This window comes from Nomascus leucogenys, chromosome 4 (assembly GCF_006542625.1).
Source record: "Nomascus leucogenys isolate Asia chromosome 4, Asia_NLE_v1, whole genome shotgun sequence".
In the NCBI taxonomy this organism is placed as follows: Eukaryota; Metazoa; Chordata; class Mammalia; order Primates; family Hylobatidae; genus Nomascus; species Nomascus leucogenys.
Window position 1 is genome coordinate 77,523,213 of NC_044384.1, and position 72,089 is coordinate 77,595,301.

General features: G+C 38.5%; 1 protein-coding gene and 2 pseudogenes across 1 annotated transcript; all 3 read right to left on the bottom strand.

Annotated features, from left to right (window-relative positions):
• Positions 1-254: 254 nt before the first annotated feature.
• LOC100584652 lies at positions 255-6,677 on the bottom strand (annotated as a pseudogene).
• Positions 6,678-38,181: 31,504 nt separating this feature from the next.
• On the bottom strand, positions 38,182-39,149 carry LOC100584977 (annotated as a pseudogene).
• Positions 39,150-48,022: 8,873 nt separating this feature from the next.
• Positions 48,023-48,967, bottom strand: LOC100588991 (olfactory receptor 9I1). The gene has a single exon (XM_003275333.1). It carries the CDS (start codon positions 48,965-48,967, stop codon positions 48,023-48,025), a length of 945 nt encoding a protein of 314 aa, XP_003275381.1.
• Positions 48,968-72,089: the final 23,122 nt, after the last annotated feature.

Genomic DNA, 72,089 nt, shown 5'->3' on the forward strand with positions numbered 1-72,089 from the left:
AGTCAATCTCCATTAATACTTAAAAGTACAAATATATATTAAATGAGGTTCAAAAGATTTATAATGCTTACAACAAAAACATCTATAAAACAAAGACAACTTTAAAAGAATTGCTCAATTTACTTCGTAGTGTTTATTTTTTTCATGTAACATATTTTAAAATAGTATTCGTTTTTTGGATCATACACAAAATTCACATCTAGATGTCTATTCTATTAAATCATCATTATTTCTTCAGTGTCAAATCTTAATTTTCATTTCTGGCTGGATTTTTCTTCTTTAGCAATACTTTTTGTTACCCCTTTACTATATTTCTCATGGAAGAAATTATGACCTTAGTATGTCAGAAAATGATCACTTAGCAGATGTGAATGCTGGTCCCGGTTTTCACATTTCTTCACATTTTCCATTGTAATCAAGCACCTTGATGTGTGGCTGAAAAGCTTCTGCTTACAGTTGCTAATGAGCTTCAGACAGGGATGTGGGGTTGTCATCTCTTCAGTATATTCTGCTGTATATACTAGTAACCAATAGATTCGTCTTCCAAATAACATGAGAGTCTCAGCTGCAAAGTTTAGCAAGTCAAAAAGCATATTACTCAGATGATAACTCAAGGAAACAGGAATGTGGCTTCCTGGACATTTTTCTCTCCCCTTTGATATTTCCTTCTGTGAACCTGATCTTCTTGTAGACGCTTTAATACCATATGGAGGATCAGTGATTACTGCATTAAAATATGCGCCGTTCTCCAGGAAAGTTTACATGTATCTGAAACCAGGACATTTAATATGGTCAATCATATTTGTCAAAATGTATTAGAGAAAGTATTATCTTCTCTAAACCATACTGACAAAGATTTGCCCTAATGTTTTCATCTGGTCCTCTCCATTTCTGTTTTTTCTTACCTGCCTTTCCTGAGCCATAAACTGTGTTGTAGTTGATGCCTGTCTCATATACATATGTACCAAAATGAGCAGATGCTATCAGGAGGCCACCTGTTCCAGCAAATGGATCAAAATCAATATCACTTTCTCTTTTCCATAATTAGTCACAATGAATGACAAACCGGCATCCATGCTTGTATTTCCAATAAAGTGTCTCATTTTGACAGTGTATGACTCGATAAGCTCTCTCTGTCCATCTGTGAGCTATCTACTAAAATAAATATTATGTGAATTCTTAGGGATGCAGTTTGGGTCCAAACCGTAATTCTCCAAAATATAGAATATATGTTGTGGCGTCTCTAAATTTACAGAATTTAAATGGCAGAAATCCAACTGCTTTATTCATTTGACTTTTTCTTCTTATGTCAATGTTTTATTACGTGTGAATCTTTATTTTATACATAGAGTATGAATGTACAAATAGAACTTAGCACACACTGTCCGTTTCGATACATTTCTTGCAATACCTTCAGAAAGAATGCTAAGAATCCACAATGGCGACTTTCTGTAAGTTTCCTGTCTGCAGGTGAACTGACCTCCAAAAAATGATAGCAAAGACTTTATTTTGCCTGCCTGCCTGCTTTCCCTCCCTCTCTCTGTCTTTCTCTCTCTTTCTTTCTCTCTGTCTCTCTCTCCCTTCCTTCCTCTCTCTCTCTCTTCTCCTTCCTTCCTTCCTTCCTTCCTTCCTTCCTTCCTTCCTTCCTTCCCTTCCTTTCCTTCTTCTTTCTTTTCTTTTCTTTTCTTTTCTTTTCTTTTCTTTTCTTTTCTTTTCTTTTCTTTTCTTTCTCTCTCTCTGCCTGCCTCCCTCCCTCCCTCCCTTCCTCCCTTCCTTCCTTGCTTTCCACGGTCTCCCTCTGTTGCCCAGGCTGGAGTGCAGCGCCATAATCTCGGCTCACTGCAACCTCCCTGCGTCGGGCTCCCGTGATTCTCCTGCCTGGGCCTGCCCAGTACCTGACATTGCAGGCGCACACCACCACGCCTGGCTGGTTTTTGTATTTTTGCTGGACACGGGGTTTCGCCGTGTTGGCCAGGCTGGTCTCCAACTCCTGACCTCCAGTGATCTGCCTGCCTTGGCCTCCCGAAGTGCTGGGATTACAGACAGAGTCTCGTTCACTCAATGCTCAAAGTTGCCCAGGCTGGAGTGCAGTGGCGTGATCTCGGCTCACTACAACCTCCACCTCCCAGCCGCCTGCCTTGGCCTCCCAAAGTGCTAAGATTACAGCCTTTGCCCGGCCACCACCCCGTCTAGGAAGTGAGGAGCGCCTCTGCCCGGCTGCCCTGTCTGGGAAGTGAGGAGCACCTCTGCCTGGCCGCCTGGTCTGGGATGTGAGGAGGGCCTCTGCCCGACCGCCCGTTGTCTGGGACGTGAAGGGCGCCTCTGCCCGACCGCCCGTTGTCTGGGACGTGAGGGGCGCCCCTGCCCGGCCACACCGTCTGGGATGTGAGGAGCGCCTCTGCCCGGCTGCGCCATCTGGCAAGTGAGGAGCGTCTCTGCCTGGCCGCCCCGTCTGGGAAGTGAGGAGCCCCTCTACCCGGCCGCCCCTTCTGGGAAGTGAGGAGCGCCTCTGCCTGGCTGCTGTGCAAACTTCCAAGTGTGAAGCGACAGCCTTCGTTGTAGAATGAATGAAGACACTGGCACTGATTATATAACACCTTGGCAGCTATCTCAAGTCATTGATGGTGGAGGTATTGGAATTATAGAAGAAAGCAAACACACAAATTTGACTAAAGGCGATTTTGTGACTTCTTTCTATTGGCCCTGGCAAACCAAGGTTATTCTGGATGGAAATAGCCTTGAAAAGATGATATATATATGAACGTATCTGATTTTTTTTTCCCCGTATAATTCTTACTTTGTGCATTTGATATTCAGTTGTGTTTGTAATCATGGAAAAATAAAAGCATATATAAAGAAAAGACTTTAATTTTATTTTTTATTATACTTTAAGTTCTGGGATACATGTGCAGAACGTGCAGTTTTGTTACATAGGTGTACATGTGCCATGGTGGTTTGCTGCACCCACCAACCTGTCATCTAGATCTTAAGCCCCTCATACATTAAGTATTTCTCCTAATAGTATCCCTCCCCTTGCCCCCCACACCCCTACAGGCCCTGGGTGTGATATTCCCCTTCCTGCGTCCATGTGTTCTTATTGTTCAACACCCACTTATGAGTGAGAACATGTGGTGTTTGGTTTTCTATTCCTGTGTTAGTTTGCTGAGAATGATGGCTTCCAGCTTCATCCATGTCCTTGCAAAGGACATGAACCCATTCTTTTTTATGGCTGCATAGTATTCCATGGTGTATATGTGCCACATTTTCTTTATCCAATCTATCATTGATGGGCATTTGGGTTTGCTATTGTAAATAGTGTTGCAATAGTCTTTGCTATTGTAAATAGTGCTGCAATAAACATATGTGTGCATGTGTCTTTAAAGTAGAATGATTTATCATCCTTTGAGTATATACTCAGTAATGGGATTGTTGGGTCAAATGGTATTTCTAGTTCTAGATCCTTGAGGAATCACCACACTCTCCACGTCCTCTCCAGCATCTGTTGTTTCCTGACCTTTTAATGATGGCCATTCTAATTGGTGTGAGATGGCATCTCATTGTGGTTTTGATTTGCATTTCTCTAATGACCAGTGATGATGAGCTTATTTTCATATATTTGTTGGCCACATAAATGTCTTCTTTTGAGAAGTGTATGTTCATATCCTTTGCCCACTTTTTGATGTTGTTTTTTTTCTTGTAAATTTGTTTAAGTTCCTTGTAGATTCTGGATATTAGACCTTTGTCAGATGGATAGATTGCAACAATTTTCTCCCATTCTGTAGTTTGCCTTTTCACTCTGATGATATTTTCCTTTGCTGTGCAGAAGTTCTTTAGTTTAATTACATCCCATTTGTCAATTTTGGCTTTTGTTACAATTGCTTTTGGTGTTTTAGTCATGAAGTCTTTGCACATGCCTATGTCCTGAATGGTGTTGCCTAGGTTCTCATCTAGGATTTTTATGGTTTTAGGTTTTGCATTGAAGTCTTTAATCCATCTGGAGTTAATTTTTGTATAAGGTGTAAGGAAGGGGTCCAGTTTCAGTTTTCTATATATGGCTAACCAGTTTTCCCAACACTATTTATTTAATAGGGAATCCTTTCTCCATTTCTTGTTTTTGTCAGGTTTGTCAAAGATCAGATGGTTGTAGATGTGTGGTGTTATTTCTGAGGCCTCTGTTCTGTTCCTTTGGTCTATATATCTGTTTTAGTACCAGTACCATGCTGTTTTGGTTGCTGTAGCCTTGTAGTATAGTTTGAAGTCAGGTAGCATGATGCCTCTGGCTTTGTTCTTTTTGCTTAAGATTGTCTTGGCTCTACGGGATATTTTTTGGTTCCATATGAAATTTAAAGTAGTTTTTTTCTAATTCTGTGTAGAAAGTCAATGGTAGTTTGATGGGAATAGCATTGAATCTATAAATTACCTTGGGCAGTATGGCCATTTTCATGATATTGATTCTTCCTATCCAGGAGCACGGAATATTTTTCCATTTGTTTGTGTCCTCTGTCATTTCCTTGAGCAGTGGTTTGTAGTTCTCCTTGAAGAGGTCCTTCATGTCCCTTGTAAGTTGTATTCCTAGGTATTTTATTCTCTAGCAAAGACTTTATTAAAGCAGACAGAACTTCAGGAGCTGCCATGAGCAGCAGATACCTGTTTAGGGTGCATGGCAGCTGTGCCCCCCAAATCCATACATTGAAACCTGATCACCAATGTGATGGTGTTAGGAGGTGGAAACTTTGGGAGGTGCTTAGGTCCTGATAGCAGAACCTTGATGAATGGAATTAGTTCCTTTATGAAAGAGGCTTCAGGGAGCTGCTGGTCCCTTTCTTTGACTTGAAGGCACAGCGAGAAGGTGCCACCTATGAACCAGAAAGTGGGCTTTTACCAGACATGGAATCTGCTAGCACCTTGATCTTTGACTTCCTAGACTTCAGAACTATTAGAAGTAAACTTCTGTTGTTTAAAATCCACCCAGTTTATGGCATTTTGTTATAGCAGCCTAAAGAGGCTAAGACAAGTGATAGCATGGGATGCAGGTAATTACATCCAATGATCATGGGCCAGAATCAATGTGATTCAGTCTCTTCTTTCAATAATTATGATTACTAAAGGAATCATCACTTACTATGTGCCAACCTCTGTACCAAGTACTGGATATGCATTAACTCAGGGATCAACAATCTATGATCCATAGTACAAATCTAGCTTGCTGCCTGTTATAAGTCTATTGCAATACATTCACACTCATTTGTTTATGTATTGCCCCATGGCTGCTTTCTCACTGGAATGGCAGACTTGAGTACCTGTGAGAAAGGTCATTTGGCCTGAAAAGCCTAAAATGTTTACTTTCTGGCCCTTTATGGAGAAAGCTTATTGGCCTCTGCTTTAAACCTAACTTTTAGTTTACAAATAATTTTTTGTTGCTGAATAACAAATTACTATATTTAGCAGCTCAAAGCAACACAAATCTTATAATTTCCATGGGGGTTATCTGCTTATGGCCTTTCATGACTGAAATCAAGTTGTTGTGTGGGGCTTCAATCTCATCTGAGGCTCAAGGTCCTCCTCCAAACTCTTTCAGGTTGTTGGTTGAATTCATTTGCCTGCTATTTGCATAGCTGTGGTGCCCATTTCCTGGCTAGCTGTGAGCCAGGGACTGACTTAGAAGCCACCATTAGGTCCTTGCCATGTGGCCACATCTCTCACAACAAGGCAGCTTACTCCTTCAAGACAAGCAGGAGAATGTGTCTTCTGCTTCAAATCTCTTTTATGGGCTCACCAACTTTTGGCTTATATTCTAAAGGTGAGATAATGACAGAAGTTTGAGATAACCACCCAATATATAACTTTAGAACAGTTTTTAATTATTATTATTTCTTTTTTATAGAGACGAGGTCTCACTTTATTGCCAAAGCTGGTCTTGAACTCTTGGGCTCAAGTGATTCTCCTCCCTCGGCCTCCCAAAGTGCTGGGATTACAGGCATGAGCCACCATGCCTAGCCTAAGAACAGTTTTAAAATCAATGAAACAATAATTTTAGGAAATGTTATAATTTTAGCTTACTAAATTGACTTTTTCACTATAGAATAAATGAATATACATGAACCCCTACAGATCCCAAATCTTGAATTATGCAAATAAGATAATTGAAATCTTCCCCTTTTAACACTTAGTGAAAATTTTCAGGATAAAGAGAGTGATAGTTCTAACAAGAGAAGAGATGGGAAGGGAAAAACAATAGTTCTGGAAACATTAGGTAAGGATGTTTGGACTTGGAGAGGAGTGGTGGAGTAGGGTGGACAAGATGACTTTAAAAGTCACTTCCAATGTTGAGATTTCTATGACTCTTGGAAAACAGGTTCCAGGAAGGTTCTGAGAGGCTTGGGATAGAGAATAGATGAAAAAAGGCAGACGTGAATCAGGTGGAGGAGCAGGATGTTCACAAATGGGAAACAACTGATCTTGCAAGTTTGTCAAGGAGCGACTGGGGAAGTCACATCCTGCTCCTCCTTCGATAGCTTAAGGACTTTAAGAGGAGATTGGTCAAGAAGTTTCAGCTAGAGTTACAGCCTCTCAAAAACCCAGAAGTTACCTTTGGCCTTTCTGAAGGCAACTTGTATATCCTTCTTTAGACTTTGAATCAAAAGTTCTAGCATAGGAATAAAGATGGTGCAGGTCATGATGCCAACTTGTCTTCTTTCAGTGATTTATCTGAGATACTTCACATGTCTGAAGATGGGGATCCCAAAGGAAGGTCATAGCAGTTAGGTGGGAGGCGCAAGTGGATGGATAAAATCTTGGCTTTGCCACTTGATGACTTTGCCCTCAAAGGCCTGATGATTAGCACGTTGGAGATCAGGATGACCCTAGTGCCAGCTATAATCATAAAAGTTGTCAAAGATCACAATGATTATTTTACTGTTTCCTGAAGTATTTCAAATGAGCTTCAGCAGGGGCAGGATGTGACAGAATTTGATCTAATTGTCTTCACAGAAGAAGTGGGCAAATGTGAAGATGGTGTTGAAAGTGGCTCCTGATAGTCCTCAGGTGTAGGCATTCACACATTCACCATCAAAACCCAGCATGTCAGCCAGGCATGGTGGCTCATACCTGTAATCCCAGGAATTTAGGAGGCAGAGGTGGGCAGATCATTTGAGGCCAGGAGTTCGAGACCAGCCTAGCCAAAATGGCAAAACCTCATCTTTACTGAAAATACAAAAATTAGCCAGGCATGGTGGTGCATGCCTGTAATTCCAGCTACTCGGGTGGCTGAGGCATGAGAAATGAGAATCGCTTGAACCCAGGAGGTGGAGGTTGCAGTGAGCTGAGATTGTGCCACTGCACTCCAGCCTGGGTGATGGAATGAGACTCTGTCTGAAAAAGAAAAACAACAACAGCAGCAACAACAACAAATCCCCACCAAAAAAAACCCCAACATGTCTTGAAGTTCATGGCTGTAGTGTGGGGCAGTGGGCTGCTTATGGTCATTGCCGTTGGCAGGAAACACTAAGTTCCTACACAAATGAAGAAAAAGGACCTCATTGCTTTTATTAGTGGCCATAGGAAATGGTTGTCTTGCCTGTGGCCAGAATGGCCAGGATCTGAGGCATGATGGCTGAGGTATTCCAAAGGGTGACATTTGTTAGGAAGAAGTATATAGGGTGAAGAGATGCACATTCACTTGGGTCAGAATGACCCATTCCATATTTCTCAAAATAATGGCCAGGAAGCAACTGAGAAACACTAAGAACAAGGGCAATTCCAACTGTGGCTAATCAGTGAAGTTCATAAACCCATTCATAGAGATGAGATTCTTTTCAGTTGTAGGTTCACTATTGCCTGCTCTCTGAGATTGGAAGTAGAATATTACCTCTAGGACTGTGGACAAGGTATTATTCTTCTACAGTAGTTATTGTGAGGATGTCTTAGGCATATCTCAAGGAGAAAGTAAATGGTTGCCCTCTAGAAGACCCATCATTGGTACTTTCACTTGAGCATCTCCTCTCTTTGAAAACATCAAATGGAGCTGATATGGAGCATTGTTCCTGGTTAAAATCCACCTGTTGGCTCATAACTGGAGTCTTCCACAAAGATGACAGACTCTGAGAATCTCAGAATTGGAAAAGACTTGGCAAAGACATTCACCTTACAAGTGTTGAAGCAAGGACAGAAACAGAATTCTTTTAACTCAATCCCATTTCTTTTTCCAGGAGACAGCGCTGATCCTTGTAGATCATTTGGCTGTTTTGTGATAGAGAACTCGAGGAAAGACTTCCCAAGGAGCTCAAGTAAAGGGTGTTTATTCTATGTCAATGCATGTGACAAGTTCAGCTTCACAGAGGTTGAAGATGCAGGGTAGGTCCTACATCAGGAAGGCCCTAGAGACTACAGCAGAAGGAAGTCAAGGATCTTTGCTTTGGCGTACCACCACAACCATAACTCAGTTGTACTCTGAGTTCTGAGTCTTTTTTTTTTTATCTTGCTGGTGTCATTTCTCTCAATTTTAGGGCTTTGCAAAAAGATTCCTTGGGCTCCTGAAGGAGTCATGGAATGGCTTGAGGAGATCCATTATTATCCAAGAAGTGAGTGAATGAAAAGGGTTCTAAAATAAATTAAAATTGTATACTTTTTAGAGTATTCATTAATCAGTAAATTGAATTTTTATATTGGTAGAGCTCTAAAATAGTTTGTAGGAGATTGCAAAAGTGGCCACAATACCTCGAAGCAACTCTCATTAAAAGACTGAATTTATCTCTCCATTTCTCGAAACTGTATGGTCCTATGACTTACTTTGACTGATAGAGTGTGGTGGAAGTGATGTCATGCCAGCTGTAGCCCTAGGCCTCTAAAGGCTTTGAGGCTGCTGTTTTTGCATTTTTGGAATCTTGAGAATGCCATGTGAATGAGCCTGGATAGCTTACTGAAAAACAGGAAACCATAAGAAAAGAGGCCCCAGTTGCCTCAGTTGTACCAGATGAAATCATTATTGACCATTCAGGCCCATACCTGGCAGAGAACTACAGGCAAATGAGCATATCCAACCAATATCAGCCAAGTCCCACTCAGACCAGAACTGCCCAGCTGAGCCAATGCAAACTGCTGACCTGTAGAATAGTGAGTTAAGTGAATGGTTGTTGGTTAAACCCACTAAGTTTTTTAAGTTTTAAGTTACGCAGCAAAAAGTAATAAATACCTTGTTCTACAAAAACGATTTTCTTTTTCTAAAATGTCAACTTTTATTTTAGATACAGAGGTACATGTGCAGGCTTGTTACATGGGTATATTATACCCAGGTAGTGAGCATAGCACCCAAGAGGTAGTTTTTCAACCCACACCCTCTCCTCCCTTCCCCCACTAATAGTCTGCAGTGTCTATTGTTCCCTTGTTTATGTCCATGTGTGCTCAATGTTTAGCTCCCATTTATGCATGAGAATATGTGGTATTCAGTTTTCTGTTCCTGTGTTAATTTACTTAGGATCATGGCTGTCTGCTGCATCCATGTTGCGGCAAGGGACATGATTTTATTCTTTCTTAGGGCTGCATAGGATTCCATGGTGCATATGTACCACATTAAAAAAAAATCCACTTCACTGTTGATGGGCACCCACATTGATTTCCTGTCTTTGTATTGTGCATAGTGCTGTAATGAACTTACGAGTGTATGTGTCTTTTTGGTAGGACAATTTATATTCTTTTGGGTAGATACCTAATAATGGGATTGCTGGCTTGAATGGTAGTTCTATTTTTAGTTCTTTGAGAAATCTCCAAACTGCTTTCCACTGTGGCTGAACTAATTTACATTTCCACCAACAGCATATAAGCATTCTCTTTTCTCTACAGCCTCACCAGCATTTGTTGTTTTTGACTTTTTAATAATAACTATTCTGACTGGTGTGTGATGGTATCTCATTGAGGTTTTTGATTTGCATTTCTCTGATGATTAGTGATGATTAGCATTTTTCCATAAGTTTGTTGACTGCTCGTATGTCTCCTTCTGAGAAACATCTGCTCATGTCCTTTGACCATTTTTTAAAATTATACTTTGAGCTCTAGGGTACACGTGCACAACATGCAGGTTTGTCACATAGGTATACATGTGCCATGTTGGTTTGCTGCACCCATCAACTTGTCATTTACATTAGGTATTTCTCCTAATGCTGTCCCTCCCCTTGTCCCCCACCCCCCGACAGGTCCTGGTGTGTGATGTTCCCCGTCCTGTGTCCGTGTGTTCTTGTTGTTCATCTCCCACCTATGAATGAGAACATGTGGTGTTTGGTTTTCTGTCCTTGTGATAGTTTGCTTAGAATGATGGTTTCCAGCTTCATCCATGTCCCTGCAAAGGACATGAACTCATCCTTTTTTGTGGCTGCATAGTATTCCATGGTATATATGTGCCACATTTTCTTAATGCAGTCTATCACTGGAAGACATTTGGGTTGGTTCCAAGTCTTTGCTATTGTGAATAGTGCCATAATAAACATACGTGTGCATGTGTCTTTATAGTAGCATGATTTATCATCCTTTGGGTATGTACTCAGTAATGGGATTGCTGGGTCAAGTGGTATTTCTACTTCTAGATCCTTAAGGAATTGCCACACTGTCTTCCACAGTGATTGAACTAATTGACACTCACACCAGCAGAGTAAAATTGTTCCTATTTCTTCACGTCCTCTCCAGCATCTCTTGTTTCTTGAGTTTTTAATGATCACCATTCTAACTGGCATGAGATGGTATCTCATTGTGGTTTTGATTTGCATTTCTCTAATGACCAGTGATGATGAGCTTGTTTTCATATGTTCGTTGGCTGCATAAATGTCTTCTTTTGAGCAGTGTCTGTTCATATCCTTTGCCCACTTTTTGATGGGGTTGTTTGTTTTTTTCTTGTAAATTTGCCTAAGTTCTTTGTAGATTCTGGATATTAGCCCTCTGTCAGATGGGTAGATTGCAAAGATTTTCACCCATTCTGTAGGTTGCCTGTTCACTCTGATGATAGTTTCTTTTGCTATGCAGAAGCTCTTTAGTTTAATTAGATCCCACTTGTCTATTTTAGCTTTTGTTGCCATTGCTTTTGGTGTTTTAGTCATGAAGTCTTTGCCCATGCCTATGTACTGAATGGTATCACCTAGGTTTTCTTCTAGAGTTTTTATGGTGTTAAGTCTCACATTTAAGTCTTTAATCCATCTTTTAATTTTTGTATATGGTGTAAGGAAGGGATCCAGTTTCAGTTTTCTGCATATGGCTAGCCAGTTTTCCCAGCACCATTTATTAAATAGGGAATCCTTTCCCCATTGCTTGTTTTTGCCTTTGACCATTTTTTAATGGGGTTATTTGTTTTCTGCTTGTTGATTTGTTTCTGTTCCTTATAAATTCTGAATATTAGCCCTTTGTTGATGTATATTTGTGAGTATTTCTCCAATTCTGTAGGTTATCTGTTTACTGTGTAGATAGTTTCTTTTGCTGTGCAGAAGCTCTTTCATTTAATTAGGTCCCACTTGTCAATTTTTGGTTTAATTGCAGTTGTTTTGAGGACTGAGTCATAAATTCTTTCCCAAGGCCAATGTCCAGAGGGTATTTCCTAGGTTCTCTTCTAGATTTTTTTTTTCTTAAATTTGAGGTCTTACATTTAAGTCTTTAATCCATCTTGAGTTAATTTTTGTATATGCTGAAAGGTAAGGGTCCAGTTTCATTCTTCTGCATATGGCTAGCCAGTTATCCCCGCACCATTTATCGAATTGGGAATCTTTTCCTCATTGCTTGTTTCTGTCGACTTTGTTGAAGATCACATGGTTGTAGGTGTGTGGATTTACTTCTGGGTTCACTATTCTGTTCCACTGGTCTATGTGTCTAGTTTTGTACCAGTACCATGCTGTTTTGTTTACTATGGCCTAATGGCATAGTTTGAAGTCTAGTAGTGTTATGTCTCCAGCTTTGTTCATTTTACATGTGATTGCTTTGACCATTTGGTCTCTTTTTTTCTTCCATATGAATTTTAGAATAGGTGTTTCTAATTCTGTGAAGAATGATGTTGATAGTTTGATAAGAATAGCATTGAATCTGTAGATCACTTTGGGCTGTATGGCCACTTTAATGATATCGATTCTCCCAATCCATGAGCATGGAATGTTTTTCCATTTATTTGTGTCATCTATAATTTCAGGAGTGTTTTGTAGTCCTATTTGTAGAGCTCTTTCACCTCCTTGAGTAGCTATATTCCTAGGTATTTCATTTTCTTTGTGGTTATTATAAATGGGATTATGTTCTTGATTTGACTCCTAGCCTGGATATTATTAGACATGCTACTGATTTTTTGTACATCCGCTTTGTATCTTGAAACATTAAAATAGTTTATCAGTCCTATTAGCATTTGTACATCTTTAGATGTACAAAGAACTGGTACCAATCCTGCTGAAGCTATTCTAAAAAATCGAGGAGGAGGGACTCCTCCGTAACTGATTATATGAAGCTGGCATCAGCCTAATATCAAAATCTGGCAGAGACTAAAGGGAAAAAGAAAACTTCAGGCCAATATCCCTGATGAATATGCATGCATAAATCCTCAAGAAAATACTAGCAAACTGAATTCAGCTGCACATCAAAAAAGTTAATACACCATGATCAAGTAGGCTTTATTCCTGGGTTGCAAGGCTGGTTCAACATACACAAATCAATAAATGTGATTCATCACATAAACAGAATGAAAGGCAAAAATCATATGATCATCTCAATAGATGCAGAAAAAGCTTTCTATAAAATGCAACATCCTTTCATGATAGAAACCCTCGACAGACTAGACATCAAAGGAACATACCTCAAAATAATAAGAGCCATCTATGACAAACCCACAGCTGACATCACACTGAATGGGAAAAGCTGGAACCATTCCCCTTGAGAACTGGAACAAGATAAAGATGCCCACTGTCACTATTCCTATTCAACACAGCACTGGAATTCCTAGCCAGAGCAATCAGGCAAGAGAAAGAGATAAAAGGCATCCAAACAGGAAAAAGTGAAACTATCTCTCTTCAATGATGATATGATTCTATACTTAGAAAACCCTAAAAACTATTTTCAAAAATAAAACAACATAAGTCCATGTACATTAAAGCAAAGCACCTTATATTGATTCTCTGATTATTAAGCATAATTATAATTTAATTATTTAATCGGTTTCTTAGTCATCTGCTTCTAATATTGTGTTAGAATTTTTCAGAATAACACATTTTTCTATATGGTCTTATTTCTGAAAACAGCTTTGTTGAGGTAAAATTAATAGACAATAAAAACTATTTAATGTATATGATGAGTTTGACGTATATATACCTGTGAGACCATCACTACAATCAAGGCAATCAATGTATTAATCATCTCCAAAAGTTCCTTTTGTCTCTTGGTGAGTGTTTTTTGTTTTTTGATGGTAAAAATCCTTAACATAAAATCTACTCTTTTAACAAAATTTTAAATACACAATATCATATTATAAGTTGTAGGCACTCTGTTGTACAGCAGATTTCTATAAGTTATTCATCTTGTTCCTGAAACTTTATGCCCGTTGAGCAAAAACTCCTTATTTCCTCTCCCCCTAAACCTTGGCAAATACCTTTCTATTCTATGCTTCTATAAATTTGACTACTTTGGATATCTTATATAAGTGAAATCACGTAGTATTATTTTTATTTTTTTTCAAAAAATTATGTGCACTCTCCCTCAAATTTGGATTTTATGTTTGATAAATATAAAATGAATAATCTTCAATGGACTCTTTGCTATAGACTATAATATTTTTTAAAATGTCATTGACATTGGGGTAACATCAGCAAGATGGAAGAATGGATGGTCAAACACATGTATCCCCCACAATAACAAGAACCCTGCACCCATCCACAGACAAAAGTGTTTTTGTGGGAGCCTTGGAATTTAGGTAGGAGGTTGTAAAGCCCTGGTGGATCCTAGGATGGTCTGAGTGGAGACCGACACCCAGGTAGCAGACTTGCTTGGCTACAGCTCTGTTTGGCCTTGAACCTGCTACTGAAACAATTTGCCAAGAGCTTCAAGAGGAATCATGCACACTAATGCCTTGGCAGACAGAAAACACACAGACTGGGAGAGAATATTTGCAAATCATACATCATATCAAGGGCTAGATAATATCCAAAAACATAAGGAACTCAAATAACTCAATAACAAAAAACCAAATAACCCAATGAAAACATGGACAAAGGACCAAAATATACATTTCTCAGAAGACATACAAATGACCAACAGATATGTGAAAACATACTCCTCATCGCTAATCATTAGGTAAATAAAAAGCAAAACCACAATGAAATATCACCTTGCACTTGTTAGAAAAGATATTAAAAAGATAAAAGGTCAGTGTTGGTGAGGGTTTGGAGAAAGGGACCCCTTGTGCACTGTTGGTAATGTAAATGAATACAGACATTATGGAAGACAGTATCGGAAGTTTCTCAGAAAATGAAAAATAGAATTACTATGTAATCCAGCAATCTCATTTCTGGATATATAACCAAAGGAATTGAAATCAGTATCTTAAAAAAATATCTACCATCCCATGTTCATTGAATCATTCTTCACAATAGCTCAGATATGGAAACAACCTAAGTGTCCATCATCAAATAAATGGATAAAGAAAATATGGTACATATATACAATGGAATACTATACAGCCCTAAAAAAGAAAAAATAATTTAAAATTTGTGATGACATGAGTGAACCTTGAGGACATTCATGCTAAGTGAAATAAGCTAGGCACAGAAACAAAAATACCACATTTGTATGTGGAATCTAAAAAGGTAAAATTCATAGAAATAGAGAGTAGAATAGTGATTTTCAGAGGCTGGGAGAAGGGAGTAAATGGGGAAAAGGGAGATATTGATTTAAGAGTACAAAATTTCAGTTAGGAGGAATAAGATTTAGTGACCTCTTGCACAGAATGGTGACTATAATGAATAATAATGCATTATAGATTTCAAAATTGCTTTAACAATAGATTTTAAATTTCACCACAAAAATGAGAAATATGTGAGGGAATGAATTCGTTCATTAGATTGGTTTAATAATTCTGCAGCATAAACATGTATCAAAACACCACATTGTACTCCAGAAATGTATAATATATAAATTATTGTTAATCAATTGAAAATAAAGACTATCAGACAAGAAAAAATAAAAAATGTCATTTTTGAATTATAACATTCAGAAAAATTCATATCTATACGAATTTTTACAAATTTAATGCATCTAAATCAAGACTCAATACATCATCAATCTCTGAAACCTCTCTTGTGCACCCTTCCATTGATTATTCCCCCAATACTAATAGCATTGATTAGTTTACTTGCTTTTTTTCCTTTATATACCTGGAATCATACAGTATGAAGTCATTTGTGTCTAATTCCGCTCACTCAATTTATGTTAGTGAGATTCATTCAGATGATTGTAGCAAACTATTATATTTTAAAATGGGAGCACTACTTTCTCATCATAGAGGTATTTAATAAGCTCTAAGTATATTTTGTTAAATGAAATGAAGGATATTCTTAATTCATTTTTATTTTACTTTAAGTTCTGGGATACATGTGCAGAACATGCAGGTTTGTTACATAGGTATACATGTGCCATGGTGGTTTGCTGCACCCATCAACTTGTCATCTAGATTTTAAGCCCAGCATGCATTAGCTATTTGTCCTAATGCTCTCCCTCCCCTTGCCCCCCACCCCCTGACAGGCCCCAGTGTGTGAGGTTCCCCTCCCTGTGTCCATATGTTCTCATTGTTCAGCTCCCACTTATGAGTGAGAACATGTGGTGTTTGGTTTTCTGTTCCTGTGTTAGTTTGCTGAGAATGATGACTTCCAGCTTCATCCATGTCTCTACAAAGGACATGAAGTCATTCTTTTTTTTTGAGATGGAGTCTCACTCTGTTACCTAGGCTGGAGTGTAGTTGTGTGATCTCGTTCACTGCAACCTCTGCCTCCTGGGTTCATGCAGTTCTCATGCCTCAGTCTCCCGAGTATCTGGGATTACAGGGGCACACCTGTAGAGACAGGGTTTCACCATGTTGGCCAGGCTGGTTTCAAACTCCTGACCTCAAATGATCCACCTGCCTTGGCCTCTCAAAGTGCTGGGAGTACAGGCATGAGCCACCGCACCCAGCCTAACATGAACTCATTCTTTTTGATGGCTGCATAGTATTCCATGGTGTATATGTGCCATATTTTCTTAATGCAGTCTATCATTGATGAGCATTTGGTTGGTTCCAAGTCTTTCCTATTGTAAATAGTGCTGCAATAAACATATGTGTGCATGTGTCTTTATAGTAGAATGATTTATAATCCTTTGGGTATATACCCAGTAATGGGAATGCTGGGTCAAATGGTATTTCTGGTTCTAGATCCTTGAGGAATTGCCACACTGTCTTCCACAATAGGTGAACTAATTTACAGTCCCATCAATAATGTAAAAGCATTCCTATTTCTCCACAGCCTCACCAGCATCTGTTGTTTCCTGACTTTTTAATAATCACCATTCTAACTGGCATGAGATTGTATCTCATTGTGGTTTTGATTTGCATTTCTCCAATGACCAGTGATGATGAGCTTTTGTTCATTATAGGTTTGTTGGCCACATAAATGTCTTTGGAGAAGTGTCTGTTCATAACCTTCACCCACTTTTTGATGGGATTGTTTTTTTCTTGTAAATTTGTTTACGTTGCTTGTAGATTCTGGATATCAGATTTTTGTCAGAAGGGTAGATTTCTAAAATTTTCTCTCATTCTGTAGGTTGCCTGTTCACTCTGATGATGTTTTCTTTTGCTGTGCAGAAGCTCTTTAGTTTAACTAAATTCCATTTGTCAATTTGTCAATTTTGGCTTTTGTTGCAATTGCTTTTTTTTTTTTTTTTTTTTTTGAGACGGAGTTTCGCTCTTATTGCCCGGGTTGGAATGCAATGTCATGATCTCAGCTCACTGCAACCTCCACCTCCTGGGTTCAAGTGATTCTCCTGCCTCATCCTCCTGAGTAGCTGGGATTACAGGTGCCCATCACCAGGCCCAGCTAATTTTTTTTATTTTTAGTAGAGACGGGGTTTCACCATGATGGCGAGACTGATCTCGAAATCCTGACCTCAGGTGATCCACCCACCTCAGCTTCCCAAAGTGTTGGGATTACAAGCGTGAGCCACCATGCCCGGCCGTTGCAATTGCATTTAGTGTTTTAGTCATTGAAGTCTTTTCTCATGCCTATGTCCTCAATGATATTGCCTAGGTTTTCTTCTAGGGTTTTTATGGTTTTGGGTTTTACATTTAAGTCTTTAATCCATCTTGAGTTAATTTTTGTACAAGGTGTAAGAAAGGGGTCCAGTTTCAGTTTTTTGCTTATGGCTAGCCAGTTTTCCCAGCACCATTTATTACATAGGGAATCCTTTCCCCATTGCTTGTTTTTTGTCGGGTTTGTCGAAGGTCAGATGGCTGTAGATGTATGGTATTAATTCTAAGGTCTCTGTTCTGTTCCATTGGTCTATATATCTGTTTTGGTACCAGTACCATGTTTTTGATTACTGTAGCCTTGTAGTATAGTTTGAAGTCAGGTAGCGTGATGCCTCCAGCTTTGTTCTTTTTGCTTAGGATTGTCTTTGCTATGCAGGCTCTTTTTTGGTTCCATATGAAATTTAAAGTAGTTTTTTTCTAATTCTGTGAAGAAAGTCAGTTGTTGCTTGATGGGGATATTATTGCTTGATTTATGATGAATCTATAAATTACTTTGGGCAGTATGGCTATTTTCACAATATTGATTCTTCCTATTCATGATATGGAATGTTTTCACATTTGTTTGTGTCTTCTCTTATTTCCCTGAGCAGTGGTTTGTAGTTCTTGAAAAAGTCCTTCACATCCTTTGTAAGTTGGGTTCCTAGGTATTTTATTCTCTTTGTTGCAATTGTGAATGGGAGTTCAGTCATAATTTGGCTGTTTGTCTATTATTCGTGCATAGGAATGTTTGTGATTTTTGCACATTGATTTTGTATCCTGAGAATTTGCCAAAGTTACTTATCAGCTTAAGGAGATTTTGGGCTGAGACGATTGGATTTTCTAAATATACAATCATGTCATCTGCAAACAGAGACAATTCAACTTCCTCTCTTCCTATTTCAATACGCCTTATTTCTTTCTCTTGCCTGATTGCACTGGTCAGAACTTTCAATACTATGTTGAATAGGAGTGGTGAGAGAGGACATCCTTGTCTTATGCTGGTTTTCAAAGGGAATGCTTCCAGCTTTTGCCCATTCAGTATGATATTGGCTGTGATTTTGTCATAAATAGCTCTTATTATTTTGAGATGCATTCCATCAGTACCTAGTTTATTGAGTGTTTTAGCATAAAGGGTGTTGAATTTTATCAAAGACCTTATCTGCTTCTATTGAGATAATCCTTTGGTTTTTGTCATTGGTTCTATTTATGTGATGGATTACATTTATTGATTTGCATATGTTGAACCAGGCTTGCATCCCAGGTATGAAGCCGACTTGATCGTGGTGGATAAGCTTTTTGATGTGCTGCTGGATTTGGTTTGTCAGTATTTTATTGAGGATTTTTTTTTTTATTATTATACTTTAGGTTTTAGGGTACATGTGCACAATGTGCAGGTTTGTTACATATGTATCCCTGTGCCGTGTTGGTTTGCTGCACCCATTAACTCGTCATTTAGCATTAGGTATATCTCCTAATGCTGTCCCTCCCCCCTCCCCCCAACCCACAACAGTCCCCGGAGTGTGATGTTCCCCTTCCTGTGTCCATGAGTTCTCGTTGTTCAATTCCCACCTATGAGTGAGAACATGCGGTGTTTGGTTTTTTGTCCTTGCGATAGTTTACTGAGAATGATGTTTTCCAGTTTCATCCATGTCCTTACAAAGGACATGAACTCATCATTTTTTATGGCTGCATAGTATTCCATGGTGTATATTATTGAGGATTTTTGCACCAATATTCATCAGGTACATTGCCCTGAAATTTTCTTTTTTTGTTGTGTCTCTGCCAGGTTTTGGTATCAGGATGATATTGGCCTCATAAAACGAGTTAGGGAGGAGTCCCTGTTTTTCTATTGTTTGGAATAGTTTTAGAAGGAATGGTACCAGCTCCTTTTTGTACCTCTGGTAGAATTCGGTTGTGAATCCATCTGGTCCTGGGCATTTTTTGGTTGGTAGGCTATTAATTACTGCCTCAATTTCAGAACTTGTTATTGGTCTATTCAGGGATTCAACTTCTTTCTGGTTTAGTCTTGGGAGGGTGTATGTGTCCAGGAATTTGTCCATTTCTTCTAGATTTTCTAGTTTATTTGCATAGAGGTATTTATAGCATTCTCTGATGGTAGTTTGTATTTCTGTGGGATCAGTGGTGATATCCCCTTTATCATTTTACATTGTGTCTATTCAATTCTTCTCTTTTTTCTTCTTTATTAGTCTAGTGAGTAGTCCATCTATTTTGTTAACTTTTTTTTTAAAAAAACAACCTCCTGGATTAATTGATTTTTTGAAGGGTTTTTTGTGTCTCTATCTCCTTTAGTTCTGCTCTGATCTTAGTTATTTCTTGCCTTCTGCTAGCTTTTGAATTTGTTTGCTCTTGCTTCTCTAGTTCTTTTAATTGTGATGTTAGGCTATTGATTTTAGATCTTTCCAGCTTTCTGTTGTAGGCATTTAGTGCTATAAATTTGCTTCTTAACACTACTTTAGCTGTGTTCCAGAGATTCTGGTATGTTGTCTCTTTGCTCTCATTGGTCTCAAAGAACTTATTTGTTTCTGCCTTAATTTTGTTATTTACCCAGTAGTCATTCAGGAGCAGGTTGTTCAGTTTCCATGTAGTTGTGTGGTTTTGAGTGATTTTCTTAATCCTGAGTTCTAATTTGGTTGTACTGTGGTCTGAGAGACTGTTTGTTATGATTTATGTACTTTTGCATTTACTGAGGAGTGTTTTACTTCCAATTATGTGGTCAATTTTTGAATATGTGCAATGTGGTGCTGAGAAGAATGTATATTCTGTTTATTTGGGGTGGAGAGTTCTATAGATGTCTATTAGGCCCGCTTGGTGCAGAGCTGAGTTCAAGTCGTAAGTATCCTTGTTAATTTGCTGTCTTATTGATCTAATATTGACAGTGAGGTGTTAAAGTTTCCCAGTATTACATGTATGAGAGTCTAAGTCTCTTTGTATGTCTCTAAGACTTGTTTTATGAATCTGAGTACTCCTGTATTGGGTGCATATATATTTAGGATAGTTAGCTCTTCTTGTTGCATTGATCCCTTTACCATTATGTAATGCCCTTGTTTGTTTTTTTTGATCTTTCTTGGTTTAAAGTCTGTTCTATCAGAGACTAGGTTTGCAACCCTTGCCTTTTTTTTTTGCTTTCCATTTGCTTGGTAAATATTCCTCCATCCCTTTATTTTGAGCCTATGTGTGTCTTTGCATGTGAGATGGGTTTCCTGAATACAGCACACCAATGGGTCTTGCCCCTTTATCCAATTTGCCAGTCTGTGTCTCTTAATTGAGACATTTAGCCCGTTTACATTTAAGGTTAATATTGTTATGTGTGAATTTGACCCTGTCATCATGATGCTAGCTGGTTATTTTGCACATTAGTTGATGCAGTTTCTTCATAGTGTCATAGGTCTTTATATTTTTGTGTGTTTTTTTAGAGTGGCTGGTACCAGTTTTTCCTTTCCACATTTAGTGCTTTTTAAATGAAGGATATTCTTAATTCTAGTTTTTTTTTTACACTGAACTGTAGAAATATTTCAGCTTCTGTATTTTTGATGTGCAATTTTTTTGGTCTCCAGTTAGAATATTTTTCATTAATTTTACAAGACAAAATAATAATATATATTTTGAATGTTTCACCAAATTTAGATATGAAAAAATGATTGTTGCTATCAACTATTTTATTTTAATTCAAAATATAAGTTCCTCCAATTAAAATTGGGAACTGTATCAAAAGATAAAGCTTTCTTGCTACAAGTCAATATATTCTAAGCCACAATTATGCATTTTCAGAATTACATGTTATGCACTGCTTTTGCTTCTTTTTTTGTTTCTCCTTTTTATACAGGGGATAAATTTCAATGCTTTCCAGTTTGCAAGATCGGTTTTCAATATTTGGAATTTGCTAATGTCTTCAAAATTTGAATGTTTTTGTGCTTTATTTACCACAAGTTGTGATTAAAGACTAAAGATTTCTAGCTGATTTTGAAGAAAATACAACTAGAATTTTGAGAAAATGTTCACGAGTGGGTTCAATAGTATTGTAGGTTAGTTACAGAGTCATATTTTAAAAGCTTAAACACTTCTCCAGTCCTGTGGATTAGAGGCAGGAAAGCAATAATGAGCTGCAGAACTGCCCTGCAGAAGAGTTTATTGTTTGTTTATTTATTTTTTGTATCTAATTTCATGTTGATAAAAAAATTTGATAACTCAATTTCTCTAACTCTGTCTACTCTAAAAATGTTTGTAAATTTGAGCAATTATAGCTTTTATTTTGATGGAAAGACAATCATAACTTGTTTAGATGCACTTCAAAATTATGCATACCACACTGATTCCTAATATATGTTTCATAGATTTCATAGTTCAATAAAAATATTTTTTATCATGATGTCATACTTCACTGAAATTTGAATTTAAAATATTTACAAACTATGCATCTGACAGAGGACTAATATCCAGAATTTACAAGGGACTCCAACAACTCAATAACAACAAAAATACCAAATAATTCCATTAAAAAGTGGGCTAGAAGCCTGAATAGACATTTTTAAAAGGAAAACATACAAATGACCAATAAGCATTGTGAAAAAATGTTCAACATCACTAATCATCAGAGAAATGCAAATTAAAAAAAAAAAAAAAAAAAAAAAAAAAAAAAAAAAAAAAAAAACATGTGAATCATGCGATCTCAGATCTGAAAAAAATGACCACATATTATGGATATACCAAGACTAAATCATGCTGCTATAAAGACACATGCACACGTATGTTTATTGCTGCACTATTCACAATAGCAAAGAGTTGGAACCAACCCAAATGTCCAACAACGATAGACTGGATTAAGAAAATGTGGCACATATACACCATGGAATACTATGCAGCCATAAAAAATGATGAGTTCGTGTCCTTTGTAGGGACATGGATGAAACTGGAAAACATCATTCTCAGTAAACTATCGCAAGGACAAAAAACCAAACACCGCATGTTCTCTCTCATAGGTGGGAATTGAACAATGAGAACTCATGGACACAGGAAGGGGAACATCACACTCCGGGGACTGTTGTGGGGTGGGGGAGGGGGGAGGGACAGCATTAGGAGATACACCTAATGCTAAATGACGAGTTAATGGGTGCAGGAAATCAACATGGCACATGGATACATATGTAACAAACCTGCACATTGTGCACATGTACCCTAAAACCCTAAAGTATAATAAAAAAAAAAATAAATAAAACCACAGTTAAATATTGTGTCATGCCAGTCTGAATGGCCACTATTAAAAAGACACACTTTGGGAGACTGAGGCAGGCAGATCACAAGGTCAGGAGATTGAGACTGTACTGGCTAATACGGTGAAACCTTGTCTCTACTAAAAATACAAAAAATTAGCTGGGCGTGGTGGTGGGTGCCTGTAGTCCCAGCTACTCAGGAGTCTGAGGCAGGAGAACTGCTTGAACCCAGGAGGTGGAGGTTGCAGTGAGCCAAGATCACGCCATTGCACTCCAGCCTGGATGACAGAGCGAGACTCCATCTCAAAAAAAAAAAAAAAAAAAAAAAAAGACAAAAAATAACAGATGTTGGCAAGGGTGCATAGAAAAGGAAATGCTTATACACTATTAGTGTGAATGTAAATTAGTACAACCTCTAGAAAAATAACATGAAGATTTCTCAGTGATCTAGCAATCCCACTATTGGATATCTACCCAAAGGAAAAGAAATAATTACATCAAAAATATACCTGCACTCATTTGTTTATCATAGCACTATTCACAAAAACAAAGCTATGGAATAAACCTAAGTATTCGCTGATGTATGACTGAACTAAAAATGTGGTATATATACACAAAGGAATACTACTTAGCCATAAAAAAGATGAAGTCATGTCTTTTGCAGCGACATGGATGGAACTGGAGGCCATTATCTTAAACTAAGCAAATCAGTCACTTACTTATAAACGGGAGATAAATAATGTGTACACATAGACATAGACTGTGGAATGATAGACATTGGAGACTTGGAAGGGTGGGTGTGGTGAGAGCAGAATGGATGATTGAAAAGTACTTAGTACACATTATTCAGGTGATATATACTCTAAAAGCCCCAATTAGGGCCACTGCTACACAATCTATCCACATAACAAAAATTACACATGTACCTTATAAGTTTATATAATACCCCCCTCAAAATACATCTACAACAAAACAGTGTTGTTTCTAAGATTGATGTTTTTCAGCTGAGTTTAAATACTCACAATAATGTCAGATATTTTCTTTGATAGAATGAACTTTCAACCACTTTGCTTTGAATCGAATGCAAAAATCAAATTATTGGAATAACTTAAATGATTTTCTGTTTGAAATATTTAATGATATGTTATATGACTGTCACCATTTCACTGTGTCCAAAATATTATTTTTGCTATTAGAACCAATATTTTACTAAGTATTGCTTTACTCTTTTTGTACACAAAAAATTGAAATTAAAAAATGAACAAAATTACCTATGATTTCAATGAAAAGTCATGGTTCACAGAATGACGTATAAACACACCTGCTATAGTTGTGTTTTAAATCATTATCATCAGGTACAGTCTTTGAGAGCAAATCCTCATGCATCTTCAACAGATTTTTATCTTATAGTTTTCAAATCCTCATGGACATCACTATTACTTCCACAAGGGATGATAGACTCTGACAAACGTTTTGTGCAAAATACATGTTCGTCAATTTTGTTGAGTAACATGCACTTCTATTTCTTGAGTTTACTGCTATTGAGAGTATTTATTGTAAAAATGCAAAAGGTTATCAAACAAAATACATTGCTGTGACTTTGTATCATACAAAAACTGACCAAGCCACTGTAGCAAGAGCTTTCAAACTACCTTCTAGATTTTCTACAGCAGGGCATTTTAGTCCTTGTTTTCTGCACATTTTTCATTTATACCTAAAAGCCTGCCAATGGACAACCTGTCAGCTTTGTGCATCTTCCATGCTATGGCATGGGCCATAATACAACTGGCTGGTATACCAGGTGGCTGCTAGGAGCAGCAGTATAGATATTCTCTTACTGCCACCCTAGACCACAGAAATTAGCCCTCCCTAGATCCTTGTGTCTGATATATACATATTTTCAATAGAGAGCATCTTGTATGCTTGTATTAGTTCATTCTCTTGTGGCTATGAAGAAATATTTGAGACTGGGTAATTTATAAAGGAAAGAGGTTTAATTGACTCACAGTTCTGCATGGCTGGGGAGGCCTTGTAAACTTATTATCATGGCGGAAGGGGAAGCAAACACGTGTTTCTTCATATGGCAACAGGAGAGAGACTGAGTGCTGCATGAAGGGAGAAACCCCTTATCAAATCATCAGATCTCATGAGAACTAGCTCACTATCATGAGAACAGGATGGGTGAAACCACCACCATGATTCAGTGATCTCCACCTTGTCCCTCCCATGACAAGTGGGGATTATGGGAACTACAATTCAAAATGAGATTTGAGTGGGGACACAAAGCCAAACCATATCAGTGCTCTCTTAGGATAAGAGATTTTAGTCTGGAAAGAATCAGGAAAATCAAGATAAGATATGATTGATTTGTCTTTTAGATTTAAATACACATCAAAGTGACAACTCTGTTCCATGCATACATGTCTCACACCATACTAGGTCTCAGCATGGTAGAAGCTGGAGGTATAAACTGAAAGTTACAAAACTAATAATAAAAAAATGAAAAATTTGGGACAAATGTTACATTGACTGGAATGCCTGGACAGCAGATGTATTTAAAGACTATTCTGGAAAGCCATGAAATTGTAAATATGCTTTTCCCTCCCTCTCTTTCTCCCTCATTTTCTCTCTCTCTTCTCCCTCTTCCTTTCCTTTTTTTTTTTTTTTCAGGAGAACTGACTACCAAATACAGGTTTTCTGTTTTATGCTGACAGCACTTTATTGAGGTATAATTTACATACAGGAAAATACATTAATCTTACATGTATAGCTGAATGAATTTTAAAAATATGTATGCATGCCTATCACCACCACACAGATCAAAATATTAAAGATTTCTGCACGTCAGGAAATCCCTTCCTATCCCTGTCCAGACAATCATTCTTCCTCCACCCTCCACAGACAACTGCTATTCTGACATCTATGACTATAAATTAGTTTGCCTACTTAAGCTTCATATAAATGAAATCATGGAGTGTGTTCTCTTGTGTTTGGATTCTTTCTTCTTTTGGTAATATATAATGTTTTAATTTTTAGAGTTGGAGTCTTGCTGTGTCACCCAGGCTGGAGTACAGTGGCACTATAAGCTCACTGCAGCCTCTTCCTCCTGGGCTTAAGCAATCCTCTCACCTCAGCCTCCCGAGTAGATGGGACTATAGGCCTGCACCATACACACTGGGCTAATTTTATTTTATTTTATTTTTTTGAGACAGAGTCTCACTCTGTCAATCAGGCTGGAATGCAGTGGTGCGATCTCAGCTCACTACAACCTCCGTCTTCCGGGTTCAAGCAATTCTCCTGCCTCAGCCTCCTGAGTAGGTGAGATTCCAGGTGCCCATTACCATGGCTGGCTAATTTTTATATTTGTACTAGAGACAGGGATTTACCACGTTAGCCAGGCTGGTCTCGAACTCCTGACCTCAAGTGATCCATCTGCCTTGGCCGCCCAAAGTGCTGGTATTAGAGGTGTGAGCCACTGTGCCCAGCCTAATTTTTAAGTATTTTTTGTAGAGATGGGGGTCTCACCATGTTGCTCAGGTTGGTCTCAAACTCCCGTCTTCAAATGATCCTCCATCTTGGCCTTCTAAAGTGCTGGGATTACAAGTGTGAATCACTGCACCCGGCCTTGGCTTCTTTCATTCAACATAATATTTTTTGAGATTTGCCCATGTTGTTGTATGTATAAATATGAATATACTACAGTTTGTTTATCCATTATTCTGTCCATAAACATTTGGGTTGTCTTCAGTGTTGAGCTGTTGTGAATCAAGCTTCTGAGGACATTCTTATAAAAGCCTTTCTGAATGAGTATATGCGTTATTTTCTCTTGCATATATACTAAGGAAAAGGAATTACTGGGGCACAGTTTAGATGTGTATTTAACATTAGAAGAAACTGGCAAATACTTTCCAATGTCATACAATTTTATACGGACCATGCCAAGTGTTGGAAGCCATACGAAGAAACTGTAACTCTCTATTGTTGTTGTAATGTCAAACGTAAAACCATTTTGGAAAATAGTTTGGCAGTTGCTTAAACATTTAAACATTTGTCTACCATAAAATCCTAGGTATTCCCCTGCTAGGTATTTGCTCAAGAGAAATAAGATGGCATCATATATCCACACAAAGACTTCTGCATGAATGTTCATAGCAGCCATGTTTGTATCAGGTAAAAATGTAAAACAATCTAAATGTTCATCAACAGGTGAGTGAATAAGCAAATTCTGGTATATCCATTTAAGGAAATTCCATTCAGCAATCAAAAACAACTAATGATGCATGCAACAACATGGATAAATCCCAAGAGAATTATGCTGAATAAAGCCAAACAAAGATGAGTAAATGCTTTTGATTCAATTTGTGTAAAATTGTAAAAAATGCAGAGTGATCGATAATGACACAAAGCAGATAAGTGTTTGTATGGAAATGGAGCATGGGAGAGAGATGGATTACTAAGGTGCAGGAAGAAACTTTTTGGAGTGATGGATATGTCCTTTATGTTGATTATGGTAATTGTGTATATATGTGGCAAAACTCTATATATCAATTAAATCTCAATAAAGCTAACTAAAAAAACAAGTTGAACATTGCTCTTTCCTCTTCTATTTTTTGAAGAAATATGTATAGAACTGGCATTTCTTCCTTAAATGTTTGAGAGAAATCATCTGCACCCGGGGTTTTTTATCCCGTCGTGGGGATGGAGTGGGAGTGAAGTGTTCTTAATTATAGATTCAATTTCTTTAACAGGATATATGACTCTTTAACAGATATGTGACTATTCAGATTCTATTTCTTGTTTTAGTTTGTGAAAGTTAACTTTATAATGGAATTTGTTTCATTTGAGTTGTCAAATTTTTTGTCATGCTAGTTACAATATCTCATATTTTATGAAATCAATAGAATCTGTAGTAATGCCCTTTTTCATTTACATTATTGGTAATTACGACTTTTACTAATCTTTTCAAGGGACAAAAATTAACTTTGTTGGAGTTTTAAAAATCTATTTTTAGGCTGAGGCAGGAGAATGGCATGAACCCAGGAGGCGGAGTTTGCAGTGAGCCGAAATCGCGTTGCTGCACTCCAGCCTGGGCGACAGAGTGAGACTCCGTCTAAAATAAACAAACAAACAAATAAATAAATAAATAAATAAATAAATAATGTATTAGCAGCTTTGTTGAGGTATAATTGACATTCATCTGTTTTCTGTTTTATTGATATCTTCTCATTCCTATTTCTTCTTTTATTTGATTTTCTTTGGATTTAATTTGATTTTCTTTTTCTAGCTTCTTGAGTCGGAAGCTTGGATCATTGATTCTAGATTTTTGTTTCCTACTATAGTCATTTAGAATTCTAAACACTACTTTAGAATCATCCCATTAAGTTTCATGTTTATTTCACTAGTGTTCATTTTAAAGTATTTCTCTATTCCTATGCATGGTTTATTCATCCATGCATGAGTTATTTAGGAGTGTGTTGTTCAATTTCTTTTTGTTATTAATTACTTGTATTACTAGTTTCATTCCATTGTGGTAAAATAACATATCTGGTTTGATTTCAATCCTTTGTGATTTATTAAACCTGACCAACATGTGATCCATTTTGGTGAATATTCTACATACACTTGAATGGAATTTGAAGTCTGCTGGTTTGGGATGTAGCATTTCCTATATATCAATTAGGTGAGGTTGCTCAATAGGTGAGGTTGCTCAAATCTTATTTATCCTAAATGATTTTTTGCCTACTCTTTCTATAAATTATATATTTCTATACATTATGTATAATATATAAAATAATATAATATAAAAATATATAACATATAAAACATACATAATATATAACATAATATATATAATATATAACATTATTTCTGTACATTATACATTATTGTATTTTGAAGCTATGTTATTGGGTGCACAGATATGTAAGGTTGTTATGGTCCATCTGATAAATTCATCATCTTGTCATCATGAAATGTTTTTCTTTATCTCTGGTTATATTATTTGTTCCAAAGTCTCTTTTGTCTAACATTAATATAGGCACCCTGGCTTTCTTATGCTTAGTGTTTGTGTGGCATATAATTTTCCGTTCTTTTATTGTCAACCCATTTGTGTCCTTTTCCTTGAACTGTGTCCCTTGCAAGTAGCATATAGGCGGATCTTCTTATTTTTAATAGTATGGCAATCTTTGTTTTTTGGTTGATCGGCTTCATCCATTTACATCTAATGGAATTACTGATGTGACCCAGTTTAAGTTTTTTATCTGGGAATTTCCTATTTGTCACATTTTCTCTTTGTTTTCTTGTTTCTCTTTTCCTTTCTTTTGAATCAATCATGATTTTTCCTTACTATTTTGTTTTAGCTTGTCTTTTGGCTTTTTAGCCATACTTGTTTGTATCTGTTTTTTTTTTTTTTTTTTTGAGACGGAGTCTCGCTCTGTCGCCAGGCTGGAGTGCAGTGCGCAATCTCGCTCACTGCAAGCTCCGCCTCCGGTTCACGCATTCTCCTGCCTCAGCCTCTCCGAGTAGCTGGGACTACAGGCGCCGCCACCACGCCGGCTAATTTTTGTATTTTTAGAGACGGGGTTTCACCGTGGTCTTGATCTCCTGACTCGTGATCCCCGCCTCGCCTCCCAAGTGCTGGGATTACAAGCGTGAGCCACCGCGCCCGGCCTTTTTTTTTTTTTTTTTTTGAGACGGAGTCTCGCTCTGTCCTCCAGGCTGGAGTGCAGTGGCGCAATCTCGGCTCACTGCAAGCTCCGCCTCCTGGGTTCACGCCATTCTCCAGCCTCAGCCTCTCCCAGTAGCTGGGACTACAGGTGCCTGCCACCACGCCTGGCTAATTTTTTTGTATTTTTAGTAGAGACGGTGTTTCACCGTGGTCTCGATCACCTGACCTCGTGATCCGCCCGCCTCGGCCTCCCAAAGTGCTGGGATTACAAGTGTGAGCCACCGCGCCTGGCATTTGTATCATTTTTTAAAATAGCTGTGCTTAAGTTACAACATACATGCTTTTGGTGACTGTCAACTACTCCCAAATTTAGTGACTTAAAATGATATGCACTTATTGACTCGTAATATTTTGTAAATCACATTAGATGGGGTGCCTTAGTCTCTGTTCCACATAGTGTAGGCTGGTTACAAAGCTAGGTGGGCTGGGTTGGCTGGCTCTCCCACGCCAGGTAGTCTCTCATCCTTAAGAATGCTAACCTTTGGAGCAGCATTTCAAGAGAGTGAGAGCAGAAGCTGTAAGTCTTCTTGAGACCTTGGCTCAGAACTCATACAACATCACTTTGCCACATTTATTGTAGACTCTAACTCTCAATGGAAGGATCTCTAGACAATATATGGCTATTTTTTGTTCATCCCATAGTGGCTGCTCTAAAAATGGCAACACATACCCTTAATTTATTATAGATTGCCTTGAGTTAATTTTATACCATTTCATGTTCAATGTAAAAACTTGCAATGGTATAATTCTGTTTACTTTTTCCCTTTGTCCTTTGTGCTATAATTGTCATATATGTTGCTTTTGTATGTGTTATAAACTTTATCATAAATTGTTATTTTAATTACACAGTCAGTAGTTCCTTAAAAATTTGAAAAAGCAGTATTTTATGTTACACATGTTTACCCTTTATGGTGTTTTTTTCCCCTTCCTATAGATAAAAGTGTTCATTTGGCACTATTTCTTTTATATTTATATTTATTTTCTGTATGTTTCTATTTATATTTAATATTTCTTATAGTTTGTGACTACTGGAAACTATTTCTTTCAGCTTCAATTATCTGAAGATGTCTATTTAGAATTCATTATTGAATTATATTTTTACAGAGTATAGAATTCTAGGTGGTCATCAATGGATGAATGGATGAAGAAAACATGGCATATATACACAACGGAATTTTATATGGTTGTTCATCCATATAAAAGAATGAAATTTTTTCATTTGCAGCAGCATGGATGGAACTGGAGAACATCGTGTTAAGTGAAATAAGCCAGGCACAGAAAGATAACTATCACATGTTCTCACTCATATGTGGGAGCTAAAAAATTGATATCATGGAGGTAGTGAGTTGAATGGTGGTGGTTATCAGAACCTGAGAAGTGTAGTGGGGTTGGAAGGAAAAGATGGGTTGGTTAATGGGTACAAAAATACAGTTAGATAGAATAATTAAGTTCTAGTTTTTGATAACACAATAGAATGACTATACATATATTTATATTTTATATATATATTATATATAATATATATATATATGAGATAGGGTCTTGTTCTGTTCCTTAAGAAATCTTTATACTGTTTTCCATAGAGGTTGAACTAATTTACATTTTTACCAGCAGTGTATAAGCATTCCCTTTTTGCCACATCCATGCCAACATTTATTGTTTTTTGACTTTTTAATAATGGCTATTCTGGCTCTGGTAAGGTGTTATCTCATTGTGGTTTTAATTTGCATTTGTCTAATGATTAGTGATGAACATTTTTTCATATGTTTGTTGGCTATTTGTATATCTTCTTTTGAGAAATGTCTATTCATGTCGTTTGCTCACTTTTTGATGAGATTATTTAGTTTTACTTCTTACTGATTTGAGTTCCGTGTAGATTCTAGTTACTAGTCCTTTGTTGGATACATAGTTTGTAAATATTTTCTCCCATTCTGTGGGTTGTCTGTTTACTCTGATGATTATTTCTTTTGCTGTACAGAACATTTTAGTTTAATTAGGTCCCATTTATCTATTCTTGTGTTGGTTGCATTTGGTTTTGGGGTCTTAGTCATAAATTATTTGCCTAGGTCAGTGTCCAGAACAGGTTTCCTAAGTTATCTTCCAAAAATATTTTTTCTTTTGGAACAGAGATTCACTCTTGTTGCCCAGGCTGGAGTGCAATGGCACAGTCTTGGCTCACCGCAACCTCCACCTCCCAGGTTCAAGAGATTCTCCTGCCTCAGCCTCCCGAGTAGCTGGGATTACAGGCGTGCACCACCACACCTGGCTAATTTTGTATTTTTAGTACAGATGGGGTGTCTTCATGTTGGTCAGGCTGGTCTCAAACTCCCCACCTCAGGTGGTCTTCCCGCCTTGGCCTCCCGAAGTGCTGGGATTACAGGTGTGAGCCACCACTCCCGGCCATCTTCCAGAATTTTTACAGTTTTGGATCTTAGATTTAAGTCTTTGATCCATAGCCTATAGTTAAGTCTTTTTTTTTCCGATTTGGCTAGTGTATATTTTTTAATTAGATAATTTAATTCATTTACATTCAAAGTTATTATTGGTAAGTGAGGACTTCTGTCATTTTGTCAATTGTTTTCTGGTTGTTTTGTATACCCTTTTTAACTTTTTTCCTCTCATTTATCTTTGCAGTTTAGTGTTTTTCTGTATTGATAAGGTTTGATTCCTTTCTCTTTCTGCTCTTTCTGTGAGTTTTATACTTTCATGTGTTTTCATGATGGTAGTTACTGTCCTTTCACTTCCAGATGTAGGACTCCTTAAGTATCTCTTGTAAGGCCAGCCTGGTGTTGATGAATTTCCTCACTCTTTCCTTTCTTGAAAATATTTTATTTCTCTATCATTTCTGAAGAAAAGCTTTTCTGGGTATAGTATTCTTGGGTGGCAGGTTCTTTTTTTCTTTCAGTATATCATTCTATTGTCTCTTGGCCTGCAAGGTTTCTGCTGAGAAATCTTCTGTCAGTGTAATGGGGATTCCCTTATATGTGACTTGACATATTCTCTTCCTGTTTTCAGAATTCTATATGACTTTTTAAAGTTTGACTAAAATATGCTCCAGAGAAGATCTTTTGGGTTGAATCTATTTAGGGACTTTTAAACTTCCTGGATCTAGATGTTCATCTCTCTCTCAAGACTTTGGAAATTTTCAGCTATTATTTCATTAAATAAGTTTTCTATACTTTTCCCCATCTCTTCTTCTTCTTTAGCATCCATAGCATGTATATTTGTTCACTTAGTGGTGTCCCATAAGCCCTGTGAGTTTTCTTCACAAGTTCATAAATTCTTTCTTCTGCTTGATCTAATCTGTTGTTGAAGCTCTCACTTGTTTATTTGATTTGATCTCATTCACTGAATTCTTTGCATCTCTATTAGTCCATTCTCACGTTGCTACAAGGGCATACCTGAGACTGGATAATTTATAAAGGAAAGAGGTTTAATTGACTCACAGTTCCACAGGGCTGGGGAGGCCTCAGGAAACTTACAATCATGGCAGAAAGGGAAGCAAACATGTCCTGCTTCACATGGTGGCAGCAAGGAGAAGTGCTGAGTGAAGAGGGGGAAACCCCTTATAAAACCATCTGATCTCATGATAATTCACTCACCATCAGGAGAATAGTATGGAGGTAACCACCCCCATGATTCAATTATCTCCTACTGGGTCCCTCCCACAACATGTGGGGATTATGGGAATTACAGTTTAAGATGAGATTTGGGTGGAGACATAGGCAAATCAAATCAGCATCCAAGATTTCTTTTTCATTATTTTTTATGACATCTATCTCTTTGTTAAATTTTTCACTCAGATCATGAATTATTGTCCTGATTTTGTTGAATTATGTATCTATATTTTCTTGTATCTCACTGAATTTCATGATGATTAATATTTTGGTTTTTTGGCGTTTCATAAATTTCATTTTTTGAGAAGTGTCATGTTTTGTTTTTTGTTTTTTACTTTTTAATGTTTCTCATGCTGCTACATTATCAGTGCATCTGGTGGAACAGTCACCTCTTTCAATTTACTGGAGTAGTTTTCATAAGGAAAGAATTATTACCATAGTTGGGACCTAGGATGTCAATTGGGCAGGGTGCATTGGCTTTGATTCTGGGTAAGCACAGCAGTGAGTTTTAGCAGCTTCTTCAGCTGTAATCCATATTAGTAGTGTTTGTGAGTGTCTCAGTGGGTTAGACTTTGGGAGTTTGTAGTAGCAGAGGTGTGGCTTTGCTGGGGGTGGGCTCACTGGACTGGTTATCAGATCAAGGGTGTGCATGTGCATGTAATGCATCAGTAGCATGGATACTTTCGGAGTAGTCATTTTGCACAAAATATTCTTTTCTATTAGGCCAGATTTCATTCAAACATGCAGTGGCATCTAAACCAAACTCAATTAATCAGAATCCTTCTCTGGGAATATTATCAGTGAAATACAATGTAGCCTAAAACATTTTACTTTCTGAAGCCAAAAATATGAAAAAATATATACTGAGTAAAACTAAAATATATGAAACTTGTATTTTGTACAAGGCCATGACCTGCCATATGAACTGAAGGACTGAAGAAAGAAAAGGAAGAAGCCCATGGATAAAGAGGAAGAAGGATAAGAGACAGAGAAAGGCCAATTCTCATTTGGCTGGTAGTTTTTTTTTTTTTTAATGTAAAACATACCCAAAACAGAAGTCTTTATTCCCTACCCTTAAAATTGCTTTTTCCCAAATCTTCTCTAGTACCATCTGAGGTATCCAAAAATAAGTATATTTTGCCTATACAAAATAAGCTTTTATACAGGCAAAACATAATAATTTCCCCAAATCTGGGAGGAGTGATTTGTAGGAAATAAAATGAACAATAAAAAAGTAATCTGATTATTCATGATTTTTTGGAATGTTAATAATTGTAATCACAGAAAATCCCTAGGAGAGTCAGTATTGCTTAGCCAATGTAACATTTTTCTTTTATCTTTAATGGGCTCCTTTTAGTGAGGCAGGACTATCTGACTAGTTTTAACCAATGCACTGAAGCAGTAAATGTTCATGGGTGAATTTGTGGTCTTTTCTTCTCTGCTCTGGTGATTGAGGAGTTTGCATGTTCCAGACAGTACAGCTATTAAAATGGTGGAGCTTCTTTAATCCTGGGTGCCTGAATGGCTACATGAAGCAGAGCCCCCTGTCAATTTGCTTGAGTCAAACATTGTGAACAATAAATAACATATTTTTTTGGAGTCAATTGTTGCTACAGAAAACCTAACCAATTCTGACTAATCCAAACTTACAAATTAATTTTCATCATCTTTAATTTTTATAACAATTCTTTCAAGTAGGAAATATTATTCTTTTTTGATTTGAGGAAACTGACGTTCTGAGAAGGTAGTTTTTTTTTTTGTAATTTACAGAGTTATTAAATAGCAGAGAGGATACAAGTCCACTTTTATTATAAATTCTATGCATTTCTGCATCTACACGCCTGGTTAACCAGATATTATCTTTAAGAAATTGTGTAGAGAAGGTAAGATAGACACTAATAATACTTTATTACTCAACCATTTGAGTTGCCATGACATGCAAATGAAATGATGACAATGCTCTGTAAGATTTATTCTGAAGCAGCAATTAATTTATACCTTTATTGACGTATAATTGATATACCAAAAACTGTACATATTTAATATATAAAATGTGATAAGTTTGGTCATATGCTTACATATAAAACCATGACCAAAATCAATAACAAAAATATTCGCCACCTTCAAAAGTTTCCTTTTGTCCCTTTTCCTTTTTTTGTGGGAAGAACAATTACATGAGATCTACCCTCTCAATAAACTTTTAAGTTTACAAAACCTTATTGTTAACTATACGCTCTAGGTTGTGCAGTAGATCTCTGGGACTTATTCGTCTTTTTAAAGTGTAACTTCATATCCATTTCCCCTTCCCTTCATGCCTTGGCAACCACCATTGTATTTTCCGCTTCTATAAGTTTAAATATTTTAGATCCCTCATAAAAGCGGATACAGTATTTTCCATCTGTGACTTATTTGACTAAGCATGTGTCTTCCAGGTTCATCATCTTGTAGCAAATGGTAAAATTTCCAGTTTAAGGCTAATATTCTGTTTTTTGTCTATATCACGTTTGGTTTACCCATTCTGTTGATGGATGCTTGGATTGTTTCCATATCTAGGCTATTGTGAGTAATGATGCAATGAATGTGGGAGTGCAGATCTTTCTTTGAGATCCTAATTTAAACTCTTTTGGATATATGTCCAGGAGTAGGACTGCTGGATCATTTGATAATTCTATTTTTAATTTTTTGAGGAAACTCTCTACTGCTTGCCATAGTGGCTGTACCATTTAACATTCCCACAAACATGTTCCACCCCCTTGGACACTGGAACACATCCGAGGGTTCCAAGTTTTGTACATTCTCACCAACATTTGCTGTCTTTTTTTTTTTTATAATAGTCTTCAAAACAGGTGTGAAGTGGTATCTCATTGTAGTTTTGATTTGCATTTCCCTTATGATTTAGTGATGCTGAGTACCTTTTAATATACCTGTTGGCTGTTTGTAGGTCTTCTTTGTAGAGATATATATTCAGTTCCTTTGTTCATTTTTAAATTGTATTATTTATTTTATTACAGTTGAGTTGCCGGAGTTCCATATATATTTTAGCAATTAACTTCTTATTAAACAGATGGCTTGCAAATATTTTTTCCCATTCTTTGGGTAGCTTTTTCACTCTGATGATTGTTTCCTTTGCTGTGCTGAAGATATTTGGTTTGATGTAGTTCCACTCATCAATTTTGGATTTTTTTGTTTGTGTTTTTGGTGTCATTATCTATGAAATTATTGGCAAGACCAATGTCATGAAGCTTTTCTCCTGTTTTTTTTTAGGAGTTTTACAGTTTCAGGTCTTACATTTAAGTTTTTAATCTATTTAGAGTTAATTTTTGTGTGTGCATAAGATAGGGTCCAATGTCATTCTTTTGCATAGGGATATGCAGTTTTCTTAACACCAGTTTTTGAAGAGACTGTCTTTTCCCCCATTGTGTATTCTTGGCACCTTCGTCAAAGATCAGTTGGCCATATATGTGTGAGTTTATTTCTGAGCTGCCTATTCTGTTCCATTGATGTATAGTCTATTTTTATGTCAGTACCGTACTGTTTGAATTACTGTATTTTGAAATCAGAAAATGCGATGCCTCTAGCTTATTCTTCTTTATCAAGATTGCCTTAGCTATTCTAGGTATTTTATTGTTCCATATACAATTTCTATTTCTCTAAGAAATGCCATTGGGATTTTGATGGGAATAGCATTGGATTTGTAGATTGCTTTGGATAAAATGAATATTTTAGTAATATTAAGTTTTCCAACTAATGAATGTGGGATGTCTTTCTTATTTTTTTAAATTATACTTTAAGTCCTAGGGTACATGTGCAGAGTGTGCAGGTCTGTTATACATGTATACATGTACCATGTTGATGTGCTGCACTCATTAACTCATCATTTACATTAGGTATTTCTCCTAATGCTATCCCTCCCCCATCCCCCCACCCCACGACAGGCCCCGGTGTGTGATGTTCCACTTCCTGTGTCCAAGTGTTGTCATTGTTCAATTCCCACCTATGAGTGAGAACATGCAGTGTTTGATTTTCTGTCCTTGCCATAGTTTGCTGAGAATGATGGTTTCCAGCTTCATCCATGTCCCCACAAAGGACATTAACTCATCGTTTTTTATGGCTGCATAGTATTCCATGGTGTACACATGCCACATTTTCTTAATCCATTCTATCATTGACGGACATTTGGGTTGGTTCCAAGTCTTTGTTATTGTGAATAGTGCTGCAATAAACATACATGTGCATGTGTCTTTATAGTAGCATGATTTGTAATCCTTTGGGTATATACCCAGTAATGGGATGCCTGGGTCAAATGGTATTTCTAGTTCTAGATCCTTGTGGAATCACCACACTGTCTTCCACAATGGTTGAACTAGTTTACACTTGGACGTGGGATGTCTTTCTATTTATTTGTCTCTTCTTTAATTTCTTTCATAAATATATAGTAGTTTTCAGTGTACCAGAAGCAGCAATATATAAGAGAGTATTAAATGAAGCATTATGACCCTATCCTCAAGGAGTTCACCATCTGATGTGGACAATAATTACTTACTTCTATAATCATAGAGGCTATTTTTACTTGAGAAAGTAGTATCAATTGAGACTACTTGCTACAGGTCTATCATTGTTGACTTTGCAGACCCTGGGAACAAGCCTGAGAGCAGTAATTGTTATGAGGCAGGCACTGTGTTTAGGAGGAGAAAAAATAAAGAAATCGGAGATTCAGAATCTAGAGAATTGTCACTTAAGAAGAAGATATTATAGTCCTGCGGATATTAGAAACCATTTAGGAAGACATTAGAGTAGCCAAAAGAAAGCACCCTTTCCCGATCTATTCTAATTTTTTCTGATTAGAAATTTCACTGGGTTCATAGGTTCTTTTCATTCACTTTATAGTGAGTTGGCAGGTTATCCATACCACAAAAAACCCTTATTCTCCAATTAGTACAATTTATAGCTATAATTTTCTACAAAGAGTAAAGTCAGTATCAATAAGCATAGTAACAAAAGAATAAGTAAGGGCAACTGAGAAACCCAAGCATGGCTGAGTTGGGGAGTGGGAGCTTGGATATGGTAATGAGTTCACTTATGACTATGCTACATTTTATCTCTGTGATGCCAGAGAGTAGCCCTAGAACCCAGAAAGTTTGGGAGGGCTAAAGAGAGAGGGGGGGGAAAGAAAAATGGAGATAGAGGAAGTCATTCAAACAAACATCATGAAACTTGGATTTTCCTCTACAGGACAGGTAGTTCCTGCCCACTTACAGGCATTGAAGAAAGCTATCTACTGTACATTGTTGAGGGAAAGCACCATCTGGTGTTGATGCCCATCAGAATATGAAGACTTGGAGAAAAGATGGGTCATGATGAAGGACCCTCATCAAAAGCTACATTCATTGGAAATTGAAATTTACCAATGACTTTTCTGAATGCAGCTTTTATATCTTTGTTCCTCAGACTGTAGATTAAGGGGTTCAACATAGGGATGATTACAGTGTAAAAGACAGACACTATCCTGTCTTCCTCTGAGGATTTGTCAGAGTTACTTCTCTGGTACATGAAGGCAAGTGTCCCAAAGAAGAGGACGACAGTGGTGAGGTGGGAGGTACAGGTAGAGAAGGTCTTGGCTCGCCCACCTGCCAACTTCACCCTCACAATGGCTCTGATAATGAGCATGTAGGAGATCAGGATAATCATGACATTGGCTAGGAACACGCATTTTGCAAAAAAGAGAATGACAATCTCAGTTTGTGTCATGCTGCTGCAGGCAAGCTTCAGCAGGGGTGGGAGTTCACAGAAGAAGAAGTTGATCTGATTGTCACCACAGAAGGAGAGGATGAAGGTGCACGTGGTATGCAGAATAGCTCTTGACACCCCACAGATGTAGGCACTGGCCAAAAAGACCCTGCAGGCACCTGGAGTCAGGTCATGTTATAGCACAGTGGATTGCTAATGGCAACAAAGCTGTCATAGGCCATCACTGACAGCAGGTAACACTCCGTGCCTGCACAGATGGTGATGAAAAAGAACCGCGCAGCACAGCGGCCATAGGAGATAACTGTCTTGTCTGTGGCCAGTGTGGCCAGAATCTGAGGAGTGATTACTGAGTCATAGCAGGCATCCAGGAAGGTAAGGTGGCTCAGGAAGAAGTACATGGGGGTGTGGAGTTGGTCATCCACTTGGATTAGAATAATCATCCCCCCATTCCCCAGAAAAGTGACAAGATAGAAGCTGAGAGACACTAGGAAGAGTGGAACTGCCAGTTCAGGGTGATCTGTGAAGACTACAAGGATGAACTCTGTCACAGTGCTGAGATTTCTTTTGGCCATAGGCTCAATATAGCTGGTTGACCTGAGGAAGAGAATGAAATTGAGATTCCAGAACTAAAGTTCAGTGTCAGATGTTAAGTAAATGTCCCAGCCTCTGCTCAGAGAGAAAAAAAGAATTTACCATCTTAAGAATCCACAACTGGCAGTTACTATGGAGAGCTTTGATCTGTCTTTGCATCCCACCTGAAATTGGACCTTGGTGCAGTTTTTCTTCAAATTCACTTGCTTATTGTCTGGGATATTTTCTTTAAGACCAGAGAATGTTAGACTATCAAGACTGGAAGGGATCAATATGGGGTCCCTCTGTGCTAGAATAATCCCCCCGAATGTTATCCAACTCAGGTGTGTACCAGGGCTGCCTCTATGTGGCTTCTTAGGCTGTGGCTGTGTGACTCCAGGCAGGGCCATTCATACAGATGTCACGTGAATGGTGCCTCCAGGGTTGTCAGAGGCAGAGCTCTTTATGTGATGGGGGCTTTCTGTCCACTCTACCTTTGGAAAATTCCGCTTGTTGAGAAAGCTAGATTGCTCTTTCTATACCTTCTACACATTAGTATTATGCTTGGCTCTGTGTGTTGGGTAAAACCAACTCTCTTCTAAGACAAATAGTGGTAATGCCCACTTTTATATAGTTTCTTCTTCTCCAAGTCAAACATTCCCAGTTATCCCAACAATTCCTTGTGAGTACTTTCATAATCTATTTTTGCTCCGTTACGAACCATGTCATCACCTGCCTTGAGTTTCTTTCCTTGAGGGACCATGAAAGACAGTGATTCTGTGAAACCATTAGGTTTACGGAGCCCTTATTCTGTGTTAGACATTTCCGCTTTAATTTAGTGATTCCTCCCAATAATCCTGGAATAGCTGTTATGAGTTTCACTCTTGAAATGTATTATCTGAGGTTCAGGAAGTTAAAGTGACTTGTCAAAGAATAAATTGCAAGTGCTGAAGCCAAGATTTAAACCATTGTGTCATAATAGCAAGACATTGCTTGTTTTGCTGTCCTACACTGGTCCTTCTTGACAGTACGCCTTCTACTTTAATTGTTACCTCTGTACTCTAGAGGTAGTTCATGAAAAGGGTACATAGTGTTTGGTAGAATCAGTTTTCTATAGAAATCAGGTTGATTCTTCCCTTTCTGGTAGTGGAAGTTCCTTTGTCAGCTACTGATTGTTCTGGACCATGATCTCCAGGATGAAGTCCCCGGAGAGTGGGTGGAGGCTCCTCCATCAGCAATTGCAAGACTCACTGGGAGGCTGGTCGGAATCAGGTTTAGGGACTCGTTTGTGAAATATGGGGTCCTACCAGCCACAGAACTTCCACAGAATCCTTCAGGGCTGCCTGTTGATTTTGATCCTAGGGATTTCATGGCTCATGAGGCAAACCCTAAGTTCTGGTATTCCAGACTTGGCAAGAATACCAGATTCGCCAAATTCCTAATAATTAACAACTCCACTAATGTGTAGAAATTGATGCATATAAAATCTACTGATTAGTGTTAGCATGGGCAAGGACAAACCCTGGTTTCACCTATTGCTCCCACCTCCTCTAGCCTAGTGGAGGTGGGTCTAATGGAAACTGAGAATGGAAGGGAGTCCTAGAGTACTGAATTTAAGGAGACGCTCAGGACCTTAAGAGTAGGAGCTTATGCATCTTTCCTCCAGAGCACTGCTTTTACGGTGATTATTCTGTGCTCCAACTGTCTGCTCCTTTCTCATCCTCTGTCAAAGGAATTTCCTATTGTTTTAAAACCTTCTCTGCTTTCTCATGAATTTGACTTATACATTGCTGTGGCTCATCACCTCATGGAGGTCCATCACCTTTAGTTCTGTTGAAACAGAAAAATTATTTCAGGGTTTCTTAATTCAAATACCTTGAAAAAGAGATTTTGATTTATCCAGCTGCTTTTTTGGAGTGGCCAGTACATAAATTAGAACGTTGAAGGTATGTAGCCATCCTACATATTAACTCTCTACTGTGTCCAAAGGGACCATATGTGACACAAAACATGGCTCATGCTTTCAGCCTGGGTTGCAGTTGGGGCTGACACAGTGGCAACTCTTCTGGACTTGTCCTTATTGTGGCCATGACTCATTTTGGAACTTTCTAGTATAGACATCTTGAATTGTCACTCCAATCTATTATCCTGTTCTATGACTTAATAACTCTTCTTGAGGTAGCATTTTCCATGATTATTTAGTCACAGAGTCCTTTTTGGGAGGGTGGGCATGGAAATTTTCAGGTATGTAATTTATGCTTCAGGACATGCTTGACTAGATGATCTTCCAGGACTTTTTCTGCTGTGCCTGTCTCTGAATCATAAGATTATAAATATGGGCCAGGTGTGGTGGCTCACGCCTGTAATCCCAGCACTTTTAGAGGCAGAGGCAGGTGGATCACCTGAGGTCAGATGTTTGAGACCAGCCTGGCCACCATGGTGAAACTCCGTCTCTACTAAAAATACACATGAAAAATTAACCGGGTGTGATGGCCTGTGCCTGTAATCCCAATTACTTGGGAGGCTGAGGCAAGAGAATTTCTTGAACCCAGGAGGTGGAGCTTGCAGTGAGCTGAGGCCACGCCACTGCCCTCTAGCCTAGGTGACAGAGTGAGACTTCGTCTCAAAAAAAAAAAAAAAAAGATTATAAATATGTTTCTTTGAGGCTCTTAAAAGATTACTTTGATTCAGTATGGGAACTAAATAAACCACAGATTCAGATTTCTAAATAATCATATGCTTTACAAACTGATAGCTATATCTCACTACCTATTAGGATTTATGTTGTTATGATTGGCCAACCACAGCACCTTTTTTTCCTAGAAGGGCCATACGTTTTAGTCCAGCCCTGGATATGTCCCATTGGACTTGCATAACTTTGTTTACGTAGCTTGAGAACAGATGCTGTCATACTCTCTCTGATTGACCTCTTTTGTCTAGAGGGATACATTCGGGATACATTCATCTGTCCAGCTTTCTGCTGGAGAGTGGTAGCTACAACTTGCAATGTCTCAACCATGAATGTCAATGATTTTCTCAATGGGAAAACCTACACAATAAGAACATTCCTGGAAACCCCAAGCTTATCCGTTAGTTTCTGTGCCCATATATGTCTGATGCCCTACATTTGGATGTGGCATTATGTCAGGCAATCATCTGAGTGACTTGTTTCTCTTTCCAGTGTTTAGGGATCACTCATTGTGCACATGGCTGTCAAGAGTGGGCTCAGCAAATCCTGACACACTGGGAATGGTAGCTCACTGTGTTCCTCTCAACACTTGTTGAAAATACCCACGATCACCCCCAGAGACCCAGGACTTATGGACACACAGAACCCTGGAGTTGGAAAGGACCTTGGTGATGTGGTTCTGTGGTTTTCTAGCTATGTTCCTCAGCCTCAGCTCTGGAAGAGCTGTCTCAAGGAGACACAGCAGTGGGATGTGAAGGGAAGGCTCAGCAGGTGGGTGCTGCCATTTCAGCCTCAGAATTCTTATAAACAATGAGGTGCTTCATTTCATTTTGCTTAGAAGCAGGGCTCTACTGTTAAAGAAAATTTTAATGCACCTGGTCTACTATATTTTCGTCATTTTGCGAAAGAGAACAATGAAGTCCAGAGAAGTGACTTTCACCCAGTAAGTCAGAAAACATTCCCTCCCAAATCAATCTTGGTGGGACCTCAACACTAGTGTCCCATTTGGTGCCTCAGGAAAGGCAACAGATTCATGAAAGTACAAACCAGAACTAACAAGTCCAGGATGGGACCATGGGGGTGGGAGGACTGCTGCAGGACAGCCAGGATACTCAGAGGCCAGGAGACGCTTCCCAACTCATGACCCCCTTCATTGTACTCTCTCTTCCTATAACAACCATTTCCACATTATCTTCTCAAAAGGTTCTTGTTACAAATGGCTTTCTTACAAATATCACCAGTGGGGACAACCTCCTCAGAGCTGGCTAGATCATTCGCAGTCCATGCTTTGAGCAGTTGGTGATGGCATTGTATAGGGAGGTAATAATATAACTCTGTGCCAACTGTTGTCTCCTGCACTTGACATATTTGTTCCTGATTATAGCCTCTGCAAAGTGTGCCTTTCTGTGTCTGTTTTATGGAAGACAGAACTGAAGGTTGGGGAAGATAAATAACTTGTCTAAAAGGTCACAAAGATAAAGTTTAAATTATGTTCAAAAATTGGAAAGCTCATTGAATAGTCTGGAATGTATTTTATTTCCAAACATAATATAATTATAGAATTTACATTACCTCATAGGGAAAGAGCTGGTCCTTGTGCTCCTGTGAGGAGCTTCTGTGAAGAACTGTTAATATTTCTCCTGTTTCTGAGCAGGTCCAAGGGGAATGAGATTGCTGCTGTGAGAATCTGAAACCCATAAAAAATGCAATCACCAAATCTTCTTCTGGCCAATTTTATGCATATGCTAGAAACCCACCTTTGAACACACCCCAGCAGGTAGCAGGGCCAACAGTGCACCTAGTTTTACACAGCATTGCTGGGTAAAATTCAGAGCCTTGGACCTCATAAGTCCTCCAGGTGCCCAGCTGTTTTGCCTTCTTGCCCAAACAACCCAATTAAGACCATCTTGTTTCTGAATCACTGAGTTTTCTGATCTAATTGTATCCTTGGGTTTTATCATTTTGTGTACATCACCTAAGATGATGCTTATGTACGAAATTGATAATGATAAATGAAAGAGAGATCTCCCCTTTTCTCTGCAAGTCACTGTGATGATTTACCTGCCCTTAGTGGGGGTTGTGTGAGCCCAGTCTTGCCTGCAAACCATTAATTAATGAGTATGACAGTTCCAACTTCTGGGAGAAGCCTGCTCCCTTCAGTTAGAGCTGACTGCAGGGACATTAAATCCTCCTTTCTCTTCATCTAGGTAGGCAAACATTGGGTCTGGGGATGAAAAGGCTCAGGAGGGTAAGTGGCAGACCCTGAAAGACATACTTTCCCATGCTTCTCCATTGCTCTTTGGGGAATGAGCACTGTCACCTTCATGCCACTTCCTTCAGAGTTAGAAAGAAATGAGGAGATCTATTAGGTTGGTGCAAAAGTAATTGTGGTTTAATACTTTGACACCTTACAGATGAGGAAGCAGACCCAGAGGGGTTGTGCTGTGTGTCTTGCTTGAGGTCACATGGCTTCTCCAATGCCAGTTAGAGGTTGTGTGGGATGGTCAGAGTGATGGTGAAGGCAGTCAGGAGGAGGAAACTGGGACTATCTGGCTGCAATGGGTTTGAGAAGGTTGGTCTCATCTATTAGCCTGGATTCTAGGAAGCCTGGCTGAGCTCCTCATAGGCTTACCTGTCCACATGGATTACCTGTCCATACTATTCTGTGCAGAACCTTAAGCACCAGGCGTTCTTCAGTTTAATCACCTGCCTTGTAAATATTCCCTGGGATAAGCATTCAGTTGTACAGGATATTTAACTTTGACATAAGGAAAAACTGCTTTGAGAATTGAAACTTGCAAATAGCTAAAAGAGTAGTTTTAAATATTCTCACCACAAAAATGTTTATCGTAATTAACAATAACATATGTATTGATATACATAAGCACTGTAGAACTACTAAATCAAGTTAATTTACTTGCAATAACAAAAATGTTATTTATTGTGAGACTTTGGGTAAATAATTTAATTTCTCAGGTCTAAAGAAAATAAAGCAATTCCTAATTCAAGAGGATATTGTACAAATTAAATAAAAACAATGAATAAGAAGTAGCCAAGTACTCATCCGGTGTATGCATGTTATTAATAATTAGCTTGATTTAGTAGTTCTACAGTGCATACATATATCAAAGCATGACGTTGTACACCACAAGTGTGTACAGTTTTTGTCAATTAAAAATAAAGAAAAGGAAGGCTGCTTTAATGGTGGAAAATCAGTCAAAACAACAGAGCAGAGAAAAGCCATAACTGAGGAGGAGTCTCCTAACTTCCCTTGAATCCCACTATGTTGTTGCCAAGGAAAGAAGGGTGTGTGCCACTGTCTGACATGGGCATAGAATCCATGACTCAGGCTTCCATGCTAGTTTAGGGGTACAATGGGGCTCTGCATATTTATCTGTTTGTATTTTTAAATGAAATATAATACATATGCAAAGAAGTGCCTTAAAATGAATACAGTTTAATAAAAATTTTTGAAAACAAATACTCAGGCAATTGCTATCAGACAAAGATAAATAGAATACTTCCTCTCTCCAGAAGTTCCTTTGAGGTTCTCCCCCTTCACAACTCCCCTTACTCCTATATCTTGGCTGTGGTTATAATCATTTACTTGTGTGATTTAAAGCTTTGTCATATGTGTATATATCCCTATATTGTGACTTTGTTTAGCCTATTTAAAAAATTATATTGTTTCTAATTACTTTCTTTAATAAGATGAATGTTTCTTTCTCACATAAAAGAAGCCCGAGGATAGGCAGCCCAGGGCCCATAGGGTGGATTAAAAATGTCGTCAGGGACTTAGACTTCTCTTTTTCCTTGCTTTGCTGTTTTCTATGCATTGCTTTCATCTTTAAGTCACTTTATGGTCCACAATAGCTGCCAGGGCTCCAGCCATCACATTCATTCCCCAGGCCAGAAGAAAGAAAAACCGAAGGAAAGTGTTTTGAGTTTTGTGCTATTACAACAATGCTTCATGAACATTCTGTACCCATATCCTAGTGTGCATGGGCAAGAGTTTCTCCAGTGTGTATAGCTAGGTCACTGGAATAGCTGGGTCACTGGTTATATATTTTTTATTTCTAAAGGATTGCCAAATTGCTTTAAAAAGTTGTTAAACCCATTTATACTACTCGTTTTTCATATCCTTGTCAACATAATGGTGTCATAGTTTTAAATTCTTGCTAACTTAGTGAACTTATTGTGGTTTTAAGTGTGCATTTTCCTGATAAAATTCGCGTGAGAATGATGCTTATTATTCTCATTTGCTAATGAGAATAAGCAGCTCTTCATACATTTAGTAGCTATTTGGATATTCTTCACCTTGGTCAACCTGGCTTTCTATTCTGAATCTCTTTTACATGTTCAGTTTCACAATGTCGATGGAAAATTTTTATTAGCTCAACATGGGTCAGGTGCTTATTTCTGGATCAGTCAACTACAAGATGTTTGGTGAATTATTTTAATAAAATTGTTGTTTCCATATGGAGAGGCAATGAGAATCAACTTTTCATAAAATCAAAGTTGGGTAGAGGAGTTCATATATTCATAAAATAACATATTCACTTACAAATACATCCTTTTATTATGCTTGACTATGTGGGATATAGATACATGCACTCCACCTTTCCAGTTAAGTACTTGTTTGTTTTATTCCTTGGTGCAAAGGATTGAGTTATACATCTTCCTCAGTTCATTGCTTTCATTGACTTTTACCATCATTGGTTGGTGATCTATTTTGCTTTTGTCAATGGCCATTAAATTCTAGCAAGGGTCCAGGGTTGACATCAGAAAGTGAGGGAAAGGGAAGAGAAGATAAGAGAGCAATCTATATTGAAACTTGATTAGTGGTTGGCTATTTCTTATTCATCATTTTATTTAATTTTTACAATATCCTCTTGAATTGGGAATTGTTATACTTGTTTTAGGTCTGCAAAATTAAATCATTTACCCAAAGTCTCATAATAAATCAGTGGTGGAATCATGATTCTGATTCAAGCCTGACTCCATCCCTCGTCTACTGCTGTATACTCCAAGTACTCTTTGACTCCTGAGGAAGTACTTCCTTAATTGCAAAATGGGAATTTTACATTAAACTATGTTTTTCCCATTTGCCTTAGAGTTGCCAGAAAGCTCAAATAGGAAAAAGCATGTATCATATAAATTCTTTCAAAAGGCTTTGGACTCAGCAGTGAAGAAAACATTCTGTTCTCAAGAGTTTTACAGTCTGGTACAGGAGTCATGATTACTTTCCCCTCTCACCAGATCTTCGTTAGAGAAAGTAATATGGGGTTCAGTTGTCTTTCTATTTATCTGTTGCAGTTGTCTTTCTATTTATCTGTTGGTGCTCTGTGATTTGCTCTTCCTGGAAATGTGTTGCTTGGTAGGAGAGAACTGTTCATGAGACACGCAATAGGGTGAGGAGCAGAAGCAATGAACCATGGCCTTCAGAAATGAGAGAACTTGAGGAGATATTCCCAAAGATAAGATGGTTCATTTCATCTTGAAGATACCAGAGCAACACTAAAAAAAGGAACAACAAAACCAGTAAGGTACCAAGTGATAAGGAAATTTTCAAGTTCTATTGTTCTGGCCTGAGCAAGAAGGAAGACACTCTAAGGGGGTGACACAAATCTCTTCTGAAGAGAGAAGTTCATTTCTCAAACTTCCTTCCCTTGGCCAGTTGGAGACTGAGTTTTGCCTTATACAATACTCCCTGCTTAGTGGGGTGATCAGTCCTTCATAATAAAAGATAAAAAGGCCAATTTGTGCAATTCACAGAGGACCCCAGATATAATCTTTGACACAGAGATAAAAGTGGGATTGATGGGAGCAAAAACAAGAGGGAAAGGATGGCAAGCCCAGGCATGAGTTCAGAGAGTATTGGGGTGGAATGAAATAAACTCAAGACTCCTGGGACCTGAGATTCTATAAGTTGTGACATTAGAGAATATCAAGAGACTGCCGAGTGCTAAGGAATGGATTGAAAGTGGAAGACGGGGATAAGAAGAAAGAACATGGAATTGCTGGAAACTAATTTCACCACAATTGTAGTTTTTCCTGTGTGCCTGGTGGTACCTATCTTCTATCTTCTCTGTTTGTGGGTACAGATTGCATATAGTAATGGTGCCTATTAGGATATATTCATATGGGAAGAAAGTGGACTAAAACAAGAATTCTTCTTACTTAGATCTACATGCTCAGGGACACCTGGAGTCTCCTAGTGACCTTTCTGAAGGCATCTTTTATATCTTTGTTTCTTAAGCTGTAGATCAGAGGGTTCAGCATGGGGCTGACCACTGTGTAGAAGACAGACACGACTTTGTCTTCCTCCAGGGATTTGCCTGAGCCACTTTGCAGATACATGAAGGTAAGTGTCCCAAAGAAAAGGGCCACAGCAGTGATGTGAGAGGCACATGTGGAGAAAGTCTTGGCCCTTCCACCTGAAGCCTTCACTTTCAAAATGGTCTTGATGATGAGCAGATAGGAAATCAAGATGACTGAGGCATTGGCCAAAATCACAAAATTGCCAAAGAAGATGATGACAATCTCTATGTTTGCTGTGTCACTGCAGGCAAGCTTCAGCAGGGGGGGAAGGTCACAGAAGAAGAAGTTTATTTGATTGTCATCACAGAAGGAGAGGGTGAAGGTGCACGTGGTACCCAGGGTGGCTCCTGACACCCCACAGACATAGGCTCCTACCACCAGGCTCCAGCAGAGCCTGGGATTCATGGCCACCTTATACAGTAGTGGGTTGCGAATGGCAGCATAGCGATCATAGGCTATCACTACCAGCAAGAAGCACTCTGTGCCTGCACAGATGGTAAATAAAAAGAACTGGGCAGCACAGTGGCCATAGGAGATGACCATTTTGCCTGTGGCCAATGTGGCTAGGATCTGAGGGGTGATGACTGAGGTGTAACAGGCATCCAGCAGGGAGAGGTGGGCCAGGAAGAAGTACATTGGGGTGTGGAGTTTGACATCTACTTGGATTAACATAATCATCCCCACATTCCCAAGAAGGGTGACAAGGTAGAAACTCAGAAACACCAGGAAGAGGGGAATCTCCAATTTGGGGTGGTCCATAAAGCCCATGAGAATGAATTCGGTTACGGTGGTGAGATTATTATTGGCCATGAAGACAATGTGGACTGTTGGTCTGAGGATGAGAATGAAATAAAAAGAATCTCAGAATTGAAGGACAGAATCTTTCCCTCTATGGTGGAAGTTTTGGTTTATAATTCTGGGTCCATTTGTAGAGCTTGTTTTTAAGAAATTCTGAAACTGGCTGATTTTCCTTGGGCTTCTCTTGCATTTTATGGAACTGAGCCTTAAGCTGGTATTTCTGATTCAAATTAATTCTAGTTTACATTTGGAAATTTCTGTAAAGTTAAGAGGCACACAATTCTCAGGTTTGGAAGAGACCTAGACAGCATCTGTTCTAAACTCTTCTGGGGCTGGAGTCTCACTTACCGTATACCCACCACACGGTCACTCAGTTGCCATATGAGCCTCCATCTGTGAACAGTTCCACCTGTTGATTCTCTTTTTGGACCTAGGGTTTCCCTTCTGTACCTTTCACACACTGGCCTTAGTTTTACCCCTTCTAGATACAGCAATTTTAATTACTTCTTCTCATGAAAGCCTTTCACAAGTTGGAACTGATGAATCTGCTCTTTCTGCCCACCATTCCCTTATAGTACACATTGATATATTTTCCGTCTTATCATATAATTATTCAATGGGCAGTAAAAAAATTGCCTAGTCGAATAGTATTAGCTGATAACAAAAAGTCTTTCTTTCTACTTTAATCATTACCACCCCAGCTCAGGGGCCATCATCTTCAACATATTGCATTTTATATTTTTTAGATATTTATACACCGTGATTATAAATAATATGTTCAAACTCGTGGACTTGCTACCTTTTTATGACCTTGGGTAAGTTAACTAACCCCTTTGTGCCATTAGCTTTTCATAAAATCAAAGTTGGGTAGAGGAGTTCATACATTCATAAAATAACATATTAACCTATTTGTAACATAGAAAAATGTGCTTACGTCATAGGGCTCATTTAACTTTTTTAAGGAAAATAGATTTATTATCTTTTTTTGAATTTGAATATAACTTTTTATTTTTTATTTTCATAGGTTTTTGGGGAACAGGTGACATTTGGCTCATGAATGAGTTCTTTAGTGGTGATTTGTGAGATTTTGGTATATCCATCACCTGAGCAGTATACACTGAACTCAATTTGTAGCCTTTTAAGTATTAAATAAGTTAATACCTGTAAGAGGTGTAGATCACTACCCAGCACACAGAGCTAAATAATGTTGGCTACTTTTGTTGTTGCTATTATCATCAATTTTAGATGGTAGCTATTGATTTTCTATTCTGAAACATAATCCATTTACCCCACATGAACTTTGTTAATATTGCTATCTGTGTAATATATTTGTATCTTTATTTCAATACCATATATATATATTCTTGTTTTTTGACTGAGTAAATTTGACCCTCACTAAGTAAGATGAAGAAATTATTCTCTTGTTCTTTCCTCTCTTCTCCCTTCCACCCCCTTAACAAAAAAATCAGTCTTTTATCCCATTCATATGTGAATGCTTGCTAATTTAAGTCTTCTCTAGATTTTGACTACGGGTTGATTCTACTATCAATAATTTGTGTTTCTCTATTATGACTACGTACATGCCATACACAAAAAGACTAAATATTGTGACTGGATACACAGAAAAGGAAATGTCATTAAACTTCTGCTTCTGGGAGAATCTTTCAAACATCAAGTCAAATAAATTCTCCTTTCTTTTGATCTACCAAATTGGTTAAAATAATTATGTTTAGTTTGCTTTATATTTGAGTCATGGAAATTTTGCATTTCCTAAGATTTCCTGTTGCCATATGGTATAGATTTGAGTCACCTTGTAATACTGCATAATACCATGTTCCAGGTCCATCCAGGATACTCATTAAAATGCCTAAAGCCTTCCTTGGAAGAGTTTGCATGGAAGCCTAGGTTCCTATCTCTTTTTTTCCAAGGGCATCTCCTGGGGCATCCCCCAGGACCTGCCATATACAATACTTTGTGGAAAGCTGGCAACAATCCTACTGGACAGGTGACATTAGTCTTGTTTGTATTTGAGAAATGGAGATTAGAGAAATGAAACCATCCATTGACCCACATGTAGAGGAGCCAGGATCCACACCCAAGTCTCCAGATTCCATTATCCTACACTGCTCCCCTTGAACCATTTGCCTCGCCTCCCTAATCTTACAACCCCGATTTCCTCAGGTTGGAATCTGCCAATTCAGGATCCTTGAATCTAGAACTATGTTTGATGAAGTCATGAATATAGAAATTAGATTGTTAAGAAACTCTTTTCCATGTAGCACAACTGGGAATTTTCTTTGCTGTGGCAACATGGGGATTGCTATTTTTGATAAAATCCATAGTAGTAAAAACTCATCATAATACCTCTTTCTACCTTCTTTCATACATGTTATATCCATAAATGTCTGTGATTGTCTCCACACCCCTGTAAAGTGGACATGATTGATATTGTCATTATTTTGGCATTGAGACAACTGACAGAGAGGTTAATGACTTGTCCAAAAGTCAAATAATTAGCTGTTTGCAGACTTGGGGATAACAGGCAGGTCCTCTGGCTTCCATGGGATCCCTTTTTTACTTCCCTTTCACCTAAGGTCTAATTCCACTGGGACCTGCCAGGAAGAGGTTTTGAACTTGTGTTGAGGCCCCATCTCTAGAATCATTGTGACTGCTTTATTCTCTACATGGGTAGAGAGAGACAAGCAGCACATACTTTCATGAAAGGGCTCCTGGCAGCTGTTCTTGGTTCTGGAGCTTAGTTCAGCTCTAATTAGGGTCCTAGTGGGAGAGAGACATTGGCAGATCACGTCAAACATGTCCTAGGGCTATTCCATCCACCTTGCTCCAGCAGCAGGGTCTGGGGACGAGTCAGCTTCTTTGGAAGGCCTTCATGGTATGGTTCAATCTCTATCGTTGTCACCTCTATGACAGGCACTCACTAGCTGAGTAATCTTCAAACGTTTATTTTCCCTTCAACGTGGACTTCACTTTCTGTTCTATGAAATGGCAGAGCTAGATTATATGACCACTAAATCTTTTGTTTCTCACAATCCATGATTTATATGTCTAAGTATTTAGGCTCTTTAGCTACTAAATACTGAGTATATAAAGCAATGCAGGCACTATTTCAAGTGATTTATAGTTACTTAAACATAATACTTTGGGTTCTTAGGTAGAAAATTGAATGGCCTTTACTCCTCAGTTCCTGATAAACCATCATCATTGGTCAGGGCAAGGCTCTTCTGCATTTCATTTTATTTTATTATTTTTGTTAGTCCTGCCTCATTCTTACTCCTTCCCCTGTTCCTCTTAAGTGTGCACTGTAGCGTATTCAAAATACATATATTTCTGTTTATTCTTTTCATATTTATTTAGAAATATACGTATATTAAAGTATAGTGGCTGTGGCATGTTTTAAAATTTGTGTACATGATATTGTAACATAAATCTCATTTTTTAGCATACACCTATTTTTGTGATTTGTTTATGTAATTGCGGTAAATTTTTTTTTTTCTGATTTTGTTATGGTCTTGCTTGGTATGCTTATAACATATTTTATTTATCAATTCTACTAGAGACTGTGAGTGCTTTGCATATATTATTTAATTCCAAAAACAGCCCTTTAAGCAGATATTATGATCTTATTTTTACCAATGAGGAATTTAAATCTTTGGGAGATTAATTTGTCTAAAATTACCTCCAAGTGAAAGTAGAGGCAGAAGAGTTAGTTGATGGCAAATCCTCTTTTAGCTATAAATTTGTTTTGTTGTCTCCCTACATTTTCCTATATCTTTATAATCTATGGAACCAAAGAAATCTCTCTGCAGTTAATCGGAGCTTTTTTACCTTCAAATCATGAGATAACTTGGTTAATTTCAACACCTTTCTCAGTATCTAATTCTGAAATTGTTGTCGTCTATATTATATCTATCTCATGGCTAATTCCTGGGGTTCTCTCTGATTAGAGACACAATTGTTCAAGGCTCCTGCCCAGAGATTAGGTAGCAGATTGTTGGGGTGCAGATGCAATCACACTGAGTTTGTGGCACATGCATGCAAGGCCTGTTTCATACGTTAGCTCTAGTCCTTCCTGAAGCCCTCCAAGTTGGGTATAGCTATGACTATTTCATGGATGAACAAAGCGGAGTTCAGAGAAGTTAAGAAGGTTGTCCAACTTGTTATACACCTAGGAAGGAACAGAACAGACATTTGAACCTAGGACATTCTAATTCCAAATTCTATATTGTTTCCATCTTATCATGTTCTCTTTTTAGGGGATGAGAAAGACCCTTTCTGCAGATCCAAGCCCCAAACCTTTAAAATCAAAGCACCTCTCTAAAACCATTAGGCAAATACCCAACTTCTATGGGCGTCAAGTATAAAGATTGATTTTGGAGTTCTTTGTGGTCCATGTTTTTTCTTCTTTTTCTTTCTTTATAACTTGAGAGAGACTTAGTTGGACCATATCCCTCTTGATATACCCTTGGAAAACTGCTCAACCAATTGGAACCTCAATTTTTTCAATAATAAAATGAGAATATAATAACGATTCTTGAAAACTTAGAATGGATTTTTATCTAATACGGTAGAGTTTGCTTATTTTTCAGAAAGGCAATTTTCAAAATATTTCCCAGAGGGAAAAATTTTAGGACCAGACTGGTGACACCCAGTTTTGTGTGATCTTATTTAAGAAGGAGATTGGCGTACCATCAGCTTGGGTGAGGCCCAGAGTAGAGAGAAACAATCAACTCTCTGAACCCAGGACAGTTTACAAAAGGGAAAGCAATGGTTTATGGCCAGTGACCCTTTTAAGAAAGCCTAGGAACACTTATAGGTTGATATTATTACTTGTGATATATTTAAATTATAATATGTGACATAAAAGAATATGCGACCTCTGGAGGGGATAGGGAAAAAGACTCCTCTAATTCAGGAGGAACCCTTTACAGAAGAGATGGTCCCTAACCCTTGTACTTACTTTAACTTGGGACGTTCTCCAAACTCTTCTTCATTTTGCCTCCAAAGATTGAGTCCCCTGGGGAGAGTGAAGGAGCTCAACAAAGTTAACGTTTCTCACCTTACTGAAATCAGTGTCTTGAAATATTGTTGTTAACATTTACTGAGCTCTTGTTCCAAGTCAGGTAGATGCTAAGCACTTTAAAGGTTTTTATGTCCTTTCAACTTGACAATAACATTATGAGAGAGAAATATTTATCTTTATTTTGCAGATGAGGAAACGAAGGTTTAGAGACATTAAATGTTTTGCTTGAGGTTTCACAGCTAGAAAGAAAATATGTTTAAATTCTAACTCAGGTTCTCTGACCCCAGAGTTGGAGTGTTGAATCAACATGCTGTGCTGCTTTTCCTAATCCCGGCAACCATTTATCGAACATCTTCTCTGTGCTGATCATGATATTATGCATTGTACACACATTAGTTCATATAATTCATACAATGATCCTACAAAAAGGTATTATTTTGTCCTGGAGGAGACTAGGACTCTGAATAATTAAGTACCTTGTCCAAGGTCACATGACTAGTCAATGAAAAAGGCCAGAGTCTAATCCAGGTCTGTCTTATTCCAAAGCCAGAGTCCTAGTACATATGATTAATTCTACTCTAGCATAGTTACAGAAAGTAGAGTCATTTACAGGAAAATATCTTGTCTAAGCTCTGCAGTCTAGTACCACGCCTCCCACATGAAACTATTTATATTTTCTAAAATTTACCTAGTGACACAAAAGCCCAAAGAGATTAAAGCTGTAGATTTCCCCCCTTCTCCCCCCAAAACAACAACAACAACAACAACAAACTGATCCAGTCTTACTTGTATATTTCACATAAGAGCTGAAATCCCAGTCTGGTCATGGTCCTATCAGATGACAACTTCTGATGACAAAGGCAAGATTCTCTGCCCAGTTACACCTTCTCTAGTTTGTGTGGATCTTACTTCAGAGCCAAGGTAATAATTAAGTCTTAATTACCTGGTGGAATAATACAGTTGGATTCATCTTGGGCTTGTAGTCCAGCTAAGCTAAGGTTGTTTAAGCATTTTGTAGAAAGCAGCTAAGATTGCCCAAATAGATGTATGTAGCTGACTGACTTTAGGTTTTCTTCTTACTAAGCAAACCAGTGGGATATTTAAATTGCCTTTGGGGATAGTTTTATGGGAGGGATGCAGTGATCTCAGTGGTTTTCCTTGAATCATGAATCAGCACCTGGGACAGCCCCTGGACTCCAGAGAAAAGCCAGCCAGGTCCGGGAGACCACACTTCAGCAGAGGCTCATTATCTCAGCTTCTGCACACTTCTGAGAGAATAAAAACAAATCATATGGGAGCTCATGAAAACTCATAAGTCTTGTTTGTCTCAAAGCTCAACTGCAGACTCTGCTGGGAATGAACTTGGTTTTTCTTTGCCACTGGCTCCCCATTCCCAAAATTACTCAGTGGTAATATCAGGACTGGAACTCAGATCTTAGGACTCCTGGTGAAGTTCAATTTACAACGCACTCATCCTTAGTCCTGATGTCAAGTCCCATATCAAGGGCTGAAACCTGGCTGCATTGTCTGCTCAGAATTTCAAGGAAGAGTGATTATTGGCTCAGGAGAGTATGAGTCTGGGGTAGTCTAAAGATACTTCATTCATGTCTACACTGAGGAGCTTGTCAGCTCACCTTCCTTAAAGATCTATTTCCAGGGTTTCCATGGTCAACTTTCTCTAACCACTCCAGCTCTTGTCTCTTCCCTTGTCTCTGAAACCCATGATCTCTTTGTTAGAACCACATAATTTGGCACTGAACTCCACTTGTCTTACAGTGTTCATAGTTATTCTTTAGTGAATAGTCTCATCTCCTTTGCTGGACGGTGGGTTCCTGGAGAGCCTATCTTTCTTCCTACTAATAACTTGAGTCCTGATTCAGTAGAACCTCTCTGTCTCCTATAAGCTTTCATCGGCTCATTATTGTAGGATCAGAGCTCTTCCAGCAGAAGAAATCTCAAAGAGGCCATGTGCTCCATTTGCTTCTAAGTAACATGGCTAGGATAAAAACCCTTTGAAAATTAGCAAGCATTCAGCCTAACTAGGGCAGTTTTCATAATTGCAGGTGCCAGATGATGCAAGAATATATTGCAAAGAAGGGTGGCAGCCACAGATCAGGACTCCTGGCAGTTAGCACAGGAAATTCTACCTTCCAATACATTTTTGGACAATATTTATTATCATTTCCTATAATTAAATACCTATTGAAATAACTGTGTGGTAAGAGTATATGTAGTGTATTCTAATACTTCCTGGAATGGTATAGAAGGTAGAGTGGTAATTGGGACAGGGTGAAGGAATATGCCAGTAATAAGAATATCCCATTCAACATCCCCTGGGGAACTTGTAGAATGAGGCGACTATACAGTAGATATTACCTTCCTTCCTTTTGACACATTGGGGGATCTAGAGTTCTTTGATGTATAACATAATCATTACTACTGTTATCATTAATAGCGTTATTGTTATTGTTAAGCATTGCGCCAGAGTCTTGCTCTGTCACCCAGACTGGAGTGCAATGGCATGATCTCGGCTCACTGCAACCTCCACTTCCTGGGTTCAAGCGATTCTCTCACCTCTGCCTCCCTAGTAGCTAGGACTACAGGCATGTGCCACCACGCCTGGCTTATTTTTGTATTTTTAGTAGAGACAGAGTTTCACCATGTTGTCCAGGCTGGTCTCGAACTCCTGACCTCAAGTGATCTGCCCACCTCAGCCTCCAGAAGTGCTGGGATTACAGGCATGAGCCACCATGCCCGGTCTCATGCCAGAACTTCTGTTTGGACTTTTGGGAAGAGATGCATCTTAGGTTAGCTTCCTTAAAAAAAGACCCAGGACAGAATTTTGGGCAAGTGCCTTGCTGAGGGGGTGCTTGAAGGAGAAACCTCTAAGGGAGTGAATGAAACAGGAAATAGCTAAGCAAAGATGTAGGATGTAGTTTCAGCTGGAGTCTAGCTTTGGCCTGATTCTTAGAGTAACTCTGGAATGTGAATTATGCCATGGGCCTAGTTCTGCCTCCAGACAAGGGATTTGGCTTTTTGCAGCCCACACCAACCATCCATTGACTGTGGGCTGCCTCCAAGTGGTGTGACTTCCCAGGCATTCTGGGAAAAGTGGATCCCTTAGCTAATGGCAATTCTCCAGAGAAGGAGAGCTGTGAACTGTTAGCAGCCAATACTCATAGCAGCTGCAGGTGGGTGTACTGATCTGTTAACTGGGATACTTAAAGATGCTCTTTTTTCCTGATAGACTTCTGAGTATTTATATCTGGGGCTTCTGATGCCACTGAATGAGTGAAAATAGCCCAGAGAGAAGTTAAGAGAGGAAGAAAGGAAGACTGAGGTCTGATGAAGTTTGGACTTTTGGAAAACACCAAAGTCCAAGACTGCAGCCTGAGGATATTTGAATTTCTGAAGCAAGTCTTGCCTGGAGCCATCCAGATAAAGTGTTTTTGGTTACATCAACAAATTTCATTTTTTAATTTTTAAGTCAATTTTATTTGGCTTTCTACCATTTAAATTGAAAAAAATTTTTGACACTAACTCTGAAGTATTCATGGTTTTATATGTTTGTATAGGCACTGGAATATCTAGAAGAATGTATACCAAACTGTCGAAATGAGTATCACTAGATAGTATGAAAAGGGTGTCACTTTCATAATCTTTGTGTAAGGACTTGTTAGAAAAATAATATATTAATAGAAAAAAATATTTCAATATTTATAGTAGAAGAGTAGGAGTAAACAGGTGAAAACAGCCAAGAAAAACTAAAAAAAAAAATAAGAATAGTAGGAACAGAGCAATTAACCTGCCTGATATAAAAGCTTACTGTAAAGCTTTAATAATTAAGGCAATGTTTTTCAGATGTAAGAATTGGTAGATACTTCAGTAGGACAAATGGCAAAGCTCAGAAACAAATCCAAGTATCCACGAGGAGCTAGTATATAATAAAGGTGGTGTTTTGCATTAGTGGAGAAAGATTTATTGAATCATTGATAATGAAATGACTGGTTACGTATTTGAGAAGTTTGAACTGCATCTCACAGCTTATATCAAAACAAATGTCAGATCTATCACGTTATAAAGAAAATATAAGTGAATCTTTGTCACTTTGTCATCGCTCAGAGTGGGAAATTTACTTAACATTAAAAAAAAATTTTTGTGGAAGTGCCCATCAACAAGATGAATGGATAAAGAAAACGTGGAAATGTACTTTTTTAAACCTAAAAATACAGAAAGTTAGCATAAAGGCATATGTATGTGTCTACATAAAATGTTAAAAATTCCATGTCAAAACATTGCATAAAAATAAAAAAGCAAATATAATACTAAAGTTTATGTGTCTGTAAAAATGTTAAAAATTTCATATGTCAAAACATCATGTAAAAATAAAAAAGGCAAATCAAATACTAAAAAGATATTTATGACATACATGGAAAGCATGTCCTGTTAGATTTACTTCATACCATCTTAAATTCACTCATTTCTTTTCATTTCCCACTATTCAGGTATTTTAGCCAGGTTATCCTTGGTTATGCTGCACTGTTAAATAACATAAAAATCTCAGTGCTTTAAAACAGCACAGATTTATTTCTTGCTCCAGGTAGATATCTCTTACAGGTTTGCTTATCAGAGTATCTCAGGAACCCAGGTGGATCCACCATCTCCACGGCCCATCCGCCATCTCAACGGATGGTTGCCACAGTGTCCGATTAAACCAACCACAAAGGGCCAGGCAGAGCAATTCGTCTGTGTGTGTGTGTGTGTGTGTGTGTGTGTGTGTAAGCAGAACATTAACACTACCTCTCCTGGTGTCCGTCATCTCTGGACACTCCCACAATAGCCCCCTAAATGTCTTCCTGCTTTTACTCTTGCCTCTCTATAACCCATTTTTCTCATAGAATCAAGAGAAATCGTTTAAAACCTACACCAGATTCTGTAAGTTCCCTAATAAAAACCTTCCATTGGCTTCCCATTGCACAGAGACTCAAACCTGATATTTTTACTGTGGCCTATATGATTATCTGAGATCTACCCCCAGCCTCCCTCTGGTTTTGATCTCCTACTGGTCTTCTATCTGTTTCTTGAGACTCCAGCCTATTCTGGCCTCAGAGCCTTTGCATTTACTGTTCCTTCTGCCTGAAATGCTACTCACTCGAGAAGGTGCGCTTATGTCTTTTTTTCATGCAGGTCTCAGTGTAAATACCCCATCAGCAAGACCTTTTCTGACCTCCAGAAGTTCCCTTTCTCTGTTGCTACTCCAAATAGTTTCTGTCACAGCACCCTTCTCTATTTCTTTATAACATGTCTCTCTCTGTTGCTGCCTGTTAGAATATAAGCTATACGAAGGCAGGGCTTTTTTTTTTTCTGTTTTTTTTCAAATTATTTTTTGTTTATTTTTTCCTGGTATATATAAATACAGGTGAATTGATTTTATTTTGTTTTACTTTAAGTTCTGGGATACATATGCAGAATGTGCAGGTTTGTTACATAGGTATACATGTGCCATGGTGCTTTGCTATACCTATCCACCTGTCGTCTAGGTTTTAAGCCCCACATGCATTAGGTATTTTTCCTAATGCTCTTCCTCGAGTCTGCCTTGTTCACTGCTGCATCTGTAGGGCCTAGAACAGCTCTTGGTTTACAGTAGGCACCAATAAATATTTGTTAAACAATGAGAGGAGAGAGCCTTAATGTTTCTATAATTCAATCAGAAAAGTTAAACACTTTAATAGAAAAACTGGCAAAATATAAGAGTGCTGAATTTACAAAGAAATAGAAATGGCTAAATATATGAAAAAATCTAACACAGTAGGCAAGAAAAATTACAAAAAAATGTAGTCATGAGATACTTTTTGCCTACATAATCATCAAATATTTGAAAGAAAATTATAGTATTCATTAGTAACAGGAGTGATGGCAAACAGTTCCGTTCCTACACTGGAGTGCTGGGGAGCATCTTGAAGTCAGTTGGCTAATTCACATGAAGGCCCTTAAAAATAAAAGTGCCCTTTTCCTGGCTGGGTGTGGTGGCTTATGCCTGTAATCCCAGCACTTTGGGAGGCCGAGGTGGATGGATTGCTTGAGGCTAGGAGTTCGAGACCAGCCTGGCCTACATGGTGAAACCCCATTTCTACTAAAAAATTACCAAAAAGAAAAACAGAAAACAAAAGGAGAAAAATTAGCCAGGTGTGGTGGTACACGCCTGCTATGTTGGGAGGCTAAGTAGGAGAATTGCTTGAACCCAGGAGGTTGCAGTGAACTGAGATCACGCCACTGCACCCCAGCCCAGGTGACAGAGTAAGACTGTCTCAAAAAAAAAAATGCCCTTTTCCCCCATAGTTCTGTTTCTAGGAATTTACTCCTAGGGTAAAATCATTAATGTCTATAATAGGATATAATTATTAATGTCTATAAAGGATGTAATTATTAACATCTATAAAAATCTATAATCATGGTACTGTTATTTCATAATATAAAATTGAAAATACGAAAGTGACCCGAATTACCTAGGTGCAATAGGATATTTTGGATGTGAGGAGCCTGGAGTTCGAATGCTATAAACATCTCCCTGTGCACACATGTACTTTTGGCTCTTAAATGCTGCAGGGCTAGAGCAACCTGGGGAACTTCCCCTGAGGTAAGGGATTCAAACTCAGACCTCCACAGAGGTTCAGGGATGTAAATTATTCTCAGCTGGCCTGGGTGGGGAGCCGGCCTGTGTGGAAACCACCAAAAATGACTGAAGGGTCTTCCTGGTGGACAGGACTGTGTCATCAGTGGTGGCTGTTAGTGTTAGACATAGTAAAATAGCAGGATGAGGAATATACATTTTTTGGGATGTAAATTTTCTCCATCACGTGTAAGGATAAGAAATATATATATCTTTATTAATAAGTCTTCTAAATTAAATGTGTCATAATTTCCTATCTGTCAAGATTAGAAGGACATATATCACAGTGTCTTATATAATATTTATAACATTATATAACAATGTTTTATATAATTTTATATATAAAAAAGATTTTTTCATTTGTAGATGATTCTCCTTTACCTAAGAGTTTTGAGCATTCTGACTACCCTTGAGTTTGTTCAACAGCATGTTGTATGTTAGAAGGAAATCTCACCAGCATTACGGCAAGACTGGGGGTTAGTTTTTTCTTTTCCTATGGTCACCTAGACTTTTAGGGTGTGGAGTCTGAGAATATGGTGTTCAATGCCCCCAACACTCATGAGCTGTCCAATGAGAAGTCTCAATACTTTTCAGGGTATTGGGGTGGCTTATAGGCCTCTCCCACTTGAGAAACTTTATAACAGTTATTTTTCTTCTTATTAACTCACCCCAAGGGAACAGTATAAAAATGCAATATAAACTTTGATTTCAATTTGAAAAAATACCTACAGTAGAAAATTCTGGAAGGATATTAATAGTATTAATAGTGTTGAAAGTAATGGCAAAACTGCCATTACTTTTGCACCAACCGAATGCTAGGTCCAGTTCTGAGTGTTTTATATGTATCATCTTCTTCAGCTTTCTGACCGTCCCAGGAGGTGGGCATAGAGAAGTGATATAACTCACTTAAATCCACAAGGTAGAGCAATCTACTTGCAGAGCTTATGTTTTAAATAACTCTGTTCTAGTGTATTTCCTCCAACTGTTAACAGTGCTTGTTGGAATGGTTCAATGGTTTAAATTTCTTCTTTTAGACTTTGACATTGTCCAAATTTTCTATATGAAATAATTTATATTTACAATCAGCTAAATTACACTAGGCTGCACAGGATAGTGGCTAAGAGTAAGGGGTCTGAAGCCAGCCTCCCCTACTTCTAGTCTCAGCTCTTCTTCTTACTACCTGTGTGACCATGAGTGGTTACTTCACCTTTCTGAGCCTCGGTTTCCTCACTTGAGGCATAGAATAAAAATAGTATCTACCCTATAGGATTGTCATAAAGACTCAATGAGTTAAACAGAGATAGAAAAAATATGATGTGCCAGACACTGCTCTGGGTACTTTATCTATGGTTAATTAAATATTAGCTGAATAAATGAGTAAGCAGATTGCTGAGACCTCACAGAGTCACATTTCACTCAGGCTCTGTAAATGAGATTGGTCAGAAAGGGTCACCTTGGGTTGATGACAACTCCTCAAAGAGCAGAACACAGAGGTATCTCCCTCATCCCCAAGGTGAGGTTGGATTATGGAGGAGGCCGCCAGACAAGATGAAGGTTGAGTGAGGAGAAATTGAGAAAGCAAACTTTGCAGACACCCTTTTCTGAAGATTTCTTTCCTCTGGGCATTGGAGAAGCCTAATTAGAAGCTTAGGGCTGATTAGAAACCCCAGTCAGTAGCAAATCCCTTTGCCCCAGTCTTCTAATTGCTTTCCTGGAGTGAAGGATCCAGCCTAGGATAGGGCAGAGCTCCAGCTCCTGTTAATCCAGCTCCCCTGGATGCCAGGCCTGTGAGCTGCAGGTGCTGAAGATGTCTATTTCTCTAGGCCTCCAAAGCCCCACTTAGACATCACATTCTACCTGTGCTCAGCCCAGCCTTCCAGACTGGGGAAGGACCTTTTGGTCCTGCTGAAGGTGAGAATGGCCATAGTAGATCAGAGAGAAAATGCACTACAGACCAGACTGGAAATGTACTTGATAATCTGAACTTCAGTTTCCTCTAACATAAAATGGGTTTTTCTCTTTGTTTCTTTTTGTTTTGTTTTGTTTTTGGTATTTCAGAGAATTTAATAGAGGAGATCGGTTACAAAATGAAAACACTGGAGGAGCAGAAGGGATAGATGAGCTCATGCAGAGATTAGCTGCAGCAGGAGGGCTGAAGGCATAAGTGGAGATGGTGTAACCAGAGTCCAGGCTCTCTGTGCCACAGACAGGCTGCTGCTGGATCTTCTCCCACTCCCTCTGGCACTCGGGGTAGGGTTAAAGCTACATGTGATTTTCTGGGAGCACAATGTGCTGGGACTTAATACTTTCGCTTCTCCCTTGCAATAATGTGAGGCACTTAGCATCTTTGTGTCCCGGTTTCCTTATCTATAACATGGAACTGATAATGCCTCGCATACCTACTCCAGGTGATTGTTTTCAGAATCAGAAGAGATAGAAAGGTGAGATCACATGGAAAAGTGGGGAGGCTATTTACATGTAATTAGTTATATTGAGAAAGTGGAATGGGCAAGCAGCAACTCTTGTTGAATTTCTAAGAAACTTGTAAAATGCTGGCAGGTGTTGGGAATGATTCAGCATGACGCCATTGACGTTATAGAGAGAGCTAGAAGCAACAGGTAGGGTCTAAAATAGAACAATCTCCTTTGTGGATGAGTAATTTCCCCATCTTTGGAATTGTTCAGTTCCCATAGGTGTAATTGGTCAGAAAGGGTGACTGCTAGCTCCAAGATCAGCCATCAGTGATGCCAGAAAGGATATTTCTGCTCTGGGTGGCAGTGAAGCCTCAGATTCCTGCAGTTCAGAGTCCATCAAGCTACTTTCTGTGAGTGCTTGACTGAACTTAATTGAGATCTCTCATTTAGAAACTGATTGGCTGAGAAGCTCTAAAAAAGTTAGGGATGAAAGAGTCCCAGCCAGAAGTAAGGAGGCCTGATGTCCATGCTCATGCTTTGTAAGGCTTGTTCTACCTAGGAATTTCCATCATTGAGGCTCTTCTCCCTAATCCGCCTTGAAAGAAGAGAATTTCATGTGCTTCCGTCAGTGTCTGAGCGGTAGAGAGAACGAGTAGCTCTGGTCATCAGAACAGCTGTGCTAAGACTCTGAAAGGAGGAGCATCCCAGACTGTAGAGAGAGCGCCTCACCAGGCTGCAGGAGACCTGGGCTGTAGTCATCCCCAACCTTTCCCATTGGCTCTTTGTATGTGGACAATCCCTCCTCATCTCAGGGACTCTCTTGCCTCATCTCTAGGATGGGGTGATGCTACTTTATCTTCCTGAAGGCAGGAGAGTGGAACCATGATCTGTAGACTCTAAGTTCCAAGAGTCTACTGCATAGTCAGTCTTGAGAGCAGATGGGTCAGAGTGAGAAGGCACTGGGGAAGGAGAAGTGTAAGAGATTTAGGGTCAGCACTTGAGCAGACTTTATATGCCCTTCTAGAAGTTTGTTACAGGATTGAAAAGTGAGGAAGAACCTCATGATTCCAACTCTTCATGTCTTTCTGCATGACCTCCTGTCATCAGGCAGGGCATCCATATCCCTATGGCACCTTGGTAAGGGATTTTGTGGTATGGTGGAAAGGGTCTAGGTCCCAATTCTGGCTGCTTTTCTTCCTAGCCATATGACACTTGGACAAGACAATTGACCTTTCTGATTTCTCACTTTCTTCATCTGAAAATGGGCTGTATGGAGATTAAATGAAATAATGGGTATATAATGTTCTAAAATGTGGGATTATGAAAGTAATTTGTAATTTTTTTGGGAGAGGGAATTCACATCTTCCCTATGTGCAACAGAACCAACCTTTGTTCAACACTCAATATGTCACCTCATTTCATCCTCACAACACTCCTGTGAGTTAAGTGATATCATACGCATCTTACAGATGAAAGAACTGGAATCCAGGGAGTTTAAGCAACTGGGTGGGATTTGACCCTGCTGTGATACAGCTTCAAAGCATTCGGGCTCCTTGAGACCATGCTGGTTCTGCCTTTCTGCTATTTTCAATGCAAATGTATTGCCAGAAAATATTTCTCTTATGTCTTTGTGAATTTTTATTCAACTAGAAAATGGCCAACTAAAGTTTTTTTCCAAACAAGACTTTGAGGGAAACAGAGTGCTCTTCAGTAGAGACTCTATTTTCATCTCTTGCTTGAACTACTTATCTACCTGAACACAGACAGCATGTGGGTGGAAGGAGCTGCTCTAGTTTTTCACCATTTAAACATTCTGAGTCCACTCAAGTCCACCCTGACACATTGAATAGCAGCCAAGGCATCTTGTACCTCATTCGTTTTCCCTCTTTCTTCTTTAAGTCAGCACAGGCAGATGATACCAGTTTGATTTTAGTGGCAGAGAGAGAATCACTGTCATCCATGCCTGTTTAGTTCTATATATTTGTCACTACATCCACAGTGTCCAGAATAGTGCCTGGCACAGAGCAAATCGGCAAAGACTTTATACGCCTTTGTTGCATAATTCCAGCCAAGAGCACTGGCTACATAACTTTGGGTGCATTGCACAACCTTTATGACTCCCCATTTTTAAAGAACTTTAAACCTGACCTGGAGGTTCTAAGTGGATTAGTTTTTTGAGCTATATAAATATTCTTCAGATCCATGGCTATATATTTCTCACAGTGTGTACTATTATGAAGCTGATCTCTTAGCACTTACAGAAATCCCTTGCAAGTGAACACTTTTCACTTTTAGAATCATCTTCCCATGCACTTTCTTGTTCTATCCACAGTAGCCTTTTGGTTCTTAGCCCAGTGCTTTGGCTGCCCGAAGATGACAGATGGGGCCTATTAAAGCCTGCTGGGCTCTTTCCTGAAACCCCCATTAGTTTTCTGAGGTGTAGCAGAGATTTTGGGGAGCATTAATAATTTCAAAGAGCAGGCAATCTTGACGTCTTTCTCCCTTAGCTTTTGGATAACCTACCATGATTATCCTAGGTAACTAATGTGGGGGAAAGATAACCCAGAGTTACAGACGTCCACCAGGGGAGGTCTGTCTGGAAGTGAAATGTTTCCGTGTCTGAACAACAATTAGTTAACAGATTGCTGAGAATGTTAAATGCTAATATTGCTCAATACTGTGGAGCATGGTTGGTTCATGATGGCGTTAAGGATGCACTTTCTTCCTGTGCATCCTTAAAACCCAGCAGTTTCAAATATTTGTAGGTTTTCAAAACAGGAAACTGTTGCTTCAGTGTTCTATTCATTTTCCCAGCAACTCAGTTGATCTAAATTGCCTGGGACCAAATATTTTCCTTTGAGGCCAAACGGATTCATGGTTCCTCTCCCTGCCTGGAGATTTTGAGGAGATGCTGTTTGTTTTCCCTAATCTTAATCACTAGGAAATTGACTGGCGGTTCTATCGAGAATTACAAATCATTCATGACCAGTCTAGGAATTTAGGTGATGTATCACATGGCAAGGTGCAGCTGTTCTTGGAGAGAACCAAACTTTCTAGCTCCTCTGAAGATGAGCGACCATCGGGCAACCTTAGTCTTTAAAATATTGCTCTGCCCATTGCAAAATGGACAGAGTTGAAGCTTAGGAGGATCACATTAAAGTGTACTGTGAGTTAGGAGACTTTCTCCCAATCCCCCTTCAGGCTATTCACTGTCTCAAAAGGAACGTCTAGGTCATTATTTTGGGATTTAGGTTTACAAAGACTTCAGGAGCTGGCTGTAGTAGCACAGACCTGGAGACCTCCCTAAGTGTTTTCATTTCCTCCCTTGAGCATCTGCCTTTTTCTGTCATCCATAGATCAGCCTGATTTAGGTTGAACCACAGTTTACGCACTGTCTTTCCAGAACCCATTTGGCAAAGTCCTCTGGCGGCACTGTTATTGGTCTAATGCAGACAGGGCTGATTATTCCGGTTATTCTGACATCTGGCAAATGGGCAATTTTATTTTGTATTTATTTATTCATCAATACCTCTTTCCAAAAGAGATTTAAAGTGGCTCATAAAAATGCATAACATGTAGCAAGATAAAATAAATTAAAAATGAGGAATAAGATTTGGGCAAAGGGAAAGTAGAGGTGGGCAGACAATAATGAGGAGCTGGAAGCAAGGTTTGGTTCATGTGACTTTTGTCCGGCAACTTAAACCTGTGCTGGAGATAATGGCCCTCGGGGGGTGCAGGATCCTTGTTATAGTTTGATTCTGATGAGAGCCCTGAGCATCTCTTCTACCCTCCCATCCCTGCAGATAAGACATGAAGAATAAAAATGATGCTACAAAGAGGAGAACATGGGCAGTGTTTCCAACTCAGAATTGGGGTCATTTGCCAAAAAAATTATTTAACTTATATTACTTTCCTCCTTGCCCAAGTGTAAGAGGATAATATAGGTAAAGCCACTAGAAAAGTCCTGGGCATAGAAAGGTACTCACTGCAGGACATTATTAATAACTTTCATCATTTCCATAATCATGAGCCATGAGACAGTGGCTGGGTACATGACCCTGGAGCCTGACAGACCACAGTTCAAATCCCTGCCTAGGAATTTACCTAAACCAAGTTTCTTAATCTCTGCAAGCCCCTGTTTCCCAGTCTATAAATAGTGATAGAAAAAAATATGTCCTGTGTTGGGGTATTGTGAGAAGTTAAATGAGGCAGTTTATATAAAATACCTAGAACAGTATTTATCATACAGTGAATACTCTCTTAATGTCAGTCATTAATATTCATAGATACTCTTTTCCTCTGTCATTAGACTTTTAAGAGGAGAAGAGAGACCATTGTGCTATAGAGCAGGATGCAGCATTTGAAGTCTGTTAGTGCCGTCTTTTTATATGAGGATGCACATCAAGAGATGGGAGATACTTGCTTTAGTGGCAGCACCCACATTTGAATCCAGGCCTCCAGGTGCTGTTTCCAGCCTTCCTATCACATGCTGTCTCTGGCTTATCACGGTCAACTGCCATCCCCCAACCATGTCACTCTCCCCATAGGAAAATGCTTCCTCCTCCTTTCCCAGAGCAGACACCTAAAAGTGTCTCTTAAAGCAATTGTAGATGAAATGGGTCTCCTGATTTGTGCCTCCCCAGCTGGGGCTGCCCGAGGCTGGGCAGGAGCATCGTACTTCCTGGGCCAAAGTGACGGCCATAGTGTAAGCTAATGTTAAGCACAGTGAATTTGGAGCCGTTTATTGACTGTGGTCTTGGGAAAGTAGCTTACCCACTTTGAGTCTTATTTTAGTCAGCAAAAAAGTAGGAATAAATTATATTTAGGAGCAACTTAGAAACCTAGTGTTTGAAAGATACTTTTTGTAATAATTTTGGATATTAATTGTTTGCTCTGTATTAAAAGTACAAAAGTACAAAAACATCTGAATGTTACTAGGCACACAGCATGCTGTTTCCATTAATTTAAATTATATTTTTTCTTCTCATAGCACAGCTGTGCTGTTATTATTCCTTTTTCAATCATACACGTATTTTTATTATTTTTAATTGACAAATAAAACTTGTATATATTTATGCAGTACAATGTGATGCTTTCATAAATGTGTAAAATTTGGAATGATTGAACAAGCTAATTAACATATCTATCACCGCAGCATTTTTTGTGGTGAGACATTTAAAATGTATTCTTAACAATTTTGAAATATACATTATTAATAACTCTAGTCACCATGCTGTACCATAGATTTCAAGAACTTATTCCTCCTGTCTAAGTGAAAGTTTGTACCCTTTGACCATCATGTCCCCATTTCAACCCCCAACCTCTGTACTGTGTGTTATATTTTCTAAGACACAAGAAGGAACCAAAACAAATTGAATTTACAATAGAGTAAGCTAAAGAAAGAGGGGAGACAGAAAGACAAAGCAGGGGTGGGGCCCTGGGAAGATGGGAGGAAGAAGGGAGAAAGGAAGAAGGTAAAAGGAAAAAGGAGGAAATTAAACAGAAAATGAAAAGAAAATAGCAAATATTAACAAAATAAAATTCTGGCCCATCAGAAAGACTAAGGGGGCAAAGCTCTAGCACAAATAAACAATATTGGATAAAAAGGAGGATAATCTTATATACAGGGTTTTTTCCCTTCAACTTTTATTTTAAGTTCGGGGGGAAGGGGGACTTTTTTTTTATTATACTTTAAGTTTTAGGGTACATGTGCACAACGTGCAGGTTTGTTACATATGTATACATGTGCCATGTTGGTGTGCTGCACCCATTAACTCGTCATTTAACATTAGATATATCTCCTAATGCTATCCCTCCCCCCACCCCACAACAGGCCCCGGTGTGTGATGTTCCCTTTACGGTATCCATGTGTTCTCATCGTTCAATTCCCACCTATGAGTCAGAACATGTGGTGTTTGTTTTTTTGTCCTTGCGACAGTTTGCTGAGAATGATGGTTTCCAGCTTCATCCATGTCCCTAGAAAGGACATGAACTCATCCTTTTTTACGGCTGCATAGTATTCCATGGTGTATATGCGCCACATTTTCTTAATCCAGTCTATCACTGTTGGACATTTGGGTTGGTTCCAAGTCTTTGCTACTGTGAATAGTGCCACAATAAACATACGTGTGCATGTGTCTTTATAGCAGCATGATTTATAATCCTTTGGGTATATACCCAGTAATGGGATGCCTGGGTCAAATGGTATTTCTAGTTCTAGATCCCTGAGGAATCGCCACACTGACTTCTACAGTGGTTGAACTAGTTTACAGTCCCACCAACAGTGTAAAAGTGTTCCTATTTCTCCACATCCTCTCCAGCACCTGTTGTTTCCTGACTTTTTAATGATGGCCATTCTAACTGGTGTGAGATGGTATCTCACTGTGGTTTTGATTTGCATTTCTCTGATGGCCAGTGATGATGAGCATTTTTTCGTGTGTCTTTTGGCTGCATAAATGTCTTCTTTCGAGAAGTGTCTGTTCATATCCTTTGCCCGCTTTTTGATGGGTTTTTTTTTTCTTGTAAATTTGTTTGAGTTCATTGTAGATTCTGGATATTAGCCCTTTGTCAGATGAGTAGGTTGCAAAAATTTTCTCCTATTTTGTAGGTTGCCTGTTCACTCTGATGGTAGTTTCTTTTGCTGTGCAGAAGCTCTTTAGTTTAATGAGATCCCATTTGTCAATTTTGGCTTTTGTTGCCATTGCTTTTGGTGTTTTAGATATGAAGTCCTTGCCCATGCCTATGTCCTGAATGGTATTGCCTAGGTGTTCTTCTAGGGTTTTTATGGTTTTAGGTCTAACATGTAAGTCTTTAATCCATCTTGAATTAATTTTTGTATAAGGTGTAAGGAAGGGATCCAGTTTTAGCTTTCTACATATGGCTAGCCAGTTTTCAGCACCATTTATGAAACAGGGAATCCTTTCCCCATTTCTTGTTTTTGTCAGGTTTGTCAAAGGTCAGATAGTTGTAGATATGCGGCATTATTTCTGAGGGCTCTGTTCTGTTCCATTGGTCTACATCTCTGTTTTGGTACCAGTACCATGCTGTTTTGGTTACTGTAGCCTTGTAGTATGGTTTGAAGTCAGGTAGCGTGATGCCTCCAGCTTTGTTCTTTTGGCTTAGGATTGACTTGGCAATGCAGGCTCTTTTTTGGTTCCATATGAACTTTAAAGTAGGTTTTTCCAATTCTGTGAAGAAAGTCATTGGTAGCTTGATGGGGATGACATTGAATCTATAAATTACCTTGGGCAGTATGGCCATTTTCACAATATTGATTCTTCCTACCCATGAGCATGGAATGTTCTTCCATTTGTTTGTATCCTCTTTTATTTCATTGAGCAGTGGTTTGTAGTTCTCCTTGAAGAGGTCCTTCACATCCCTTGTAAGTTGGATTCCTAGGTATTTTATTCTCTTTGAAGCAACTGTGAATGGGAGTTCACTCATGATTTGGCTCTCTGTTTGTCTGTGATTGGTGTACAAGAATGCTTGTGATTTTTGTACATTGATTTTGTATCCTGAGACTTTGCTGAAGTCGCCTATCAGCTTAAGGAGATTTTGGGCTGAGACAATGGGGTTTTCTAGATATACAATCATGTCATCTACAAACAGGGACAATTTGACTTCCTCTTTTCCTAATTGAATACCCTTTATTTCCTTCTCCTGCCTGATTGCCCTGGCCAGAACTTCCAACACTATGTTGAATAGGAGTGGTGAGAGAGGGCATCCCTGTCTTGTGCCAGTTTTCAAAGGGAATGCTTCCAGTTTTTGCCCATTCAGTATGATATTGGCTGTGGGTTTTTCATAGATAGCTCTTATTATTTTGAGATACGTCCCATCAATACCTAATTTATTGAAAATTTTTAGCATGAAGTGTTGTTGAATTTTATCAAAGGCCTTTTCTGTATCTATTGAGATAATCATGTGGTTTTTGTCTTTGGTTCTGTTTATATGCTGGATTACGTTTATTGATTTGTGTATATTGAACCAGCCTTGCATCCCAGGGATGAAGCCCACTTGATCATGCTGGATAAGCTTTTTGATGTGCTGCTGGATTCGGTTTGCCAGTATTTTATTGAGGATTTTTGCATCAATGTTCATCAGGGATGTGCAGCTGTTATTGTCAGTGTCTGGATGTTGACACTGAGACTCGAGGTCAAGTAACTTGTACAAGGTCACACAAATAGAAATGCCTGAGTGTGAGTTTGGAACAAACTCTGTCTTCTGGGCCCATTTTCTTAGCCACTATATATATTTGTGGGATTCTAACCTTACCTTTGTGCTGGGTGATCTTAGGTTGATTATTGAGCCTCTAGTATCTTAGGGGCTTCTCTCTGTTATCAGGAGGCTAACACTTCTGATCAATGTTGCCTGGAACATGTCTCCCAAAGACCTTAAAACCTCCATATATTTTGTAATCAGAGCAGGGTGGTCCATTGCTGGCGATTTATGTCTTTATTTTCTATTAGTTGTGGCCAAATGACATATGCAAGTACATATGTACAGTTACCTGGTTCCCAGAATTTCTGCTGAAATGTCACCTTTTCAATGAGTCTTTTTGATGGTCTCAAAAAGGATATTATATCCTTATCCTTACCTTGATACTTTTAATTCCTCATACTCTGCAGCATTTTTTTCACAGCACTTATTAACTTCCATCATGGTAGAAGAACATATTTCTTCTTTTTTGAACATATATATGCCAGCCTCCACTAGAATGAGCATGAAGGCAGGAAACTTTGTTTTGTTCCAAGCAACTAGAAAAGTGCCTGCTACATAGTAAGTTCTCAGTAGATTTTTATTAAATAAATAGATGAAAATAGGCTCTTTTTCCCTTTGGCCAGGATGATTTACACGAACTCCTTTTAAGAACATGGCAAATCATTGTTCTGAGAGAAGATCAGGATACGATTTGGTCTTAAGTATAGAAAAGCAACCTAAATATTTACCCTATCAAGAATTCAGTGGGGGAAAAAACTCCCACCAGATGCTGAACATTATTCAAAAATTAGA

Excerpts from the sequence above, each read along its gene's own strand:
- LOC100588991 (XM_003275333.1), bottom strand. The coding sequence starts at position 48,967 with ATGGCCAATAATAATCTCACCACCGTAACCGAATTCATTCTCATGGGC.